General features: G+C 44.0%; 1 protein-coding gene across 1 annotated transcript; it reads right to left on the bottom strand.

The window, feature by feature from the left end:
* Positions 1-14,402: 14,402 nt before the first annotated feature.
* hnmt (histamine N-methyltransferase) lies at positions 14,403-55,185 on the bottom strand. The gene is made up of 7 exons (XM_056289868.1): positions 55,136-55,185; positions 50,614-50,760; positions 43,318-43,370; positions 16,799-16,906; positions 16,516-16,646; positions 16,216-16,309; positions 14,403-15,499 (listed from the first exon to the last, which is right to left on the bottom strand). The coding sequence occupies exons 2-7, from the start codon at positions 50,748-50,750 to the stop codon at positions 15,138-15,140; spliced, it is 885 nt and encodes a 294-aa protein (XP_056145843.1). The 5' UTR covers positions 50,751-50,760; positions 55,136-55,185; the 3' UTR covers positions 14,403-15,137.
* Between the last annotated feature and the right edge of the window lie 16,904 nt (positions 55,186-72,089).

Below are 72,089 nucleotides of genomic sequence, written 5' to 3' on the forward strand. Positions count from 1 at the left end.
CCGGAGCTGTAGATTCTTTCATTTTAGAATCAGTGCTTCCTTTGTCTGTTAAGTCTGATACCAAGGTACGGGGCGTGGGTTTAACCACATTGTCTGTCCCACTTCATCAGATGATGCTCATGTCTGACCTGGTGGAAGTGGTGGCTGGTGTCTGCCCAGCGCTACCAGTTGAGGGGTTTCATCTTATTCTAAGTAATGGTCTGGCTGGGGGATGTGTTTGGACTAACGTGCCGCCACCTCCAGTAGTGACCCCTTCACTGACACTCGTGAGGGAGGGAGATCAAAGTGCACAAAGTTTGCCAGAGGATTTCACAGCCTGCGCTGTGGCGTGCGCTATGAGCCACCCAAACCTGATCCACAGCTTGAGCTAAGTGATTAAAAAGAGGCCCGCACAATGCCATTGTTATCCTTGCCAGATCTGTCTGACTTGACTTTTTCTGTTTCCTTAGAGGACAACAGTAGTGCACAACTGGCAGACCCCACCTCGAAGGGGCTCCTTGACGGTGTCTGTCCTGTGGCTGATGGGTGTCAGGAATGATTTGTGGCAGAAGGGTTAAAGAGAAGGTGTACAAGATGGTTGTGAGACCAGCTTTGTTATATGGTTTATAGACAGTGGCACTGACGAAAAGATAGGAGACAGAGCTGGAGGTGGCAGAGTTGAAGATGCTAAGATTTTCATTGGGAGTGATGAAGAAGGACAGGAATGGTTATATTAGAGGGACAGCTCAGGTCGGACGGTTTGGAGACGAAGCAAGAGAGCCCAGATTGAGATGTCTTGGACATGTGTGGAGGAGAGATGCTGGGTATATTGGGAGAAGGATGCTGAACATGGCGCTGCCAGGGAAGAGGAAAAGAGAAAGGCCAAAGAGGAGGTTTACGGCTATGGTGAGGGAGGACATGCAGGTGGCTGGTGTGACAGAGGAAAATGCAGAGGACAGGAAGAAATGGGAACGGATGATCCGCTGTGGCGACCCATAACGGGAGCAGCCAAAAGTAGTAGTAGAATGGTTTTGATGTGTCCCCCTTTTAGTTGCACTCTGTGGAGCCAGGGGTCTTAACATGGGGGCTTGTCCTTTACATTAATTAACTAGTTGGTAATTATTTTCTTGAATTCGAGCGAGCATATGTTGTAATTTGGTAATTTGTTGGTTAATTTATAGCACTGTTTGGTCACTGTCACCCTCCTGAGTTTGTTTGGACGGAGGGGCTGATGAGTGAATTGGTAGTATTTCTTTGGTTTGGCTGTGTACTCATTTTAGTTAATTAGGCTATTTTTGGGAGACACTGATTTTTGTTAAAATCTGTGGGTCCTGAGTGAGATTATTTGTTTGGGCGCTTTTTGGGTGTGTGTAGTGAGGGGAGCTTGTTGCTGGTGGGTATATTGTGCACTATGCAAATTTGATCAAGGTAGATATACGTGAAATTTAATTACACCTGTGCGTAATTACATTTCGGACCTCTCACCTGGCGTGTGGCCTTTGGGGCACGTCGATATGAATCTATCTATCTAGTAACTGGTAGTGTGGCGTGGATGCGGTTTGTAGCAGTTGGCTCTGGGGTGCTCCATAGCTGCTTGGGGGGTCGCCAGATACTGGTTGCCTTCACGGGGTATGACCTTAGTGTTTAAAGAGCCCAGATCGGAAGCGCCTGAAGACTAGGGGAGAGTTGTATAGCTTCATGGTTAGGCAGTTAGAGGGGGAGTTCTGGAATTTGTTTTGCACACGTTTTCCCCAATTTTGTCTGTCCTTGTGTCAATTTGCATAGTTTTGTCCAGCATTGAAGATATTGATGAGTTCATCCGTATCCCTTGGAGTTGATAGAGCAGTGCATTAATAAGGACTAATTGCTTAAAGTAGCAGATTATTATTCTGTGGATGTTGGTGATAGAAGGCAAAGTAGAGACGCTGTTAGGGCCACAGTGAAGTCCCAGTTGGATTGGAAGGTCTTGTTAAGTAAGGCAGAGAAGAGGCTCCGTCCGCGTCTCCAGCCACCCGTGGGTAGTAGTCTCACATTTGAACAGCAGAAAGAGTTGCTCTTGTTGCAGATAGAGTATGATAGTAAAAACATGAAGCCGAGTTGAAATTGGAGCAAGCAATGTTGTGGCTGCAACACACGAAGCTGGATTTAATTAAACAGGCAGAATGACAGGTGATTCATGTATGAACTTTCATATATCTCCTGGTGATTCTCCAGACCGGTTTGATGCCAGCAATTTGCATCTTGTACCACTGTTCAGTGAACGGGATCCAGACACCTTTTTTCTCTGTTTGAGCACATTGCTGATGCTTGGCAGTGGCCTGATGCGGAGCACACTTTGTTATTGCAGTGCATCATGACTGGTCATGGGGAAAGGGAGATAAGCAGACGCATGGTGAGTTCGCTACGGATCTAGCCAATCATTTTCACCGGTGGTGCGCCGTTTTGGAAGCAGAAAGAGAGAGTCAAGATTGAGATGGTTTGGGACATGTGTGGAGGAGAGATGCTGGGTATATTGGGAGAAGGATGCTGAATATGGAGCTGCCAGGAAAGAGGAAAAGAGGAAGGCCAAAGAGGAAGTTTACAGCTGTGGTGAGGGAGGTCATGCAGGTGGCTGGTGTGACAGAGGAAGATGCAGAGGACAGGAAGAGATGGAAACGGATGATCCGCTGTGGAGACCCCTGTAGCACCCAATAATATAATAATTTCCCGATGATGTAATAATGCCCGATAATGCAATAAAATGTTCACTTAACTTGATCGAAAATGTAATAAAACCCAGTAATGTAATAACTTGACCCATAATGTCATAAAATGTCCTGACTGATATTGTAATAACATTTTTACTGATAATGATATAACTTATTACTTTATTGGGAATTTATTACATTTTCAGGTGGGTCACCCCCCCCCCCCAACTGATAATGTAATATTTTGACAGATAATGTAATAATGTTAAAAACATGCTTTTTTCCCTCAGAAACGTAAAGTGTTCAAGTCTACAAGTTTACTACTGGGTACTTTTTACACCCCTGGTGATTTATTTCCTGTTAGCCTCACTTGCGTTGAGAATGGTACTGTCAAACGTCTGTGAACACACAACCTAATTGTTTTGGCAAGCGCGGGAAAATATTACAACTGCTGAGCGCCTTTCAAGGCAATAGGGCTGATTTAAAAAATAATAATTGTGGAATAGGCTATTGCAATTCGTTCAATTATGCCATCTCCTGGTGCAGAATTGCAATATCCTATACCACTTTTTTTTATATGATATGGTAGAGACAGGAATAGGTTTAATTCTATAAATATGCTATGTTGAGTAAGAAGCCAGACTTAACCGTACTTGTTTATATATATATATATATATATATATATATATATATATATATATATATATATATATATATATATATATATATATATATATATATATATATATATATATATATATATATATATGTTTATTTTGTTACAATAGCCCACAGAACAGAATGTTGAACTCAACATGACATGACAGGGCAAGTCAAGCTAATCAAAACAGCTATTTTGGCTGCAGTAACTTCTTCTCAACTAATCTCCTCAACAACAATCATAAATGTAACCTGTACAGTGTAACATAACTTTAAACAGTCATTTTTATACCTTTAACAGTGAATGACTTTAAACAGTTATTTATACCTTTAACAGTGAATGACTTTTAAGTCATTTTTATACCTTTAACAGAGAATGACATTAAACAGTCATTTAATTTAAACATTGACTCTTTAAAGTCATTCACCTTTAACAGTGAATGACTTTATTTAAACAGTCTTTTGACAGTGAATGACTTTAAACAGTATCCATATTCATCACTCTCGCTTTGTCCCTTCTCTACTTGAGCCTTCCATACCCTATAATAGAATAGAAAACTCACCCATCTGATCTATTGCCAGTATATATCTTTCACTTGATATCTACCAAATTTGAGATTTTTAAGCAGAAGCCACGCTTTCATCCATTCTGAGTGTTTAGAGAAGAACTGTTTCAGTCGAAGTGCCAAGCCGCTATTTCGACCAGATGCTTTGTATAATTTTATCATACTGATGGTAGGTTCATTTTCCTGGTCCAATTTCAGACTGGTAGCCAATGCATCTTGCACAAAGATCCAAGGAAGGAAAGATTTGGATAGATATCTGAAAAGACAAGAAACCCTATTGAGTGTTCCTAACATGCTCATGTCCATCTCAAGGGTGAGCTTGATAATTAGTTCCAGAATTTCCTCTGGTAGGGTGACTGGGGATGCTATGTCAGAATTAGACACATTGACAGGAGATTCAGGGGCACTAACGAAAGGAATGTCAAGAATAGAACCACCATTAACTTCTAATTCCCATACTGGCCTTGGTGCAGTGTGTCTACTTGCTAGGATCCTTTGCAATGCCGTCTCCTGAATACTCTCTATGTAGGAACTGACAGGACCACTAAGGCTGACATAGTGATCCCCATGCCCTTCTGCAATATGGCCAAGAACTAATATGGGTAAGTCCTCACGGTATCCTTCAGTGGATGAAACAATTGAGGTAGTGTCTATGCCAAGAGTTGAAACAATCAGAAACTGAATGTTGAACATTTGAGCAGCTCGATGGAGAGTGATGTGATCTCCAAAGGTCCCAACCTCACCCATATTGCTTATGTAGTCATTCCAATTACCACCATCTACAAAGCAAGATAATGATGTACCATCAACAGCAAAAGGATTTGCAACCAAATCGGATACAATCTCTTCTCTTAGAGTTGCAGGTGACCAAAAGATTCCCAGGTCTGCTAACTGGTCAGCCATAGCTGCAAACTGGCAGTTCCCATCTGGGAGAGGATCAAGCTTCACTGTCATTCCAGAAGAAATGAATGATTGGACATGGCCTGTGTGGGTATTGGCAAAGAGAAAGGTTTTTCTTGTAGGTCTGTTCAACTGATGAAAAGTTTTCCTTCTGCTTTTTTCTTCACCACGTGTGATACTGGTGATGTCAGCCACTGAAAACCATCTCTATTTGGAGCCATTTTGTGTTTGATATTGTACCTAGTACTTGGACAACCTCAAATGTCTTTTGACAATGGCGCCAGGCATAACTGCGTACTTCTTGGTGACACGATGCTTAGTGTCCTTTACCTTTACCAAAATCTCTTCACCGACACGGTATATTGACACTGGTGTGAATCCTGAGGCTTTGAGGATTAGTCTATTCATGCATTTTTCGTTTGCTTGATGTGGTCTTTGCCTAATCATTGATCTTCTCCTGTCAAATGATTTTCGTTGTGTCTTGGCAGGTAAAGTGCTGCTGAAATCACCTGGATGAGTCTCTCTTTTCATCTCTGTAAGATCACAGTCCAGAGGTTGCATGACATTGTTACTCTTTCTGCCATAGTAGACCTCAAAGGGTGAAGCCCAGTGCAGTGTCTTCTTTGGGTCCTCATTCAGTACTTTGGCATAAACTGGCAAATTACTTACCCAGTTTACTCCTTCTCGCTGTAGGTTTAACAAGTCATACAATAACTTTTCACGCAATGATCGATGCATGCGCTCTACTTTTCCTGACTCTGTGGATGATAAGGGGAACTTTGAATGATCTTCACTTTGAGGGACTGCATACGTTCCCTCACAGCACCATGGAACTCTTTACGTTGGTCATGTTGTATTATTTTAGGAGGACCATGTTCACTGTAGATCGAAGACAAGTGTTTGGTTATTTCACTGCTACATTTCCGTTTCAGTGGCTTAAGCCAGATATATCTACTGAAGACATCTTGCACCGTTAAGATATATCTATATGTGGCTTTGCCATACCATACTTTCCATTTATTCATATCCACAAGATCAATCTGGTGTCTGGTCTGTATGCTCTTAGCCCTGATTGGCTTCAGGATGGGCTTGTTCACAAATCTGGTCTACTAAAGCAGCTGATGAATGCGAGACGCACGAAACAGGCCTGTACTGCAATGCATTAAAATCTTTTTTCCTGTATCTGTGTTATATATATATAGTGCATTGCCCGTCCATAACGTGCATCTCCTCATCTCATGCATGAATGTGGCTTGCCCGATCCAGAGGAAGGCATGCATCCCGTGTGGGCATGGTCACACATGCGCGAAACTACAGAGATTCCTGCCTTTATGCGTAGTTAGATGAGGAACAAACAGAACGACAATTGTCATAAGTACTATGTCATTTTGATGCTGAAAGTGTCATAACATATCAGTATGACAGGATATGTCAACTGACCACTATGTCACTTGAAATTAATGAAGTGTTGCTGAAAGTTGTTTTCTTGGATTGTAATTATTTTCATGAGGCACTGTTATGTTGGAAATCCATGGTATAGAGAGTAAAGAGGAAGGTTTAGAGAACAGTTGCCTGGGGTCTCCAGTGCTGCTCAGAAGCTTATTTGACCTGGGATTCTGGATCCTTACATATGGTGGTCTCCCAAGCAGGTAGTCACCCACTCAATAAAACCAGGATGTAGTTGCACGTCTCTGAATTTCTGCCCATGTGCATATGGCTGTATGGTGCTCAAAGTCTGCACTTAAACATAATCATATCAAATCCAATGTATATACCATTCTTAATTTTTTAAAACACAAAATGTAGAACTCTGGACTGAAAATGAACATAGTATTAAATTATTGGTCAAAAGTATTACATTATCAGTTGTGGGGAAAAAATGACCCACCTGATAATGTAATAAATTCCCTATAATGTAATAAAGTATTACATTATCAGTAAAAATGTTATTACAATATCAGTCAGGACATTTTATTACATTATTGGTCAAGTTAATAATAATAAATCAATCTTATATAGCACTTTTCTAGTACTCAAAGTCACTTTACAATAAATGGAGTGAAACAAGATGACAGATGAACATAACACAGACATACAGGGGTGGATGGGAAGGGGGGCTACAAGAGGGAGAAGCGGCAGCCACAGACAATGCCAGCAGTACTCTCCGACATGGACAGATATAAAGGGAAAGAAAAAAACATCATAAATCAAATAAATCACAGATGCAGGTCAAGCACACAGTCCCCAGCCTGCCCCAGACCAGGGGTGTATGAGCGGATGGGGGGGGGGGGCACGAGAAGGCAATGGAGAAAAGGTGTGTCTTGAGACGGGATTGGAAGAGTGGGAGGGATTCTGACTCTCTAATGATTTTGGGGAAGTGAGTTCCAGCGCCTGGGAGCTGCTCTGGAGAAGGCTTGGTCACCAAAGCCGCGGAGGTTGGACCTGGGGGTAGAGGGAAGGGAGGCTGAGGTGGATATGAGGGACTGAGAGGGTTGGTAGGGGGAGAGGAGATCGGAGAGGTAGGGGGAAGCCAGTTTGTGAAGGGCTTCATAAGTAAGAACCAGGAGTTTGTAATTGATCCGGTGGGAGATGGGTAGCTAGTGGAGGTCTTTTAGGACTGGGGTGATGTGGTGCCAGGATTTGGTGAAAGTTAAAAGTCAGGCGGATGCGTTCTGGACCAATTGGAGTCTCTTGATAGAGCTAGCAGTGATGCCATAGAGGAGTGAGTTGCAGTAATCAAGGCGGGAGGAGATGAAGGCATGGATCAGTATCTCAGCAGCAGGGCGTGTGAGAGAGGATCTTATTTTTGCAATGTTGCAAAGGTGGTAGAAGGAGGATTTGACCATTTGGTGGATATGTGGCTCAAGGGACAGGGTGGGATCAAGGATCACACCAAGGTTGCTTGCCTGGGGGGAAGGGGAGACAGTAGTGCCATCGATGGTGAGTGCAAGGTTGTTGATTTGGCTGAGAGTGGACTTGGAGCCAATGAAGAGGAGTTCAGTTTTGTCACTGTTGAGTTTGAGGAGGTTTTGCTGCATCCAGACTTTAACTGCAGACAGACAGGAGTTGATGTGAGAGAGGGGTGGATTGTGAGGGGATTTGGTGCTGAGGTATATATGGGTGTCATCAGCATAACAGTGGAAGTCCAAGTTGAAATGGTGGAGTATCTGACCAAGAGGGAGGATGTAGATGATGAAAAGGAGTGGGCCAAGTACAGAACCTTGGGGAACACCTTGTGTGACTGTGGATGGAACAGAGGAGTGGTTGTGAAGTGAGATGAAGTGTGACCTGTTGGAGAGGTAGGACTGGAGCCAGCTGAGTACGGTGCCTTCAATAGCGACATCTTGCAATCTGGTGAGCAGGATGTTGTGGCTCACAGTATCGAAGGCTGAACTCACGTCGAGGAGGATGAGGATGTTAAGGGCTCCAGTATCAGCAGAGATGAGGAGGTCATTAAGTACTTTAAGGAGTGCAGTTTCAGTGCTGTGGAGTGGGTGAAAACCAGACTGGATGGGTTCGAGTAGGTTGTTGGAGTGTAGGTAGGTTTGGAGTTGAGTGGCGACAATGTGTTCCAGGGTTTTAGAGAGGAAGAGGAGATTGGAAATTGGCTGGTAGCGGTTGAGGCAGGATGGATCAAGACCAGGTTTCTTGAGAATTGGGGTGACAGCTGCAGTTTTGTAGGCAGAGGGGACAATTCCATGGGACAGTGAGGAATTGAAAAGTTTGGTGAGGTAGGGACATAGGGCAGGGAGGCATTTCTTCAGTAGGGGGGTGGGGAGGGGATCAAGGGAGCAGGTTGTGGATTTTGATGAGCTGATGAGTTCAGAGATAGTGATGGGGCAACTGGAACAAACCGGGAGAGGCAGCGATCAGGGGGAGGGGTAAGGAGGTCAAGAGGAATGGGGAGAAGAGGGGCCAGAGTAGGTGCTGCTGAGTCAGGTGCAGGGGACAGCGATTCAGCGATTTTGTCTGCAAAAATTTGGAGAAATTAGTTGCATTGTTCAGCAGTAGAGTTGGAGAGGGCATCGGCACAGGGCTTGAGGAGGTTGTTTACAGTGGCGAAGAGGGTGCGGGGGTTGCGGTTGGAATCATTAATGATGGTGGAAAAATAGGCAGACTTGGCGGCGGTGAGGGCATCTTTGTAGGCAGAGAGGTGGAAGTTGTGGGCTTCTTGATGTACAGTGAGAGATGTTTTCTTGGTGAGTCGTTCCAGTTAGCGGGCAGTCTGTTTCATTGTGCTGAGCTCAGGTGTGAACTAGGTTGCAGAGTTGTTGAAGGAGACTGTTTTTGTTTTGAGAGGGGCCAGTGTGTTGAGGGAGGCAGACAGAGTGGCGTTGAGGTGATTGGTGAGATCATCAGGTAAGGTAGAGGCTGGTTCCAGGGGGAGAGCAGAGGAGAGCAGATCGGAGATTTGGAGGGGGTCAATAGATTTAGTATTGCGGAATGTTATTTCTCTGAGGAGGTGTGGTCGAGGAGTTCGGGATGGAATAGTGAACTGGCTGAGATTATGGTCTGACAGAGGAAATGGGGATGGATGGATGTTGTGTATCGGTAGATTGACAGAGCAGACCAGGTCAAGGATATGGCCTTTGACATGGGTGGGGAAAGTGACGTGCTGGGTGAGGTTGAATTTGTCCAATAGAGTGATGAATTCTGATGCAAACTTACAGGTGGGTAAATCAATGTGGATGTTAAAATCACCAAGCAGTAGTAAGTGTGAGGAGAGAGATGAGGCTATTGTGAGGAGTTCAGAGAGGTCAGACAGGAAAGATGGATTTGGTGTGGGTGGCCGGTAGATGAGAATGACAGCCATTGAGCAGGTTTTAAAAGCGAGAAATTCAAATGATGAGACGGTGGGGAGTGAGAGCTCAGTGGTCCTGAAGTTCTGATTGAATAAGACAGCAAGACCACCACCAAGACGGGGGGGACGGGTCTGCAGATGTAACCAAAACCAGGGGGGGATGCTTCGTTGAGGGAGAAAAAGTCGCCAGGTTGTTGCTAGGTTTCAGTGAGCAGGAGAAAGTCAAATGAATTATCGGTGATTGTTTCATGTAGGATAAGGGCTTTGTTATTTAGTGATCGGGTGTTAAGGAGGGCACGGTTGATGGAATGAGAGGGCAACGTAGCGGGGGCATGCTGGAGAGGTCTGGGGTTGTCCAGGTTAGCAGTGCGGGGGGGGGGATGCAGTGAAGGGGGGCGGTGGGAACATAGGGTTTGGATGTGGGATATCGTATCGGGGTTAGTGGAAGGATGTAGATGACGGGAGTGTCTGGGGCCGCGATGAAGATAACGGCGGTAGCGGAGGATGCCAGCAGACAGAGCGGAGGTGCGTGCAACAGAGGAGAGCCGGTAGTTTTTGTTGAGGGACAGGAGTTCATCAGGAGAGTAGTGTAAGGGAGGACGAGGGAAACTAATCAGGGGAGAAAATAAAAAGGGAAACAGGGCATTCTATGCAGTCGTAATAAGGGGGGTAACGTAAGTAAAAACAGAAGAGGACAGAGTGTTGGTTCCATGAGACGGGTGGACTAATAACGTTGGAAACGCAAGAGGGATAGCGCAGAGCACGGGTGGGACGAGGCTAGCTACTCACGATATGAAGGGGAGCGCCGCCAGGGATGGTGGTGTCCAGATTACGCTAGTCCCAGTTGATGGTGGTCCAAAGAGGGATGCTGTCCACTGCCGAGGGAAAATAAAATAAATAATCCAGCGGGGGTTGGGGGACGGAGCCAGATCCGCAAGCTAGCGTGGAGAGCCAGGAGGTCAGAGCTCACGTAAAGCTAACGTTAGCCGAGTGGTGGTTAGCCAGTGAGCTAGTTAGGCGGCTAGCACGGATGGCCGAAAAAACGGGGAGAGAGGGGAAAGACAAGACGGTGGGAGAAGCGACAACCACACACGACGCCAGCGGTACTCTCGGATGTAAACAACACACATACATACTGTAACGTGCATGGATAAGTAGACACGTTGGTCCTTGACTAACGGGTCGGACCCTTTAGTCGACTGCTTAACGTTGTCGCTTGCGGTGTGGGAGACACGGGTTCGCGTCCCGGCTGTGGCGGTTCCCGGACTGCTCCCCCCGAATTCGCTGCATTGGTGTCAGAAGTGGGATGTTGAGATCCTGAGGTCATCGGAAGCGCGTGCGCCCAGAGGCGTGAGGGAACTGATATGCTGCCGAAGGAGGGGGGTTAGTGTAACGTGCATGGATAAATGGACATGTTGGTCCCTGACTAACGGGTCGGACTCTTTAGTCGACTGGTTAACGTTGTCGCTTGCGGTGTGGGAGACACGGGTTCGCGCCCCACGGCTGTGGCGGTTTCTGGACTGTCCCCCCGAATTCGCCACAATACAAAAGGCGACGAAGACAAAAAAAGAAAACAACAGCCAATACAGACGAGCAGTGGCAAAGAGCGTCTACGATTATTTATTAAATTATTACATTATTGGGTTTTATTACATTTTCGATCAAGTTAAGTGCAAATTTTATTACATTATCAGGAAATTGTTACATTATTGGGTGCTACAGGGACCATGGCCCTGCCTGGAGCTGTGCCCAAAGAGGTAACCCCGAGGGCGGTCTGACAAGACGCGGAAGTGGGGCAGGCTAAGCTAACTGCTAGCCCAGGTAGACTGGCAGTTCCGATAACACCGAGGGCGGTCTGACGGCGGCCTCGCCGAGCTTTGACTGTGTTTTTTAGTGTCGTCGTGTGGAGTGCGGGGAGATGTGTCGAATGTGTGTGGCTGGGAGAGCTGGCGTTGGAGCGGCTGAGGGAGCTTGGTCTGCTGCATCCTGTGGGTGCAAGGACCACAGACCCGACCGGAGCTGCACCCGAAGAGGAAACACCGAGGGCGGTCTGACAGGATGCGGAAGTGGGGCAGGCTAAGCTAACTGCTAGCCAATGCAGACCGGCAGTTCTGACAGTCATCCTGGCTGGCATTCGTTCTCCTGGACATTGATTATTTTTTTTATTTTTTTTTAGTTTGGATATGTGTGTTAGTTTGGATATATGTGTTCTTATAGTTCTTGTAGTTTCTGGATATGTGATTTTGTCTTTGTGTTGCACTGCTGCTGGCTGCGGGGAAAGATGTTTCGTTTCGTTTCATGTGCGCAAGTGCATGACATGGAATGACGGTGTTTCTGATTCTGATATTTCATACTTATTTATATCATTGATGTTTTTCATAATATTATTTTCTCTGCTTTTTGACATGAGGGTTTTCCCACTGGTGGGTAAATCTTTTTGCGATGTGTTGAATTTGTATGCGCATCATCAATAACTGAACTGAATCCAAATGACAGAAGACCACGGATCAAACACTAACCTTCAGTGGCCTCTCTGGATAGGTGCACAGTCTGTTCAAAAGTTACACAAGCATGACTTGGAATGCTAATGTTAGTCATATCATTAACACGGTGCAGTTCAACTTCAAAAAGATTGCTTCAATGTTCGAGTGCTCATCTATATGATCGTCCACACTGACAGCGGTTCAGGCATCAAGATGACTTCACATATCTGCATCTGCGGACTTTCATTCACGTCAGTGCATCGCAGAGTGGACGGTCTTCAATCATTTAACTCCTTAATCCAACATTTCAATATCAGCAGCTAATCAGAATCAGAAACACTTTATTTGTCAGACCGACCTCGGTGTTTCCTCTTCGGGCACAGCTCCGGGCAGGGCCCGTGGTCCCTGGGCCCACAGGACGCAGCAGACCAAGCTCTCCCAGCTGATCCAGTGCCAGCTCTCCCAGCCATCAAACGAAGACAAATTTAGACGCAGACGTGGCCAAAGACACTGCATGGACGATACTGGGTGACAAGGCCGCCGCAAATGTAAATTTGCGCCGCCATCTCCCCACACTGGTACTGGGTGAGGCCGCAGCAAACGTGTATTTGCACCGCCATCTTCCCACTAGTAATATAATCCTGATATGTAAGGAAGGGCATCCGACGTAAAATTTTGCCAAATCATTATGCGGATTGACAAGACCGCCGTCGGTGCTGTGCCCTCACAGGGTACCGATGGAAACTATCAAATCTGCTGTGGCGGCCCCTGGGAAACATGGAACAAGCCGAAAGAAGAAGATGAAGATACTTGTCTCACACTGATAACTCTTGCAATGATTAGCCTACAGTACATAATTGAATTAACAGGATATTTAGTGTTTATTTGTCTACTGTGGGTTGGGAAACAGACAAAAGGTTGCCTGTTTCTCTCCATATTATGGTTTTAATAGACTTTACCACTGGAAACAATTAGGACTAAATTAAGTGACTCTACAACAGACTAAGTCTCTTGAAATACAGGTACCGTTACAGCTGTCAAGTGAAAACCTGACCTTGAGTGTTGAGTATCTGTATTGGCTACTTATATTTTCACTATCACATTCATAATGCGCCATTCATTCATTGTCAGATTTCAAATTCAAATTTCTATTTTGGAGAGCATATTTCTTTAAATTATGAGAGCGAGTCCCTTAAGTTCTCCTGGTTCTACTATGTGGGGGGCCTCTGAACACTAGGATTTATAGCAATCAAGCGCGTGCATACACACACACACACACACACACACACACACACACACACACACACACACACACACACACACACACACACACACACACACACACACACACACACACACACACAGAAAGACCTGTACAGGTATGTGTTTGCAAAAATACACGATGCGATGCATGCACCATAATTCAGGGGCTCTCCAGGTGCCTGGAATCCAGGCCGGATGACTCAAGGTCAAAAACCATCCATCACAAGTCCTGAGAGGGGATGTTTTCCTTGTGCTTAAGCTCGCGTAGGCACATGGAGAGTGTGAAACAGGGGGAAAGATTCTTTTCTCTATGTCCTGATTTAGACAGCCAGTAACATTACAGGCCAGTACTTGCATAGCTTGTCTGGTCATTAATTTAGTTCGTGTTGTAAATCAGAGTAGGTCATCCTCATGACTTGGCACTTCTGAGCATTTTCACTTCAGTGCATCCCTGTATCTAAAAATAATTTAACTCTTTCATTTAAAATCAATCTGCATTACAGAGTAACAAACGGAAAACCAGTGCTCTCAGAGCAGATCCTGTTGCTAATTTCTAAATTAATAGAAATACATAATAATGGCAAGACTAAATGGTCTGCTGGATTAAGTGGAATATTTATTTATTTATTTTGTATTTTAATTGTTGGCAAATTAGAATCCACTACTGAAGCCAACCTGAAGATGGCACCAATACTTCACTTATACAACACGGGGCTACCAGCTCAGCAAAAACCAAGTCCCCATTCACATAACCAGGATGACAACAGGCACTGTAGGTAGTGACATAAAACCTGGGTGCACATGCAGAGCATGCCGGACTCATACTGCTAGTGTTAAGCCAGTGATGACTTGTGCCGTGTCCACCTTCTGGTCAATAACTGACTACACACAAGTGAGCTTTAAATCTCAATAAACAGTGCATTTAACTTTTGTCATCATTTCTATTTACTCAGTTTTGCTGCTTGAATTTCAAGTGTGTTTGGCGACAGACTGCTGCCTGTCAGACTGGTCACAACCCAGAGATTTGGCTCGGAAATATTTACAACAAACATGGGAATGAACAAAGTATTTAGCATTTTTATTGAGTCATTTTTAAGATCAGTATAAAATTGAATGGTTAAATATTGACAAAACATAGACAATATATGTATACAAATGACAAAAACCCACTTGATATTAATGAGTGAAGGTGAGCATGCAGAGCTACTGCAGACCGTGCATTACCTCCTCTCATGCCTCCATTGCTCAGTGCTTTCAAAGAGGACTTTGTTCATATTTGATAACCATGTGCAACATGTCTAATAGAAATTGAAAGATCAGTGCAACCTGTCAAGCTGTCAAAGACTGTTCATATCTATCTTAACAACTTGCTACGATGAAAATACTGTGCAGTCTGCCAATGTTTAGATGAATGGAGTAAGGATTTGCACACTCCTGTCTTAAACCCCATCTGTTTAGAAACAGACCTGAGTTGATTTTAGAATTTCATAAATATTTGAGGTGGTTTATAACCAAATAAACAACAATAATCTTTTTTTTTTATGAGCCCCTGCTGGTCTGCAAAAGACATTAAAATGCCGTTATATAAAATCAAATGAAAATTGAAATCATAAAAAAAAAACAACCAATTTTCTGATTAAAAAAACACTGAAATTTACCTACAGTAATTAACAAACAACCGAAAAGAATATCTCTTCAAAAAATCCTATTAGGAAAATTTAAAAACCCAATTGGTAATCCCAGTTGGTCCATATTAAGTGACCTGTCTCCTAACTCAGATTGTGTTCAACACCTGTGTCTACGGGAGGGCCTCGATGACCAGCGCTTCCAGGTTGTTGTTAAAGATGACTCTTCCCCTGGACTCCGCGCTGCAGTCAGGGTGACGCAGCAGATCCACCACACCTGCTTTCAATTCAGGGGAGGCTGTCCTGCTGAAGTCCATCACCTTGGTTAGGAAGTCCAGCAGCAGCTCTCCCTTCTCGTCTCCCACACTGAAACACTCGGTGATATCCATGTGAGATGGCAGCACGTGGCTCTGGTAACGGACGCCCTCCAAGTCCAGGAACTTTTTGATGTCGCCTGTGGTCACACACTGACTGATCTCTGTGCTGCACAGCTGGGCCCTGAAGGTTTGCCAAAGCTTCCCCCAGCCACTGTCACCTTGATATGGGCAAAATACAAAAATTTAAAAAAATATCAGTGGGCAAAGGTCATCACAGACAAAGACACCTCAGCTGTTACATTTCTGTTGAGCATGGACAATACATTTTCCAATCCTTGACTTATGCAACGGAAAAAAAGTATCCATCCATCCATCCATTATCCAAGCCACTTGTCTGAATTTGGGTTGCAGGATGCTGGAGCCTATCCCAGCAGTCATTGGGCAGTAGGCGGGGAGACACCCTGGATAGGCCACTAGGCCATCACAGGGCTGATACATTCACACCTAGGGACAATTTAGTATGGCCGATTCACCTGACCTACATGCCTTTGGACCATGGGAGGAAAATGGAGCACCCGAAGGAAACCTACACAGACACGGGGAGAACATGCAAACTCCACACAGAGCATGACCCGGGATGACCCCAAAGGTTGGACTACCCCGGGGCTCGAACCCAGGACCTTCTTGTTGGGAGGCGACCGCACAAACCACTGTGCCGTGGAAAAAGTATATAAAAACAAAATGACATATGTTGCCACACAATAAAAGAACATAACTGAGAATACTATTTACTGTTTATTTCCTTTTAAATGCAGATCATGTAAAATTAAGGTGCTCTGAGCAGACCTTCTCTTGGTGGATTCCTAATCCACAAATCACTGTAAATAAACATTTAAAATGTCCTACTTATCAAACATGACATCAGCTCATTTACCAGACACAAGAATGACGAGAAGTTTCCCATTCTTGCTGAGAAGACTCCGGAAAAACCTGATGGTAGCTTCAAGATCCTTGACGTAGTACAGCATCTGTTAATTCAGCAGCAGATAATGAGCATTTAACTGGATTCATGGAGCACCTAATTATAATTCTATGGAAGACAGATGTCCAAATGAGATTAATTGCCATGGAAAACTGCCAAATGAATATGACCTAGATGTTTCACAAATACAGTATCGGAGTGAGAGCCGCATGTGCATAACTATGCTCGAGATAATGTGGTTTTAATGCCAACCTGGACCATGTGAATGAAGTCCGCCTTCTTGGTCATCTTATTCGCTTTCCAGTGCTCCTCAAACTCGGAGGCCGTCATCTCGTTCCAGGAGAATTTGATGTAATCTAAATCTGATTTGTCTGACACTAAATCTATATCAACAGACACACAAAAGGCAGGATATATTATGTCGACAAAACAATATGTTTATATCAGGGTACCTAGAAACAGCCCCTGTGGTTTACCAAGCTGTTGCTCAGTTAAAACACACACCAGATGACTGCGCGCTGACTCGGGGCAGTACCTTTGTAGTTGTGTAGTTGCTGGCTGTTGGGCTCCACCACCTCATTATCCACAGTCAACCCTGGATGCTTCAGACGGAGCTGAGAGAACATCTCTAGGTCGATCTCGCCTGTAGGTAACACCAGAGATGTTCTTTATAAACAACTTGTCCTTGCAAATTAATTGTTGACCTACTTTTGTTTGAGCAAACACACTTCGATTTTTTTTCTTCCAAAAATAACTAGTCTATCTAAAGCCATTTGTAAGCTGAATCAACCCATAAATCGCTCCATTCCTCCCCTGAAATGTCACTGTAAATCCACACAGAAGATGAAAGAAACTGTTGAGCCCCCCAGAAAACTGAAATTATGGACTTAGATTACAGTTACCAAAGAAAAATTCCCCCTTTAGTCAATTCCATACAAAATAAGTGATGGAATATCGACCACTTTTACAATACTATTATTATTATAATCTTTATTATTTTATCGCCGGGCAATGGGTACAGGTAGTTTGAATTTTTCCTTTATTAATACATATAGCTTTACTGTTCCTGTTCACTTGAAGTTTTATATTTCCTTTGCTTTGATGCTGGCTCTAATTTGGACAAAACTGATTTTTTTTATGGAATCCATATGGAATTGTGTCTTACAATTCATACTCTTGTTTCCAAATGCTAATTTTGAGAGTTTTATACAGCTTCTATCACTGCTGTTTTTCTAAAATGTTACTGGGGTTTGTTACACCAGCTATCCTCTCATACTGCTGGGACGTGTTCACGGTCTGCTAACCAGCTATCGTCTCGACCAGCCAGCAATATCATGGTTTGCCATTTCTTTCCCTTGTGCACTTGCACTGGAATGATGGATAACACCTGTTTTTAAATTGTGGTCACGGTTATCTCCATGGATCCCCTTTCAATACAAGGTACACAGCGGAGCGAGACGTCCCATTCTGCAGAAATCAGGAAAGAGCTGAGGACTGTTGCACCATTCCACTGCCAGAAACATGAGGATTTTACTGGACAGCTGGAAGCTCTCTGATGAGAACCGGACTCACTGAGGGAGCAAAGCGGTAATAACAAGTGTGTAATTTCGGTGAAGTTTGAGGTAGCACACAAACTAACAATAATAATAATTGTTATAAAATATAATAATACTTAATAATAATATAATGTATAATATATAATGATATTTAATAGTTATTAATAATAATAACAATAATAATAGCAATTGGCATTGACTTCACAAATAAGTGGATCTGTTGAAATGTCATTTTTTCAGGCACCACATCACTATTTCTTTGCAATTGAAAATCATAAGTAGGTTTCATATTGCCATACTTCAGTACAACTCTGTGTCAGTTTTAAAATGGTCGCCGCCCCGTTTTTTTTCTTTTCAATTTTCCCCCTTTTTCTCCCAAATTTTATCCGGCCAATTACCCCACTCTTCCGAGCCGTACTAGTCGTTGCTCTACACCCTCTGCCGATCCGGGCAGGGCTGCAGACTACTACATGCCTCCTCCGATACATGTGGAGTCGCCATCCGCTTCTTTACACCTGACAGTGAGGAGTTTCACTAGGGGGACGTAGCGCGTGGGCGGATCATGCTATTCCCTCCCCAGTTCCCCCTCCCCCCCGAACAGACTACCCGACCGACCAGAGGAGGCGCTAGTGCAGCGACCGGGACACATACCCACATTCGGCTTCCCATTCATAGACTAGATCAATTGTTTCTGTAGAGACACCCGACCAAGCCGGAGGTAACAAGGGGATTTGAACAGGCGATCCCTGTGTTGGTAGGCAATGGAATAGACCGCCACACCAGCTGGACGCCCCGCCCCCAGCATATTACATGCATTTCACAAAAATACAGGGTAGATAATGGAACTCCAATCTTTTTTTCTATCATGATTAATGATGTATTTGCTGATATAAATTACGACATTGGGAAGTCACTGTTTGCTGATGATGGGGCTTTATGGTAGAGGGGGAAGAATTTAGCACGACTTAGAGGGAAGATTCAAGAAGTGATTTTGGTTGTAGAGAAATGGTCACACTCATGGGGATTATATTTTTTTCTGTAGAAAAGACGAAGGTTGTGGTGTTTAGTAGGAGGAAAATAAGGGAAGCAGGTGTAAAGATGTATGGGGAGCAATAAGAGCAAGTAAAGACTTGTTGGTTTCTGGAGGTTTTATTTGACATTAAGCTGACCTGGAGGCATCATAATAATATATATAAAAATGCAAGATGGTTCTCAATGTAATGAGATGTTTGACAGGGTCAGAATGGGGAGCAAATAGGAGCACTTTGGTGACTGTTATTGTTGGGTTAATAAGATCAGTGCTTGATTATAGAAGTGTAGTGTACAGGTCAGCAGCAAAATCACAATTAAAAAAGCTCGAGGTGATACAAACTCAGGCACTGAGATTATGCTGTGGGGATATTAAGACTTCTCCTAATACAGCCATTCAAGTGGAAATGGGAGAGATGCCATTGACTCTAAGATATAAGCCAATCATGGTGAACTACTGGGAAAATCTACAAGGGTGTAGGGAAAACCATCCTACTGTGAAGGTCCTCAAACCATGTTGGAAAAGTGGGGAGGCAAAGGGAGAATGTTTTGCTTGGGCAGCAAATAAAATGGCTGAAGAAATGGGATTACATGGGAGAAGTTATTGTTCCATAGTGCCATACCCGGTGACTCCGCCATGGTTATTTCCCCCGTGATATTAGATTTTGATATTCAAGGAGAAATGAAGAGAATGAAAGGAAGAGGTAATTGGGCAGAGATAGTGGACAGTAGATTAAACACAATACATAATTCACTCCAATATGGAACTTAAAAAAGGAAACACGGGACTTGCTTTTGTTATCCCAGAGTTAGATATACGTATATATCAAGGAAAGAACACCAGATCACTTAACAGGATATACAACTGAGATATTGGCTATTGCGTTGGCATTACAGTGGGTAGAGCAAAACAAGCTTAAAAAGGTCATAGTGTGTTCAGATTCATTGTCAGCTCTGGTATCATTACAGTCCGTGTCATCTCAGTGCAGGCCAGATATCATTTACAAAATCTACGAGACACTATTCAGACTACATCAAGGATTCCAGCTCATAGGGGTATAGAGGGGAATGACATGGCAGACTCACTGGCTAAACAAGCCCTGAAGCAAAGCAGAGTCATGAAGGTGCCCTTCAGCAAAGCTGAATTTAAAACAATAATAAGGAGCAAAATCATTATGGCTTGGCAAAAGTTATGGGATGATGGAAACAAGGGCCGTCATTTGTATAAAATAAGACCAAAAGTGGGAGGGAGGATATTCTATATAATTCTAGGGGACAAGCAGTCATTTCAAGACTGAGGTTAGGACACACAGGATTAAATGGAACAACGCACCTATTAGGGAAGCATCCATCAGGACTTTGTGAATGTGGATCAGAAGAAACTGTTGAGCATGTTATTTGTCACTGCCAGAAATACTCAACACATAGAGAAAAGCTGAAGAAGGAACTCAAGACGTTTGGGGTGGGAGTATTTATTCTTAAGAATTTATTCAGTATTGAAGGGGAGCGATATAAACCATTGTTTGTATTCTTAAAAGAAATTGGCATAATGGAGATGATCTAGTGCTATACGTATATGTATGTATGTATGTATGTATGTATGTATGTATGTATGTATGTATGTATGTATGTATGTATATATATATATTTATTTATTTATTTTGCCTTTCATCCTTTAGTACTCTGGCCCACACTCCAGCATAGAAGGTGGTGGCAATACACCTTGAAGAAGAAGAAGAAGAAGAAGAAGAAGAAGAAGAAGAAGAAGAAGAAGAAGAAGAAGAAGAAGAAGAAGAAGATTTTTTTTAAATCAAAACTTCAAGTATACAAACACATCAGACAAAGCCAGTATACTCTAAAACAACAGAGTAGGCTAAGAAGAGTACATCAAACATGTCAAAGACAATGCGAACCAAACAAGGAAACAGAAAAGGAAAATTAAAAAGAGATAAAATGAAATAAAATAAAATAAAATAGGACAATACAATATTCCAGGGGTTAAATTACATGAAATTGTTCAAATGCAAAAAAGAATTTTTGGGCATTTCTGTTTTTCATACATTTTAGAGATTTGGACAAGGTTACCAATTCGGTTTTAAAGGCTGCTAAACAGGGATGCGTTTTGCAATATTTACATTTGCGTATGAAATATTTTGTCAAAATAATTACATTATTCAACAAGAATTCTATATTTCTATCTTCCATAAACATTCCAAATTTGACACTTACTAGTAGAAATGGCGGTAAAGCACCAACTCTCAACTTCATCTATACATACAAATTATACCAAAACTTATAAGTAATGTTACAGTGGAAAAATAAATGATCCGTTGTTTCTATGTCTGTCTTGCAGAATTGGCAGAAATTACAGTCTACATTAAATTTTAATCTTATAAATTCACTGGAGGGGTAAATATCATTAATTATCTTGAAGTGAACCTCTTTGGCTTTGGGGGGGGGTAGGGAATGAAATGCATCTTTTTCTAATTTTATGGGCATTCAAATTTGAGTACATGTCTAAAATATAATTCCTTCTTAAAGGGTTAGGATAGCATATCTTCAACAGAGAGTTTCTGATAAAGAGATTATTGCAGGTTCTGTCGACAAATTTAAGTTGTCAATCATTAAGGGGCGAAGTGTGGGGCTGACAGAGGAGTAAATACGACACTGTGAGACCATCACCTTGAGTTGTATAGGGATCGCACCTATTACCATTTCATAGAGCTTTACAGAGGAGGATAACCTATATTTCAAACACAACTCATTATAATTCAATAAATTGCCTCTGTCAATGTAATGTCTGTGTAATGGACCAAATACCCTTCTTCCACCACTCTTCCAAAAACAAAGATTTTCCCTTAAACAGGATACATCTATTATTCCAAATTGGAACTGCATGGGGAGTAAAGTTGTGTTTAAACAACAGTTTCCAATATTGCAAAATTTGTTTATGAAAGGCGGCCAAACGTAACGGTACCTTGGACAGTTCAAAATCACAGTTCAAAAGAAAAGCAATCCCTCCCAACTTGTTAAAGATTGCATAAGGAATGGCATGCCAAAACACAGTCTCATCTATGACAAAGGCTTTCAGCCACTTCAGTTTAATCATACCATTCATAATGTCAAAATCAATGGCATTCAGCCCCGTTTTCATAACTTTTCAAGACGTCACTTTTCCTGATATAATGACAATTGTTTTTCCAAATAAAATTGAAATAAGTTTGATTTATGGATTTAATCATTTTTGATGAAATAGCCAATGAGTAAGCAGGATAAATAAATCTAGAGAGACTGTCCATCTTGGTGAGTAGAATCCTCCCAAACAGAGTAATGTCCCTCTGTAACCAACTGTTTAATATAGCTTTACACTTTGTAATATTATTCTGAACAATCATCTCTTCTCTTGATTCAAGGATTTTACATTAATTCCTAAATATTTAACCTCAGTTTTAACAGGGACACCAAATAAAGAGCTAGAATGATGCCCATGTATCGCCAGAAGTTCACATTTGCTTATATTCAGAGTTAAACCGGAGGCTTTAGTGAAGAGCTCAACTGATTTAAGGGCCAAGGGGATCTGGGGGCATTTTTTAAGAAAAGTTTGGTGTCATCCGCAAGTTGGCTTATCAATAACTTGTTGCCCAAGGCCTCTAGGCCCTCAATGTTATCATTTTTAATTAGAATGGAGAGTAATTCTGCTACAATAATGAATAACAAAGGGGAGCTGCCGCAGCCTTGTCTAATGCCTCTCTTAACACCAAATCTCGGGCAGGTACCACCAGGTAAGGACACGCAACTGTTTATATCCTTGTATAACATGCTTATGACACCAACAAACCTTTCTCCAAAACCAAAATGATGTAGGGATTGTAAGATGAAAGGGTGCTCAACAGAATCAAACGCTTTGTGAAAATCTAGAAACAGTAAGAGTCCATCATCTTCAGCTAAATCACTGTAATCTAGTAGATCCAGACGGATGTTATTGTGAACAGATCTTCCCTTGATAAAACCAGACTGTGTTTCACTAATTATTTGTGTTATACCTTCTTTCAGTCTGGCAGCTAACACTCCTGACAGAATCTTAATAGTCTGTATTTAGCAAAGTGATAGGCCTTAAATGATCAAGAATATTTTTATCGTTCCCCTGTTTAGGGATCAATATTATTACTCCTTGTTTCATAGTTGGGGTCAGTTCCTGTCTTTCTATGCAGTCCTTTATTGCATTTGGTAATAATTCTCTATCTGACCAAAAACATTTGAAAAAAATTGTAGTAAGACCATCAGAGCCAGGAGATTTACCTGTAGCCATTTTTCAGATAACATAATCCAATTCTTCTATAAGAACGTCTGAATCACACGAATCTTTGAAGGGTTGAGCAATATTAGGCAGGTGACCTTTAACCTTGTCAAAAAAACTGCATAGAACCAGAGTCAGAAAACCAAGAGGAATATAGTGACTTCTAGAAATTAAATACCTCATTTGCTATATCCTTTGGCTCAGAGGATTCAGACTCATCAATAATAAGCTTATTAATTGTTTTTTTTATCTGTCTCTTTTTTCAAGTTGAAAGAAGTAAGCCGAATTTCTTTTGCCTTCTTTCATCCACCTGGCCCGAGATCTCACATATGCTCCTTGAGCGTTTTTAATGTAAAGCCCATCTAACCTAGCTGCAATGCAACAAGATTGTCCCTCTGTTTCGTTACTGTTGTTATTGTCCTGATTATTATAAGCGTACATGCAGATGTAATTTAGCAATGTACATTCATACTCTGATTTGTCTGCACAGATTTTTACTAAAGCCGATAGAGTGCTCTCGAATCTTGTATTTCAGAAACTCCCATTTGCTGCAGTTAGAGGAGAGCTGAACATCATATTTCATTTCAGAAATCAGTCTTCTAATATTGGCACACTATTCCTCATATTTCAACAGATCATCATTAAACTTCCAATAGCCTTTGGAGTTTAGAGGCTTCATGACTGGATTCAAAACTCCCGAGATTAAACAATGGCCAGTTAAGGGGGCCTGTGCGATGGAAGAATTAAACGTAGCTCTCATCACTGCCTCTGTACCAAGCCAAAAATCAATTCTCGACTTGCTGCTTGCATCAGGTTGAATCCAAGAGAACTGTTTTACGTTCGGATTTAAATTTCTCCAAATATCAAGCAAATGGTTGTCAATGTTAAATTGTAAAATAGCTGGGTTGTAATGAAAATTCGCATAATTGGATGGCCACCTATCAAGCCACTCATCAGGCGCTAAATTAAAGTCGCCACCTACTAGCACATAGTCAGTAGGGAAGGACGATTCCAATTCAACTATAACCTCTGTGATTTTCGAAAGGAGCTTACCGTTTTCTTTATAATTATTATACCCATATATATTGGCTAAAATAAAAAATAAATGGTCTATATCCACCACTACCGCTAACCAGTGTCCATTAGTATCAGCCATATGTGTGACAACTTTACCTGGAAAAGTATTTGTTGTCAGAGTTGAATTGTTCAGCGATTCTGGCGTGTATACCAAGTGCTAGACCGAAATAACTGTTAACTTTACGGGGGAATAAATACACAGTGGGACGTCAGCTCTGCCCTCTTGCCGCGATCAACGCAGATAGAGGGACTCTATTGACAGATGCACTTTTATATACGCACGACCACGCGTCAATCTCAGCGCATTTCATTGGCTGTTATCATTGTTCGTCACACAGTACCCGTATGTACTCATGAAGTTTGCCTGCGTTAATACAAAAATAAAGATTTACTTCTACAGTTGAGAGCACACATTTAATATATGTTAACCGTATTAAAACAGACTGCCACTCCTCCAGAACGGTTGGAACCATGGCTGAATAACCTAGAGTCACCCCGCTGATTAGACCAGAGTGAATAACCTAGAGTCACCCCGCTGATTAGACCAGAGTGAATAACCTAGAGTCACCCCGCTGATTAGACCAGAGTGAATAACCTAGAGTCACCCCACTGATTAGACCAGAAAGTGGCGTCGGCGACGTAAGAGTGAGTCTCTTGAAGAAAGAAACAGTTAAACATTTGCCCTTTACAGAAAATAAATATGGCTTTTCTTTTAACAATGTCTTTTAAACCCCGGGTATTTAAGGAACAAAAAGAAACATGAGTATTCAGCAATAACATTTAACAACACTACTGAACGAAAGTAGATTTCACAACAGATGGATTGTAGAGTATTGTGTGGAAAAAAAAGCAGAAAGAGCGAATGAAACGCCCAAAACAATTAGTCAGTGACATCTAATGTAATTCTGACTATTTAATAACGTACAATGGGTGTATTTCATACTTCCTCCGTCCTTCCATAAAGGCGAAGGGGCTTCAGGAGTGTCTCCAGATCTCTTTTCTCTCAATGCACATGACGAGCAGAATGACAAAATGGCGACTTGGCCATGATTATCATGAAGTATCCTTCTGACTCTTCTTTAAACTGTGATTCTGCGACCTTTAATGTAGGTAAAGGGGCCTCTGAAGTGTTCAACCTTATTGGTCTGCCTTGCCTTCTCGATCTGGGGCCAGAGAAGTTGTCTCTCCATCAAGTCCTCGCGGGTCAGATCCTCTGCAAAACGCACTCCGGCCTCCTTACACACGGGAGAGTCTTTAGTGCGTTTCCAAATCTCGTCTCTCACATTGTGCATGGCGAACAAAATAATAATTTGGAGATGCCTGCCATCTTCTTTCCTTCCGACACGATGCACCACATCAACTGCAACCTCCAACTTCAAATCCAAGTCAGGAGCAATGCTTTTCAGGAGCTAGATTGTCTCTGCTCTGATGTTTTCCAGCATTTTCTCCTTCCATCCTTTTAATCCTCAGACACCACCTTCGCTTGTATCTGTCTTGCTCCCTCACCTTCATTTTTAACTCAGTATTCTCTTTCCGAAGCTGGTCGATGTCATTTTCCGTCACCTTGATCTTTTTCTTACATTGGGCGAGGCCTTCCGAGCTGACTTGCGGGATCTTTGCCAGGCTCGCTATCATGGTGCTGTTGCGTTTCAGCTGGTCCTTGATCTCCACCAACCGGTCATCCACTCTCGCACCTAAGGATTTTATGGCTTCCAAGGTGGCTTTATTGGAGACCTCACTTCCCTCTTCCTCTGACTTCTTTTTCTTTTCTCCGCATTCTTTTGTCAGAGTATTTGGTGGAGAGTCTTGTGCCCATTCCCTCTTGCTGCTGTTAGCGTTCGGATCTACCTCCACGCAGTAGTCGTGTCCTGTGTTTTCAAGTAGATTGGCGGGAGCTGTAGAACTCGAGGGGCGACCCTCAACAGGTTTCTTTGAATTTGGCATTTTGACAGCTTCAAATCCAGCCGTTTGATGTCGATACAATCGTCTAATTTTATAACGTTGGACTATAAGGAAGCAGAGCTACGCAAAGTTTCACTGCTCAGCCCGCCATCAAGCTCCAGAAGAAGAAGAACAAGAAGGAGGAGGAGGAGGTGGTGTGGCCCCATTCACTTTCCTCTGCACACGCACTTCTGCCAGCTTTTACTCAAGTTTTGTTTTGTCGGAGCTTCCCCTTCCACTTCCACTTTTAATCTCCATGCACATCTGACTGCCTTTTTTAAACTAATGAGATGGGCAGAGCGGGAGTGAAAATAATGAATCTCATCATTAACACCTACAGGGAATAAGGCAGTTGACCATTTCAGCCCTCCTGCCCTCCCCCTGTCATGGATGTGTGAATTTCCCTTGTCTTTGCCAAGTTACATGTATAGCTGAGGAGCCGCTGTCTATGAGTATAACTTTTATTAATAACGTCAATGCTTTTCAGAAACATGCTATTTCTCCTCAAACTGGATGCACACAAACACAGATGGTTTCAGCTTGTTGGCCTCAAATATCATATCAGAACTGGAAGCTTGCAACGTGTGAAGAGCTGCAGATCCAAACCCTGGCAGATCAAACGTGATTCCCACAATCTGCTATTCCACACGGCTTCCTTGTTCAAAGTTCAGGACAAATGGTTCCCCACTTAAAAACGTCTTGCGTATTCCAGTTTAGAACAGCGGCACACTAAATAGGTTTCAAGGTGGAAACTTTTGAGAAGTATAAACACCACGGGACTTCAAGGCACATCATTGGCTTGGACTGCTGCACATTAATATTGGGGGTGAAACCTTAATTAGATTTCGTGCACATATGGGTCAAGGAGTCTAATCCAGGCATCTTAATTATAACTGAGACTTGGCTTACTAAAAAGGTGTCAGACATGCTGATGTAACTCTTGATGGCTACAACCTTACAAGCAGGACAGGAAAGGCAGAGGAGGTAGGACGTTGATTGATGTTCGAAACTGTTTCACTGTAAATGAGTTAGTTTCTTCCTCAGACCTGAATAATTTTGAATATATTGTCCTATAAACCTGCATGGATGGCAACACACAACACTTGGTTGCTATAGGAGCATATATAGATCTCTCTCTCTGCAGGCATAAAGGCGCTTGATGATTTCTATGGTCAAAATATGCACATGCTGGATGGCTTATTATGAGCGACCTGAATACGGATTGGCTAAGTGAGGATTCGAATAAATTAAAGTCATGTTGTATAAAGTTAAATCATTCACAAATTAAAATCAAGCCAACTCATCCTTTTGTGAAAGACCACCAATTAATCTTCACCTGACACAGAAGCCTCATACATATGTGGTACATTTGCACAAGGCATTGGCGATCATTGTCCTATTGCTTGTGTTTGAAATATGGATGCCAAAAAACCATCAAGCATGAGTCATTTGCTAAAAGACCTTTCAAATATTTTGATGAGCAGCCATTTCAACATAATCTATATTACTGTGGTATTAAAAGAGTTTGTTCTTTATGTGACCCAATTCTATTTCGCGTATTTTGCCAAAACGTTCAACAATATTGTGTGTGTGTGTGACAATTTAAAAGTTGGAAGCCAAAGAAAGGTCACATCACTAGTTTATCTTCAGTCGTGCTTAAAGGAGACAAGGGCTGGACTTTAGCCAGATCTTTTACCTCTCCAGACAGCTGAAAATGTTTCAGACAGCTAAGAAACAAGTGTGTACTTTATGGTCAAGCGAGCTAAAGCATAACAATACCTGAAGTCATGTTTAGACTGTCATGGAAGTGATGCAAGACTCTGAGAAATCATCGAATCGCTTCATGAAAACTCCACTTCATTCTTACCCGAGCATTTTATAACTGATAAAGGGCTAATTACAGTCAAATCAGGCGTTGGTAAAGGATTTAATGTTCACTTTATTTTTTTAAGCTGGTGTCTTAAAAACAATCTCGACTGTTACTGGTCTGCCATAACCAGGAATCCGGAACATTTATTTGTCATTTCATTTCATGCACTTGCGTACATGAAGTGAAATGAAATATTGTCCCCCCCCCCCCCCCCCCGGCCCATGGCAGTGCCCACAGCAAAGACTAAAACACATACCCAAACTACAAGAATACATATATACAAACTGCAAAAGCTACGAAACTACAAAAACATATATACAACATATCCAAAAAAAAAAAAAATCACTGTCCAAGAGAACGAGTGCCAGCCAGTATGACTGTCAGAACTGCCGGTCTGCATGGGCTAGCAGTTAGCTTAGCCCGCCCTGCTTCCGCATCCTGTCAGACCGCCCTCAGTGCTTCCTCTTCAGGTTCAGCTCCAGGCAGGGCCGTGGTCCTTGGGCCCACCGGACGCAGCAGACCAGGTTCCACCAACTGATCCAACGCCAGCTCTCCCAGCCAGACACCTCTGACATACCTCCCCGCACTTCAAACGACGACACCAAAAACACAGTCAATGCTAGGCAAGGCCGCCGCCAGACTGCCCTCGGTGTTATCGGAACTGCTGGTCTGCATGAGCTAGCAGTTAGCTTAGCCTACCCCACTTCTGTATCCTGTCAGGTGCCTCCTCTTCGGGCGCAGCTCCGGGCAGGGCTGTGATCCCTCAGCCCACAAGATGCACCAGAACAAGCTCTCCCAGCCATCAAACAAAGATGCAGACGTGGACAAAGACACTGCATAGACGGCACTGGGTGAGGCCTCCGCAAACCTAAGTCCGCACCGTAAGTTAACATACAGGAGTTAAGCCCAAGCAATCGTCGAGCTTCAACCCTCACACATGCCTTCTTTTCTTCCCACTAAGACTGGGCATTATTGACAAAATTACATATCACAATAGCTTTGACTGAATACCTAATGTGAGGTGCTTTCATAACACATTTACACTATAGAAAACTACACTATATAAACTATAGATAAATGATCATTGGTAATGTGGATATGATGACCAAGCAGGTGGAGGCATTCATTGTTCATTTTACTGAGCGAAAGCAGATGACGCTTTAATGTAATGCAGCCTTTAAGACCAGGGGATGACAACATTTAAGTTATATAGGGACTGCTGATGGAGAAGCTAAAAGCAATGCCATACAACTTATCTGAAGTTGTTCAACATGTTTTTGTCTGTCCCTATACAAATAAAACATACGTAATGAATAACTTGACGTTACCATAACCAAAATCCCAGATGATGTCTTGTCTCATATCACCATATCCATATTATATTGAACCATTTCTCAGCTCTACTTCCTACAGAGATTATTGTAACTACCCATCCACTGGAGTCAGTCAGTCATCCCTGGCCCATCTAGTCCACAATGCTGCCATCAGGCTTTCTGACTAGCATCAAAAAAAGAAGCCACATGTCTCTTGTGTTGGTCTCTCCACAGTGGGTCCCAGTTAGTTTTAAAAAATATTTTTTAGCTTATATTGTTTGCGTCAGCGGCTTTGATGGCACAGTGGTTAGCGTGGTCACCTCACAGCAAGAAGGTCCTTGGCTCGAACTCTGGGGTTGTCCAACCTTAGTGGGTCGTCCCAGGTCGTCCTCTGTGTGGAGTTTGCATGTTCTCCCCATGTCTGTGTGGGTTTCCTCCGGGGGCTCCGGTTTCCTCCCACAGTCCAAAGACATGTAGGTCAGGTGAATTGGTCGTACTAAATTGTCCCTAGGTATGAATGTGTGTGTGTGTGTGTGTGTGTGTACTCTGTGATGGCCTGGCGGCCTGTCCAGGGTGTCTCCCCGCCTGCCACCCAATGACTGCTAGAATAGGCTCCAGCATCCCCGTGACCCTGAGAGCAGGATAAGTGGTTCAGATAATGGATGGATGGATGGATGGATTGTTTGCGTCTTTGTGCATGCTCAATAATCCAGGTAAGAAAATCAAAGAAGGTTGAATCAGTTCATCTGGATAAACAGCGTATCCAGATGAACTGATTCAGCCTTCTTTGATTATATTGTTTGCGTGTAAAGCACTGCATGACCTGGCCCCTCCAAACATTTCTGAGTGATTTCAGAAAGTGTGGCAGTCAAAAATCTTGGTGTTACGTTTGATCACAGCCTTTTCTTTGATAAGCATATCAAAGAAATCACCAAGACTTCCTTTTTTCACTTACATAACAGCTAAAATTCAGTCTTTCCTGTCAATGGCTAATGCAGAGACTCTACATGCATTTGTTTCATCCAGACTTGATTACTGTAATGTTTGTTTTCAGGTCTGCCACATGCTAGTGCTAAAAGTCTTCATATGGTTCAGAATGCTGCAGCCAGAATCCTAACTAAAACTAGAAAATTGGACCATATTGCACCAATTCTTGCCTCCCTTCATTGGCTTTCTATCCATGTTAGATCAGACTTCAAGGTGCTTCTGCTGACTTATAAAATCCTAAATGGTCTTGGCCCATCTTACCCGTCTGATCTCCTTAAACCGTACAGTCCACATCGAGCTCTCCGCTCTCAAAACACAGGGCTCCTGTGTGCACCCAAAGTTAAAAAGAAGTCAGCTGGTGGCAGGGCCTTTTCCTATCGGGCCCCGTTCTTGTGGAATAACCTGCCTGCTGCCATCAGACAATCAGAGTCTGTTGAGTCCTTTAAATCCAAACTTAAAACTCATCTTTTTGCCTTAGCCTATATTAGTTGCCTTTAAATTGAGTACTTCACAACCTGTTCGTTCGTTATTTGTCCGTCGCAGCGACGAGGACCATCTAGTCATCCTGTGATGGATGACTTGATGACTTGCGTCATGATTAAGGTGAGGAAGAGTTGCGCAACTTCAACCCCACTCTCTCGTCCGAGACCACCTACTACCTACCAGTGGCAAGACTAAGCGAGACGGCTGGCAGTGGAGACAAATGCAGATTTTTCCTCAGGGTTTCTTCCTGAAGCCTTTCCCGTAGACGAGTATACCCCCAAGGCAGCGGAGGTTTTAAATCAGAGTTTTCCAGATGAACTGCCTCACAAGGCTAACGAGCTTCATCTACCCGGGTTTGAAATCCGAGTTGTCCTTCTTCTAGACTGGCTGCCAACCAAGGCTACACGAGTCCAATCGACCCACCCGGTTATACCGCCGGGAACCCATTCGTCCCCCCCCGAACAGACTTTGTGAAAACAGGAGGTACCTCGAGAAGGTGCTGCTGCGGACACATTTGCGTAGGAGCGGCCATATGCTAAGGTCCTGACGGACTACTGCAGGAAGCGAAAGGCCACCGCACCGCTTCGCATTCCTTTTGGCAAGTAGGACATCTGGCCCAATACTCGCCACCTCCCTGTTTGTGATAATGCACCCATTTCACGCCGCGGCCATCTTGGATTTTTAAAAAACCAAGCGGTGGGAACTTAGCCACGCCCCCTTCTTACTTCATTGAAAACACTGCTGGAAGCAACATGTCGTACTGCTTCGTACCATCCTGCAACTCCTATCAAAGAAGGGAAAGAGATAAATCCTTGACGTTTCACCGCTTCCCCAAACGCCTGCACACCCGTAAGGCATGGGTGGTGAAAATTAAGAGGGATACAGGGCCACATTTTCAGGTAACTACCAATACCTTCAGCTTTACCTAGCTAGCTGGCTGGATAGCTAGCTAGCTAGCTCTCTAGCAACGTTGTTAGCTAGCTTTCTGGTCTAACTACAACCATAACAGTTAACATGTTGCTGACAGTAACGTCAGATATCATTTGTCATTATAGATCACAGACAACACCAGGGTGTGCTCAAAGCACTTCACCGAGGACTGTTTTCGCAAGACGTTTCTTGGGCTGACAAAACTGAAACCCGGAACTCTACCGACCATTTTCCCATGGTCAAATCAACCTACGCCGAGGAGGTAGCTAAGTTTACTAGCAGGCAGACATCACGGTAGGTCATGCAGAGCTATAATAACGTTAGCTGGATGTTGTCATGAAAATGATTTTAGGATGTTGATGAAATGAAACATAATACCTGCCATTAATAGCTTGTATTTTTAGGGTTCCTGTTCGTGGTGGTCAACCTGCTGGGGAGGTGACACCCGAGTTAGCAGATGAGTGAGTAACGTTTACAGTTGTGCACTCATGTTTACAACTAAATTCCACATTAAGATGCCATATGGCTAAATGTTTACTCCTCCTGCTATTATTGCAACAGACATTATGTACATGTAGGCCTACTGTATGCATTGAGCTGCAGAGATTGTATGAACATTTAACGTTACTGTATGCATTGAGCTGCAGAGGTTGCACCATGTACAGCCAGTTAAATAATATTGGGGTGACCAGTTTCACTGTGACTAAAACATTAGAAGTGAGACAGAAGTTTGACGTTGAAAAATGTTTGCTCCCGTTTGTAGTCGCATTGGTGACTTAAAAGCAGAAGAAGATGAAGAGGAACATGAGGGAGATAGGTGAGTTGTTACTGTCAGTACAATACAATTTTTCAAACATGTAGATTACTGCATTGTATAATATGTATATATATATATATATATATATATATATATATATTCACTAATCTTTCAATAGTGGATAGCTCTGTTCTGACACATCATCTTGATAACAGGAAAATGTGTGGCTTTATATTGCTTCCCACCTGTATGACATATCCTCATGTGTCCAGTGAGGTTTGGGCGACTCTACCTGATCATGACTACGACGTGAAGCCCCTTTCTGTGGAAGACCAGCTTGACGCAGTAAAGAAACGCATCGCTTTCCTGGAGGACGAAAATAAAAAGCTGAAAAGTGAGTGTTTTGGTCTAGAACGCTTCCAGTGTGCGCCCAATCTGATCAGGTTTTACACTGGTTTTAAGGATTACCACACCCTCAAAGCACTCTTCCTAGCTTTACAGCCTACTGCAGAGTCCATGGTGCGATGGACTCAAATGCAAAGGAACAGCCATAACCTAGAACACATTTCTGTGTCTGGCTTCCATGCAGAGCATTTATCGCTGATTGATCAGTTTTTCCTGTTCTTGTGCCGTGTGAGGCAGGGCTTTTTTGCTCTGGATTTATCTGTACGATTCAATGTGTCGCCGGCCACAGTCAGCAGGAACTGTACGACGTGGGCCAGCTATTTGCTCTTTATGTTAGGGACCCTCCCAATATGGCCTAGTAGAGCAGCAGTAGACGAGCTAATGCCACCAGTATTCAGGGAATTCTACCCAAACACAAGAGTGATACTAGACTGCACAGAGATCCGCATCGAGACAGCTAGTTCGAAGGTTTTGAACACCATGACATACTCCCATTATAAAAGTAACACTACACTGAAATCCCTAATTGGGATCACTCCCTCAGGGTCAGTTAGCCTGGTAAGTATTCTATACACAGGATGTATTTCTGATAAGGAGATAACTAAGAGGTCAGGTGTTCTGGACCTCTTAGAGTCAGGTGATGAGGTCATGGCCGATAAGGGCTTCCTTATCAAAGACCTGCTCGATGAAATAGATGTAACACTTGTCATCCCTGCATTTTTAGGCCCAAGTGGACAGTTTAGCTGTGATGTGCTCACAGACACACAGAGTATTGCTGGCTTGAGAATACACGTCGAACGGTCAATAAGACGCATAAAGGAGTACCACATTTTTGATGGAGTCATACCCCTTTCACTAAGTGGAACAGTCAACCAACTGTGGACTGTGTGTGCTCTCCTAACAAATTTTCAGGGACCACTGTTTTAAACGTTTGTTAAATTCAGCTGACAAGAAAATAGTGCACACAAACCTTAGATAGATTGAAACATATTTAACTTCATTTCAGTACAGTCCCATTTTTTAGCCCACACCTTGAGATGAGCAATCACTATCTTAGTTTAGTAAACAATTGATGATTTGAGTTGGTAGCGAGTTCCAGTTTATTGCTACAACAGAATGACAGTTGACCGAACATATTTTAGTTTAAAATGAACCGACAGTTTTGTTAAAGTTAAAGGACAAAGAATGAAAATATTGTAGATGGAACAATCTAATGTATAAATATTGAATGTACAGTATAAAATTGAAATGTATCTTATTTTTTATTTTATTGTGATTAAACAGCTTCTTTGAATACAGCCCTGTGTGTGTGTGTCTCTCCTCACTGGCACAGGAGAGGCAGAAAGTACTCGAAAAAGAAAAGATCCAGCTTAGTTTTCATATTGTGGAAAATGACGGTAGGTGCTCGAGGTTGGTAGTCCTAACCATGTTTGCTGCTGGCCCCGGCTGCATTGATTTCCGATTGAGTAAGAAGGGGGCGTGGCTAAGTTCCCACCACTTGGTTTTTTTTAAATCCAAGATGACCGCGGCGTGAAATGGGCGTATGGGCTATACAAATAAAAGTGACTCGACCTGACCGTCTTTTCCCCCATTCCACAGCGATCCATGTGACTCAGATCCTCCAGCAAAACGTTCATGTCTCTTCCACGGTCCCGTTAAAAGCCTAGGGACATTGTGCTTTTGCTGTTTCTGCCTACAGGCTGTGGAACAAACTAATTCTCTGTTAGGTCGATCCCAACCAATGACACTTTTAGGTCCAGCTTAATTTGAATTTCCCGGCATTTCTTTCTACTAAATAGATTACCTCTATTTCCATTCAGAAACCTCAATGACTTTAAATTTGTTCTCAATTCAGATAAAAGGAAATGTCTGATTTTCTTAAGATCTCACATTTAAATTGATTCTAATCTCAATATTGACGCCTCAAACGGCACTCAAAATATGAGGGAAAAAAATCATATAAATACCTTGGGTCTATGGGTTGATGATCATTTTTTTCTTTTCAAAACATATTGTAGCGAATTCGGGGGACAACGTTTAAGCATATCAGCTTCTTCACGCCTCAGGGCGCATACGCTTCCGATGGCCTTACGGTCTCCCTATCCCACTTCTGACACCAATGTAGCGAATCCGGGGGACAACGCAACCACAGGAACTGCCGCGGCCGGGAAGCGAACCCGTGTCGCCCGCACCGCAGGAGACATCGCTAACCGCTAGACTAAAGGGTCAGACCCGTCAGCCAGCGGCCAGCGTGGCTTCTTATCCATGCACGTGTAAACTACTAATAACACACGTTAGCCCCTAGCTAACGGGTCTGACCCTTTAGCCGAGCGGTTAGTGATGTCGCCTTGTGGTGCAGTACACCCCGTATCGAATCCCGCACCGGGCAAGAAAATAACCGGTTACATTGGTGGCAGCGGTGGGATCCGGGAAGTGTGCAGATCCCCAGAAGTCTCTTCGGAGCGCAGAATGACAAAGCGCGAGGGCGCGCTTCCGGGGAGGGTGACGACTGTAAACTACTAATAAGACACGTTAGCCCCTAGCTAACGGGTCTGACCCTTTAATCGAGCGGTTAGTGATGTCGCCTTGTGGCGCAGTACACTCCGTATCGAATCCCGCACCGGGCAAGAAAATAACCGGTTACACTATTTTAAAATGTTTCAAATGTTTTAACATTTTTGTATAGAGGCAAGTAATGTTTCTCATCTGAAAACAGGAAAACCTTAGTGCTGTCAATCATTTTGTCTAAGGCTGTGCGATATGACGATATATATCGCGTGACGAAAACGTCTATCGTTTCATACTAAACTCTATCGTCTGGGCGTCCGGGTGGCGTGACGGCCTATTCCGTTGCCTACCAACACAGAGATCGCCGGCTTGAATCCCCGCGTTACCTCCGGCTTGGTCGGGCGTCCCTACAGACACAATTTGGCCGTGTCTGCGGGTGGGAAGCCGGATGTGGGTAAGAGTGGGGTGACTGGCCAAGTGAGATTGGGGGGAAATCCCAACCCCCCAAAAAGCTCTATCGTTTATTTCGTTGTGTCGCAAATCACACACTTTACGGCGATATTTTCGTCATTAGGACGACCCTTTCCGCTCTTTGCACAGCACGGACACAGGCAGGAAATGTGCATGAAGGCAAGGCGAACAAACATGGAGGACAGTGAACGTAACGCAAAACGGGGTAATTCAGAACAGAAGGACTCCGACCAGCCAGGACAAAACGAGGAGCTTGTACCTAAAAGAGGGGCTACTTCTATCGTATGGACGTGGTTTGGGTATGAAAAGTCTGACACGGACCAGAAAACCATACTTTGCAAAATATGCCACACGCCGGTCCCCACAACAGACCCAAACGCCATTAGCCTCTTTTGCCACCTACGCAAGAATCACGCCAAACAGTACGGAGAGAGTCTACAGATGAGAGCCGCAAAAGCACAGCCGAGTGCTCAAAACAAAACCCAGACACTAATATTGTAGATTTATTCATAGCTATTTATTCATTGACTTTATTCACAACTATTTATTCATTGAATTACAGAAAATGCGCTATTTATCGTGATATGAATGACCTATATCATGATATGAGATTTTGGTTATATCGCACAGCCCTAATTTTGTCTATGCTTGATTATAGCATGCTCCCCTTTCAAATTTCATGGCGGTTAAACTTGGGATATCAGAGTGCTCAGTGTTTTATTTTTAGGAATACCTTTTGCACGCCACTGGGATCTATTGACAAATCCCGCGAAGTACCGGAAGTTAACGAGTCGCCATTACTGCGGTGGCGCTTCCCTACAATACGCGCGCGTTTGAATGCAAGCTGTGCTAAGAAGTGTACAATTTTCTACTTTTATCTTTTTAACATTATTCAACGTTACATTTGACAACGACGTCTAGGAAGCCGGGAAGAAGCTGTGCAGTTCTTGGCTGCTCCAACAGTAGTAGGTAGTATTGTTGAGTTATTGTGGTATTTGTTACTCATCCTCATTATTCTTACCACTCCCAAGATGTGTGGAATACACTTCCTGGATGGTAAACCAATGAAAGAACACCAATACCCAGTGTTGCATATGGGATATTAATATCATGTAAGTTTGATTCCATTTCTCCTGAAGTTACCATAGGTTTTATTAATTGCATCCATGACATTTAAAAATAAGCAAGAAATTCAAATTAAGTCCTGCTGTATCACTGCAGCACTTCCCTCTGTTGGCCATACAGTCACAGTTCACACCTACAAATTTGCCATCCTGTCTTTGCAGAGTTAATTCAACATTATGATGGTTGTTAATGCACTGTGAGTATTGGACAGGTCCTTTTAGAATGATGTGTTCATTATCTGGCAGAGTGTGCAATATTTGGCCAACCCACCCGGAACTCCGATAATTTTGACCCTCTATTAGAGATCTGTAGTTGGCATTTTGTTGCTCATCACAAGCCAGATGATTAATGAAATAATCTTGAATACCTACAAAAAAAACATTCGTATTTTTAAAATGTTTTACTATTATATAACTGGTCTGGGATTAAATGCAACCCTTGAATGTTTACTAGCTATCTAGTACAGTCACGTTAGCATATTAGCTAGCTACACAAACGTTAGTTATTTCATCACTTGAAATGTGGCGGATGGTTAAATTGTAATTTTTTTTCTCTTTATCTGGCTATTGACATAACCGATGTCTAACTAATATGTACAATTTGAACAACGTTAAGATCGCCATCCATAAGGTACCTTCATCAGTAACTGGGGGACACTCTCTAACGTTGTCAATCCAACTACTCATGCTGCTGTCGCTGCTGTCACTTAGCAGGCAGCAGCAAACACTGCTACTTGCCACCGCAATGGTGGTGTCGCTAGATGGCGGAACACACAAATTGGTCGGCGGATTAGTCAATACCAAAAGGTTGGGTAGTCAGAAGGAACACAAAGTGAAATACATTGCATCATTTTTAGATATATCAAACACTGCTGATTGGACTAACTTTTTTTATCCCACATCCTTGTTGACGTCTAAGTCCATAACTAGGACACAGGGTTGGCTGACTAAAGAGATTCAGTATTTCTAAACTGAGCAGAATGGGCTTGTTTATGTGCTCCTTTGGAACAACACTGAAAACAAACTGCAACTAGAGGATCTGGTCCCCCTTGGAAAGTCCAAGAGCTTAATATAGGACATATTTCCACATCGATGCAATTGGTTTTATTGGATGCAACTGTTTTAATGATTTTTTTTCATAATTTCATTTTCTATCCTTTGTAATACTATTACAATTTTCTGTGTGCTACATTTGGGGCACCTTTGTAAATGTGAGCTCTCTCAATTCCCGTTAATGTACTTAATTTATGAATGAATGAATGAAGTTAAAAAGTGATCCAATAGCATGTGCTCTCCAGTAACAGAAGAAAAGGAAATGTGGTCAAAGACCATCATGTCGGCTTAGTCGGCAGATCTACTGAAAATCTCAGATAATCTTAATTAACGCCCTATGCAAGAATGTGTAGTTCTAATAGATTTAGACTCAATTAGACATCACATAACAAACAATTATGACACTGACATTCACTCAAAATAATTTTAGAGGATTGGTTTAACATTTTCAAAAGGGCACCAACACAGAAAAGATTAGATTAGATTCGATTGTTTTATTAGCCACACGACCAAGGCCGGTGGAATTTGTTTTTGGTACACATTAAACTCTGCAGCACAAATAAATAAAAAATGTTGCGTTACACTTAGAGTGCAATAAAACAACGAAACACAGACAACACAGTCACTGGGGGTAAATATTAACTTGGCAGCTGGAAAGTTGCACACAAACCTTTGATAATGATTGGAAGCATTTACCAGGTCAAAGGTTTTAATGCGGGACTCTATCACGTCCATAAAAACACCCGGTGTCTCAAGTAAGTCAAACGGGAATGATAGTTCCAGGGACGGCTGGTTTAAATGGGCTATCAGGGCTAAGCCCATCTTTTATAGATGAGAAAATTATTGTTAAAAGACCTTAGAACAGATTAGTTTAAATTTTGGTAGAACATAAGAGCAGCAGCAACAGCACTAAATAGTCACAATAAAAACACTAAATACATCTAAATGGGCTAATTTCTTACAGCCCAAACACAACTGCATCAGCTTCCATTCATCTTCGTGTTACGTTGGTGACAGGTGTCTCGGAACGACCCCTCGATTTTCTGATCATTTGGGCTAAATTCAATCAGTCCAAAGGCCACTGAATTTTGACCAATGACTATGGAATGCTATTTTTGTCAATATTAGATAGATAGATAGATAAATAAATAAGAGATATGAAATAAATCCTGAAATAAATTAATGAGGTAATAAATGTAGAAGTAAATACATAAATAAATATGATCATAACTATATAAGTGAATAAATACATTTTTATTAAAAAAGACACTTTTTATTTATTTCATGGGACTCTGATTTTGTAATTCCACATTTATTTCCGGCGACGTTTATTTCCTAATGCCATTTATTTATTTTGATTTATTTCTCGTTTTATTTATTTATTTCTCTTTTTATTTCCATATATTATATTCAAATGAGGGGGCGTGGTTATCTTACAGCGGTGGTGCCCAACCCTGCTCCTGAAGAGCTACCCTCCTAACGGTTTTCACGCCAACCCTGATTTAACACATCTGATTCAATTAATGAAGGCCTTGGCCAGTAGCTAATTCGTAGAATCAGTTGTGTTAAAATAGGGTTGGAGTGAAAAACGGCAGGATGGTAGCTCTCCAGAAGCAGATTCAGACCAAAGCAACACCACCAGAACCAGCATTGAATCACTCACTGGATGCGAATAACACCCGAGGACGGCAGTAATGTAACGTCCATACACATATTGTTTGTCTCTTCTATAATGACCACTCTTTTTGCTGTGCTTACCAGTGGCGGCTGGTGCAACAATTTTTCTTTGTTGGGGGGGGCTCAATTTACCTTGGCGTAGCACACCTGGCAGTTGGTTTAATGTCCACACAGTCAAGAGTTATTAAGAAGGGCAATGTAGCCTACAGTACACATACGATCTGCTCAGACCCTAGAGACTTTTAAATCTTTGTTAAAGGCCTACCTCTTCTCGCTGGCATTCAATTCAAGTTGAGCTCGACACTGTGGGAGTGCAGGAATGAGGAGACGGAGAGATCGAGTCGAGTCAATTCCGTTTACTCGCCACACAAAACGACACCGACACAGCACAATCTCTCGCGGCAACCAGCTAACCGCTAGGCTGCTGCAAACATGGCTCCACCCCGGAAACTCCTAGCAGTGCCTACGTCAGCACTCTGAACGTCCGCCTTAAAGGAGCAGCAGCCCCTGGTGAATCTACCCTCAATTGTGTATCGCCGCAACACCATGATTTTTTGTGCAAATATACTTTTACGCTTACGTTTTATTGTTTAGATTTTATATTCTTTATTATTTTATGTCTTCTTTACATATATTTTTATATTCATATGTGTTACTTATTTTATATTGAATCTTAAGCTTGTGCAGCACTTTCGTTCAAATGTGCTATATAAATAAACTTGACTTGACTATAGATTTTATCAGGGTTCGCAGACGGTGGCTGATTGACAGTCGAGACAGGCGTCGTGGTGGGTGTGGACATGATTGACAGCCACGAGAATTGTCCAATCACATTAGATCAAAAAACATTAAAACAATACCAATTCGCTGCCAATAAAAGTGGGAGTGTCTGGGGCGCACAGGACTGCGCCCCATGGAAAATCTGAAGAAACCAATCAGACAGCAGCCTCAGGTCACCTGCTCGCCAAACGTTTGAGGGCTTACATAAGGTATGGTTTGGCCGGCGCCCCTCACCCAGGAAGTATATGTATTCAGACGGAAATCAACCAAATACCATTTGGAACCAATATTTAATGGCTGCTGACAGGCGCTCACAGACTGAAAAACAATTTTATTTCATATGTATTGGCATTATACAACTGAATTACATTTAACATATTTAAGTAGATTTTCATCTCTTGATATTTGAAGGGGGCGGCGCCCTGTACTGGCCAGCCGTCACTGGTGCTTACCAAATTGTTTTATTCGGGACATGTTTGACACAATGCGTTGCAAAACAGTTGTGATAAAGAAAAAAAGACAGTTGCAGTATTTATTGGCAGTCGTTTCAGTTGGGACACGTTTTGTTGTGCATCCTTAGGTGAGCCCTTTTCTGACATTGTAGGCTGCATGATTCTGCATTCTGTTCTATCATGTAGTATATCATTCCATCATTCTTGCATATGTTGTTCTTGTTAAAAATAGCATGTGCTAATGTGTATCGAGAAAAATAGTCAATTGGCGTGTGTGTGTATGTGTGTGCGCGTGCGCATGCGTACACGATGTATGAGTTTTTTGGCATCAGGCCATTCTTATACTTCTCTATAGTGTTGTTGTAGAACACTTGCTCTAACTTGGTATCTCAGATGTTATGTTGCTGTTGCTGCAGTGTGAACTATACTATATTTGTTAGCCCACTTACCCAATATCACCACCAGCCATAACTGGATAAGTCCCTTTTAAAGGGAAAATTCACAGATCATCAACCTTATCTCCGTCTATCTGCATCAGGGATAACGCATGAAGAACACCTGCAGCTGCAGCAGTGAAACAGAGGTTGTTTTTTTTTTCTTCTCCAGCCTCCAAGCGGCATATCACAATGTCATTTGGTGGCCAGAAGAACTACTTACAACCTAGGAGGGTTTCTAGTACTCTAACCTACTTTAAATACATTCTCATTCTCTCAGCTAAGCTACGTTTCCGGTGGTGTAAATGACATCCCAAAACACTAGCGCAGAGGATTTTTTTCCCCCTTCCCAATTGTACCCAGCCGATTACCCCACTCTTCCGAGCCGTCCCGGTCACTGCTCCACCCCCTCTGTCAATCCAAGGAGGTCTGCAGACTAACACATGCCTCCGATACATGTGGAGTCGCCAGCCGCTTCTTTTCTCCTGACAGTGAGGAGTTTCGCTAGGGGGACATAGCACATGGGAGGATCACGCTATTTCCCCCAGTCCCCCCCGCCCCAAACAGGCACCCCAACCGACCAAAGGAGGCGCTAGTGCAGCAACCAGGACATATACCCACTCCTGGCTTCCTACCCACAGACACGGCCAGTTGTGTCTGTATGGACACCCACTCAAGCCAGAGGTAACATGGGGATGCGAGCCTGGTGCTGGTAGGCAATGGAATAGACCACTATGCCAGTGTTTCCCAACCCAGTCCTCAAGGAACCCCTATCCTGCAGATTTTCTTTGCAACCCTGAATAGGTACCTGTTTGTAGTTACTCAACCAATCAGCAATGAATTATGTCAGATGTTGCACAGCTTGCTTAATTAAGTGCTGTGAGATGATTGGTTGAGTAAGTACAAGCAGGGCTACCTTACAATGTTACAATGAAAATCTGCAGGATAGGGGTTCCTTGAGGACTGGGTTGGGAAACGCTGCACTATGCTACCCAGACGCTGTGTTAGCACAGAGGATTTTATGGACAATGATACAGAAGCTTAAAAGCAATGCATTCTGGTATGTGTAGACCTTGTGAGGAAGACTGAGCAATAGCGCCGATTTCTCCCTCAATGTAGTACACAGTGAAGACTTTATTGCTTCACTCGACTACATTACTCATTAGTACTGAATGCTCATACACAAAACCATCTATTATCCAAGCCGATTATTCCAATTTGGGTCGCAGGATGCTGGAGCCTATCCCAGCAGTCATTGGGCAGAAGGCGGGGAAACATCCTGGACAGGCCAATAGTCCATCACAGGGCCGACACATTCACACCTAGGGATAATTTAGTATGGCTGATTCACCTGACCTACATGTCTTTGGACTGTGGGAGGAAACTGGAGCACCCAGAGAAAACCCATGCAGACACGGGGAGAACTTGCAAACTCCACACCGAAGATGACCCCCCCCCCAAGGTTGGACAACCCCAGGGTTTGAGCCAAGGACCTTCTTGCTGTGAGGTGAATGCGCTAACCACTGCACCACCATGCCGCCCCTAAAGGGCCCGAGCCGGATTTGAACCCAGGTCACTGCGGTAAGGACTCAGCCTTTTGTGGTACATGCTCTACCAGGTGAGGCAACGGGGCGCCGGTATTGATCCAAACAGCAAAATTTCCATGAAGCACAAAACGTAAGATGAGGAAAAGTCTCTGTTCTTCCCCACCAGTAAATGAAGTTTGTCTAGTTTGTTGCACAGTGATCGCAGAGAGAAATATCCCCGGTCAGTGCACCATTACATAAAACCATTGGTGAGATTTCCATGAAAACAGACTGCAACAGGAACGTTCTGCTTCTTTTCACATCACACACAATATGTGCATATATGCTAATGTGGTGGTTTAAGTGTCTAATGTATGTACTTACCAGCACCACTTCCAACTCCAATGATATTTACATGTGTCTTTCCATCGCCGATGCTAGGGTAGAACAGCACACTGTGAGCAGACCATTATGACAGAGGACTACAGAAACAGAATATGTGCAAGCTTTATGGGCTTTATCTTGGACAAATCTCTTGTTTGTGCTATGTTTTGTTGTTTTTCTTTTTCATAATCACTATGTATGTGTTGAACAGTGATTTTAATGTAGGAAAAGAGGTGGCAAGCCAATATCAGAGGGAAGGTGAAAATGTGTGAATTACTGTGCTAAATGGTATAATTTACATGGATATTCCAAAGAAATGGAAGAATATATTCACCTGTGCAAACCCACAACTTTTCATTGACTGCATTGCAGCACACACACACACACACACACACACACACACACACACACACACACACATATATATATATATATATATATATATATATATATATATATATACACTACCGTTCAAAAGTTTGGGATCACCCAAACAATTTTGTGTTTTCCATGAAAAGTCACACTTATTCACCACCATATGTTGTGAAATGAATAGAAAATAGAGTCAAGACATTGACAAGGTTAGAAATAATGATTTGTATTTGAAATAAGATTTTTTTTACATCAAACTTTGCTTTCGTCAAAGAATCCTCCATTTGCAGCAATTACAGCATTGCAGACCTTTGGCATTCTAGCTGTTAATTGGTTGAGGTAATCTGGAGAAATTGCACCCCACGCTTCCAGAAGCAGCTCCCACAAGTTGGATTGGTTGGATGGGCACTTCTTTGAGCAGATTGAGTTTCTGGAGCATCACATTTGTGGGGTCAATTAAACGCTCAAAATGGCCAGAAAAAGAGAACTTTCATCTGAAACTCGACAGTCTATTCTTGTTTTTAGAAATGAAGGCTATTCCATGCGAGAAATTGCTAAGAAATTGAAGATTTCCTACACCGGTGTGTACTACTCCCTTCAGAGGACAGCACAAACAGGCTCTAACCAGAGTAGAAAAAGAAGTGGGAGGCCGCGTTGCCCATCTTAGCAAGAAGATAAGTACATTAGAGTCTCTAGTTTGAGAAACAGACGCCTCACAGGTCCCCAACTGGCATCTTCATTAAATAGTACCTGTTAGAGCCTGTTTGTGCTGTCCTCTGAAGGGAGTAGTACACACCGGTGTAGGAAATCTTCAATTTCTTAGCAATTTCTCGCATGGAATAGCCTTCATTTCTAAGAACAAGAATAGACTGTCGAGTTTCAGATGAAAGTTCTCTTTTTCTGGCCATTTTGAGCGTTTAATTGACCCCACAAATGTGATGCTCCAGAAACTCAATCTGCTCAAAGAAGTGCCCATCCAACCAATCCAACTTGTGGGAACTGCTTCTGGAAGCGTGGGGTGCAATTTCTCCAGATTACCTCAACAAATTAACAGCTAGAATGCCAAAGGTCTGCAATGCTGTAATTGCTGCAAATGGAGGATTCTTTGACGAAAGCAAAGTTTGATGTAAAAAAAATCTTATTTCAAATACAAATCATTATTTCTAACCTTGTCAATGTCTTGACTCTATTTTCTATTCATTTCACAACATATGGTGGTGAATAAGTGTGACTTTTCATGGAAAACACAAAATTGTTTGGGTGATCCCAAACTTTTGAACGGTAGTGTATATACTATATATTTGATAGATGTAGGGAAAAAACTAATTCATAGCAGTATAAGCCTGTTTCGTGCGTGACGCTATATAATATCATATATAATAGAATATATATATATATATACATCCACACATACACACTACAGAATATAATATATAATCTATTATATATACAGTGCATCCGGAAAGTATTCACACCCCTTCACGTTCCCCACATTTTGTTATGTTACAGCCTTATTCCAAAATGGATTAAATTCCTTTTTTTTCTCATCAATCTACACACAATACCCCATAATGACAAAGTGAAAAAGGTTTTGTAGAAATTTTTGCAAATTTATTAGAAATAAAAAACTGGGGGTCCGCGGTGGCGTAGCGGTCTAAGCATCGGCTTGGTGTCGATGCAGTTGCCCACTGGGGACTGGGGTTCCCGCCCCGGTCTCGTCAGATCCGACTATGGCCGGACTCGATGAAGCAGCAATCATTGGCAACGTTGTCTTCGGGAGGGGGGCGGAGTCGGCTTGTGTTCGTCATGTGAATGCGTCTCTGTGTGTGTCGGAAAAACAGTGGTTCGGCTTGGATTCGCCTTGTCACGAAAGTGGGGAGGCGCTTTCCTTCGAGACTGCCGGCCGGAGAGATGCAGTTTGCGAACGCATGCAATACGAGGGTGGGTGTTTGAATTAAAATAGGGATCAATTGGCCACTAAATTGGGAGAAAAAAGGGAAAAATCAGAAACAAATTTAAAAAAAAATAAAATAAAATAAAAAACTGAAATATTGCATGTACATAAGTATTTACACCCTTTGCTATGACACTCAAAATTGAGCTCAGGTTCATCCTGTTTCCACTGATCATCCTTGAGATGTTTCAACATCTTGCTTGGAGTCCACCCGTAGTAAATTCAACTGATTGGATATGATTTGGAAAGGCACACACCTGTCTATAAGGTTCCACTGTTGACAATGCATGTCAGAGCAGAAACCAAGCCATGAAGTCAAAGGAATTGTCTGTGGACCTCCAAGATAGGATTGTATCGAGGCACAGATCTGGGGAAGGATACAAAAAAATTTCTACAGCTTTGAAGGTCCTGAAGAGCACAGTGGTCTCCATCATTTGTAAATGGAAGAAGTTTGGATCCACCAGGACTCTTCCTAGAGCTGGCTGCCCAGCCAAACTGAGCAATTGGGGGGGAGAAGGGCCTTGGTCAGGGAGGTGACCAAGAACCCGATGGTCACTCTGACAGAGCTCCAGCATTCCTCTTTGGAGATGGGAGAACCTTCCAGAAGGACAACCATCTCTGCAGCACTCCACCAATCAGGCCTTTATGGTAGAGTGGCCAGACGGAAGCCTCTGCTCAGTAAAAGGCACATGACAGCCCGCTTGGAGTTTGCCAGAAAGCACCTAAAGGACTCTCAGACCATGAGAAACAAGATTCTCTGGTCTGATGAAACCAAGATTGAACTCTTTGGCCTGAATGCTAAACGTCACGTCTGGAGGAAACCAGGCACCTCTCATCACCTTGCTAATACCATCCCTACAGTGAAGCATGGTGGTGGCAGCATCATGCTGTGGGGATGTTTTTCAGCGGCAGGAAATGGGAGACTAGTCGGGATCAAGGTAAAGATGAATGGAGCAAAGTACAGAGAGATCCTTGATGAAAACCTGCTCCAGAGCACTCAGGACCTCAGACTGGGGCAAAGGTTTACCTTTCAACACGACAACGACCTTAAGCACACAGCCAAGACAACGAAGGAGTGGCTTTGGGACAGGTCTGTGAATGTCCTTGAGTGGCCCAGCCAGAGCCCAGACTTGAACCCCATTGAACATCTCTGGAAAGACCTGAAAATAGCTGTGCAGCAACGCTCCCCATCTAACCTTACAGAGCTCGAGAGGATCTGCAGAGAAGAATGGGAGAAATACCCCAAATATAGGTGTGCCAAGCTTGTAGCTTCATACCCAAGAGGACTTGAGGCTGTAATCGCTGCCAAGGGTGCCTCAACCAAGTACTGAGTAAAGGGTGTGAATACTTATGTACATGCAATATTTCAGTTTTTTATTTTTAATAAATTTGCAAAAATTTCTACAAAACCTTTTTCGCTTTGTCATTATGGGGTATTGTATGTAGATTGATGAGAAAAAAAAGGAATTTAATCAATTTTGGAATAAGGCTGTAACATAACAAAATGTGGGGAAAGTGAAGGGTGTGTGAATATTTTCCGGATGCACTGTATATATACACTACCGTTCAAAAGTTTGGGATCACCCAAACAATTTTGTGTTTTCCATGAAAAGTCACACTTATTCACCACCATATGTTGTGAAATGAATAGAAAATAGAGTCAAGACATTGACAAGGTTAGAAATAATGATTTGTATTTGAAATAAGATTTTTTTTACATCAAACTTTGCTTTCGTCAAAGAATCCTCCATTTGCAGCAATTACAGCATTGCAGACCTTTGGCATTCTAGCTGTTAATTTGTTGAGGTAATCTGGAGAAATTGCACCCCACGCTTCCAGAAGCAGCTCCCACAAGTTGGATTGGTTGGATGGGCACTTCTTTGAGCAGATTGAGTTTCTGGAGCATCACATTTGTGGGGTCAATTAAATGCTCAAAATGGCCAGAAAAAGAGAACTTTCATCTGAAACTCGACAGTCTATTCTTGTTCTTAGAAATGAAGGCTATTCCATGCGAGAAATTGCTAAGAAATTGAAGATTTCCTACACCGGTGTGTACTACTCCCTTCAGAGGACAGCACAAACAGGCTCTAACAGGTACTATTTAATGAAGATGCCAGTTGGGGACCTGTGAGGCGTCTGTTTCTCAAACTAGAGACTCTAATGTACTTATCTTCTTGCTCAGTTGTGCAACGCGGCCTCCCACTTCTTTTTCTACTCTGGTTAGAGCCTGTTTGTGCTGTCCTCTGAAGGGAGTAGTACACACCGGTGTAGGAAATCTTCAATTTCTTAGCAATTTCTCGCATGGAATAGCCTTCATTTCTAAAAACAAGAATAGACTGTCGAGTTTCAGATGAAAGTTCTCTTTTTCTGGCCATTTTGAGCGTTTAATTGACCCCACAAATGTGATGCTCCAGAAACTCAATCTGCTCAAAGAAGTGCCCATCCAACCAATCCAATTTGTGGGAGCTGCTTCTGGAAGCGTGGGGTGCAATTTCTCCAGATTACCTCAACAGATTAACAGCTAGAATGCCAAAGGTCTGCAATGCTGTAATTGCTGCAAATGGAGGATTCTTTGACGAAAGCAAAGTTTGATGTAAAAAAAATCTTATTTCAAATACAAATCATTTCTAACCTTGTCAATGTCTTGACTCTATTTTCTATTCATTTCACAACATATGGTGGTGAATAAGTGTGACTTTTCATGGAAAACACAAAATTGTTTGGGTGATCCCAAACTTTTGAACGGTAGTGTATATATATAAAATCTTTGTCCTGGGTACTATTAAAAGTATTGTATTTTTGCATCAGACATATTTCATAGTTGTCTTGATGTTTGTAATGCGCTTTAGGTGAAACTGAAAAAAGTTCAAAGGTTCTTGTAAACAACTAAATTCTACTTTATTTTTCCACTCTGTATGGCATTTGTACCTATAAATCTGTGTATTATATTGATTTACTAAACCATCAAAATTTTGTTTAAAACATTAAATAAAAAAGGAAATCCGTAATGGGTTCATACAGCAGATGGGACCTGTCAATTCATTTTACAGTGACTTGCAAAAGTATTCATCCTCCTTGACAGTCAGCACTAATTTCTGAATTATAAACGATACTCACATCTGTTCCTGAACAATATTATTTTTGTGAACCCATAACCCGTAACAGCATGTTCCCAAAGCCAAAATACATTATGTTTCACTGACTTTTTGTAAATAAGTAAAAACTAAAATATAGTGCTTGCGTAAGTATTCAAACCCACATATCAATACTTTGTAGGGTACCTTATTGCTGCAATAACAGCCATGATTCTCTTGGGGCAAGTATGTACAAGCTTTGTACATTCTTCTGGAGTAACTTTTGCACATTCTTCTTGGCAGAATTTGTACAGGTCTTGCAGGTTGGCGGGATGACATCTCTGGACCCTGATTTTCAGTCTGTGCCACAGATTTTCAATGGGGTTGAGGTCCGGACTTTTACTTGGCCACTCCAAAACGTTCCCCTTTTTGTTGCTGAGCCATGCCATTCTTGCTTTAGCCTTGTGCGTAGGATCATTTTCCTGCTGGAAGGTGAACCTTCTCCCAAGCTTTAGTTTTATAGCAGACTGCAACAGGCTTTCTTCCAATATTTCCTTGTACTTAGATTCAGGGAAATATTGAAAGAAAACCATCGATTCGTCCCTCAATTTGAACAAGCCTCCCAGTGCCTGCAGATGAAAAGCAACCCCATAGCATTATGCTGCCACCGCCATGCTTCGCTGTAGGGAGGGTGTTTTTTAGGGCATGAGCAGTGTTAGGTTTGTGCCACACATAACGCTTTGAGTTTTGGTCAAAATGTTCAAATTTTGTCTCATCTCACTGCAAAATCTTTACTGGGTCTCTCTCATGCTTGGTAGCATACTCCAAGCATCCTTTTATATGCACAGTTTTGAGCAACAGCTTCTTTCTTGCCACCCTCCCATACAGGCCAGATTTATGGAGAGCCTGTGATATGGTTGACTCATGCACATTTACTCCAGCTTCAGCCACTGACCTCTGGAGCTCCTTCAAAGTGATTGCAGGATCATTTGTGGCTTTCCTCACCAGCCCATGTCTTGCTCAGACGCTTCACTATGAGGGACGGCCTGTCCTACAAAGCATCTGGTGTGATACAGCTTCCACTTCCTGACAATGGATCCAGCTGTGTTCCATGGGACATCCAAACACTTGGATATTGTTTTGTGTCCCTTTCCCGCCTTCTGCATTTTAATCACTTTGTCTCTTACTTCAGTATTATGCTCCTTTGTCTTAATTTCTGATGGCGTTCAGGCCCGGCTAATGAACTTTACAGAGTGCTTTTTATACCCATAAACGAGACCGTTACTGTATTATCTTACAGGCGCACACTAATTATGTCCAATTGTGTTTACCTGAGTTACTAAATTGTCCCTAGGTGTGTGCGTGTGTGTGTGTGCTCACGTGTGTGTGTGTGTGCGTGTGCATGTGTGCGTGCGTGTGTGAGTCGGCCCTGGGATGGCCTGGTGGCCTGTCCAGGGTGTCTCCACGCCTGCCGCCCAATGACTGTTGGGATAGGCTCCAGTATCCCCGTGACCCTGAGTAGGATAAGTGGTTTGGATAATGGATGGATGGATGTATAAACTTGGAGCTTTCAGAGCACAAGGGGTTGAATACTTTCGCAAACACTATGTTTTAGTTTTTAACTTATTTACAAAAAGTCAGTGAAACACAAAATTATTTTGGCTTTGGGAACATGTTGTTAGAGCTTATGGGTTCACAAAAATAACACTGTTCAGGAACAGATGTGCGAGTATCTTTTTATAATCCAGAAATTAGTGATGACTGCCAAGGGTGTTGAATACTTATGCAAGGCACTGTATAAGCAAACACTGTAAACATTACAATCAAAACTATTCGAATGCATTTTGTTCATCTGACACTAATGCTACAGGGTCATTTTAACCATGGACTGGTTACCTGGCCAGTGTATTGGGTAGAATGGTATGGATGAAGGCCTGCATGCACTGATGCTCTGAGGAGCGCTCCAAGAACAGCTGGAAGGACTTCAGATAGCGGCTATCATCTTCAACCAGACTCCTTAACGGAGATGCCATGGCAGATGTTCTTTAAAAAAAATATAAATCAAACAGCAGGAAAGGAATTAGACACACCTCTATGGCAAGTCGTTTTGGATGTTAATCTCTTATTTTTAATACCAAAAATTCAATAGTCACAAGTTGATGATATCAGAAATGTAATTGCAACTAGTTATGTTTCAGTTTTAAAATGCCAATGCTTTAATAACAAAAGTTCTATTTTTAACAAGTTCAATGCCATTTGTTGACATAATTGTCGATATCAGTTATTCATGTGCTCATTGCTGATTACAGGTAATCCAATTGATGATATGAGAATTCAAGTTCAACTTTACTGTCATGTGCATTAGAATACAAGGACATTCTTGTGCTCGCTCTGCTTTAACACAAGCATACACGCCACCCCACCCCACCCCCCAAAAAGAGGGGAAGAAGAAAGCCATTTTATTTGGTCATTGTATTCTTAGAATGAATTGGTCTTCTGCATGTAACCCATCCTATTGTATAGGAGCAGTGGGCAGCTGCAGCGCCCGGGGACCAGTTCTTCTTTCCATTGCCTTGCTCAGGGGCACAGACAGGAGCATTAACCCTAACATGCATGTCTTTTGATGTTGGGGGAAACCCACGCAGACACGGGGAGAACATGCAAACTCCACACAGAAAGGACCCCCACAAGGTTGGACTCGAACCTAGGACCTTCTTGCTGTGAGGCGACAGCGCTAACCACTACGCCACCGTGCCGCCCAATATAGAAAAGTACACGATAATGCAACAATGTAAGGTGCACATGGGCACGTCAGCTGTTCAGCCACCTGACTGCCTGTGGAAATAAACTGTTACTGAGGCGGGAGGTGTGCCGGGTGGCTGGTGTCCTTGATGATTTGGGCTTTCCCTTTGCAGCAAGTGGCGTAAATATTATGAAGTTGGGTGTTACGGCCACGGGTGTGTCCGTGTCCGTATAGTTGTTTTGTTCCCTTCTGTATTCAACCCTCACTCTCACTCTACATTCAGGTAGCCGCCAGGGGCTCCTCATCACCTAATCAACCAGTCAACAAATCAACCAATTTCATTAGCTGTGCAGTATACCATTTAACCCCCCACATGTCTTCAGTTCCCTGGCCAGCTAGTTGGTTTGTATGTGATTTTAGTTAGTGTTGTGTAGCTACTTTGTGTTGATGTCTTTGTCTCTGTAGCTGCTGTGTGTTTGTAATGTCTGGCCCGTTTTTGGTTAAGTTTTGTTTTGTTTCAATCTTGAGTATTTTCAGTTCTGTTTAGCCTTTAGTTTGTTTAGTTCTTTTGGGCAAGGGAATCAAGGTAAGATGCCCATGGGCATACACCCCATCACGTAGCTGACCTCCTGTTAGACACTCTAGGTTAGGAGCGGTTGCCACCCTCTGTCTTTAGGCTTGGTGCTTTTGAGCACTGTCAAGAGGGGAGGGGGGGGGCTTTTGTTAGCAGTTTGTTTTGGCAACCGTTCGGTTCCCTCGTCCTGTCAGGGTGTTAATAAATATTTATATTTTATTATATTTATACATTTGTCTCACTGTGTTGCACCCTCACCTCATTGTTACCCAGTGCACTAATTGTTGCACCCTCAGTCAGTCTGCAGTCCTGAGCTGGCAAGTTTCCAAACCACACTGTGATACCGCCTGTCAAGACACTCTCCATGGTACTGCGATAAAAGTTCACAAGAGTTTTGGTACTCCTACCAAAACTCTTGAGACGTCTCAGAAAATAGTCTCTGCTGTGCCTTTTTCAAGATGCAACTGGCGTTGAAAGACCATGCGAGGGTGTCTGTGATGTATACACCAAGAAATCTAAAACTGTTCACAATTTCAACAGATGAACCGTTGATGGAAATAGGAATGTGATTTCCTCTGATCTTTCTAAATTCAACAATGGTTTCTTTTGTCTTGCATTTAGAGAGAGGTTGCTATCATGGCACCATGTGGTTAAATCTTCCACTTTCTTCCTCATTGGCTCTCTCATCACTGTCACTTATTAGTCCAATCACTGTGGTGTCATCTGCAAATTTAATGATGCTGTTGCCATATTTGGCAACACCGTCATGTGTCAACAGACTGTACAATAGGGGACTGAGACAGCAGCCCTGCGGTGGATGAGTATGTTTTACCTATTCTCACAGTCTGGGGCCTGCCTGTCAGGAAATCAAATAGCCAATTAGAGAGATTTGCCCAGACCAAGACCTCTGAGTTTCAACACCAGTTTGGGTGGTACAATTGTATTAAAAGCAGAGCTGTAATTAATAAACAACAGTCTGACATATGTGTTTTTCTTAAGGTGTACTAAAACAGTATGCAGAGCATGTGAGAGACAAACAAAGCGAGAGGCTCGTATTGAGTCACCATAGTACGGCGCCATCTTTGAAATTCATATCTTGATTTCAGAAATTTAATTTTAACCAGTGAACATTTTAACATTTCCCAATTTTGTTCATGAAACGCACTTTCGACTTTTACTTTGACCTCTTGTGACTGCTCTCTGCTGAGCACGCATACTAGTCAGACCGCCGGCTCGCTCAGAGCGGTCCTGATTAGTTGATTTTGCTCAGAGCTGTTCTGATTGGTTGGTTTATTATGTCCCCATCTAGGGGACATTTTAACGTGAAACTACCGAAACATTGATCAAAGACACTCAAATTTCTTTCACACGTCTCTTGTCACAAACACTTCCGACTGTCAAAAGACCAAAACCGAAATCCTGTGTGTACGGACGTTATTTTACATTAAGCGTTTTCCTCTCCATTCACCCCCATTATAAGCAAAACTCTTAACGTGGCTTAATGTCCCAAAGATCACCAAATCAAATCGGAGCGATATTAGCAGTAGTGCACAGTTAAGTCTGTACAACACTAAAAAACAACTTATTTTCACCAAATACTGATGGACACATCTCTTGTTACGAGCTCTCTCCCATCTTGAAAAACAAAATCTAATCTAAGTGCATAAAATGTCCTATATCTTCTGAATAATAACTGTAAAATATTTGATTATTAATATTTCTACACGTTAGTGTCTATGACAAGAGATTGTCATAAATTAATACTTAGCTGCAGAGTTTAACGTGTACCGAAAACAAATTTCACCGGCCTTGGCCGTGTGGCCAATAAAACAATGTATCTGTCTAAGATGTGTGAGAGGGATTTGGTAATTACAGGTCAATGTTTAGGTTCATTATGCCACGTTAAGCTTTTTCCTTATAATGGGCGCCAGTGGGTCTTTCGGTCGTGATGTCACAATGCCTCTGATCCTTGGAAGATGGCGCCCGGCGTCGCGTTGCCCTTGGAAACGGCTCAAATCCGAAAGACCGACGGAGAAGAAAACGCATAACGTAAAATAACGTTCATAATTGGTGTAAACTACTAATAAGACACGTTAGCCCCCAGTTAACGGGTCTGACCCTTTAGCCGAGCGGTTAGTGATGTCGCCTTGTGGCGCAGTACACCCCGTATCGAATCCCGCACCCGGCAAGAAAATTACCGGCTACATTGAGATTTCGGTTTTGATTTTTTTTTGTGGCATGTTAAATATGTTTATAACAGATGCGTGAGAGAAATCTGATCGACGTTTTGGTGCCAAGTTAGGCTTTTTTTTCATGTCCCGATTTTTATTTATTTATTATCGTTTGCTGACAGCATGGGATGACAATTCACAGAAAGTAGAGCCATGCAGCAGCTTTAAGTAGTTAAAATACCAGCTGTTGATATTCAAAAATGATATATTTCATCTCAACATTTGGAATGTAGGCTAATTCATCATCTCAAAAATGAAAAAAAAATAGCTACTATACTGTAAATTCTAACAAGTTGCGTCCTGATTACCTTGGGGGAAAGTATTGTCAAGTTATGTGAAACGATTTCACACCTTGACACAAGTAAGTTCATTTACTTACTTTCCCCAGTGTACTCGGTTTCCTACACTTTTTAAGTAAACTTGTTAAAATGTACAGTGTACCAGCAAAAACCGACAGGCCTATAAATAACAACCGGTGGAAACGAACGTGTGATATCAAAATGAGATTAAAAGCCAAAATATGGCTTTCCACATCAAGTCCTCCGCTGACCGGGGTGTTGATTTGTTTGTTTTGAGATGACGTGTTGCTCCAGGAGGTTTCTCGGCGTGGAAGCGAAACAGAGGACACCCGGGGGGGGGGGGGGGTGCCTCTTCGTTTCAAGGCAAGCCGTGTCCGTGTGTATGTCGGTACAGTCAGACAGAGACGGAGGAATGCCCGGTGGTCGCATTCACCCCCCGTTTTAAACAGAAGCGTGTCGCTTTACCGGCAGCGGGAAGCGGGAAACCAAGTCAGTCCCCAGGGCGCTACGACTGCGTTAAGTATGTACAGAACGGCTCTGGGCGAAGTCAAACGCCGACATTTTCACTTACATGTCGTCCGAATGGAGAAGCTAGGCGTCGGTCCGCCGGCGTGTTGGGACCGAGAGTGAAGTGACGTTTCCAACCGAGCGAGCCACTCCCACCGCCGCTGCCCGTCTCCTCTCGGCCTAAATGAGGCGGTTGAGGAAATATTTGGACAGTGACCCCGGTCGGTGCACTCTGGATTTATCTGCTCTCACAGAAGTTGGGCGGTTCAGTGTAATTTGAGGGCATCGATAAGTTCACCATGGAGCGGGAATGTTTGTATTATTTGAAGGGTAGAGAATGGATGGCGTTGCCATGTCCACGAGCTGTGTTGACAGCTGTCTGATTCCATTTCGCCACACTTCTCTGTTCTCTGAAGAATGGAAAAAAAAATTTAAAAGTAAAAAAAATGGGACGCTCTTTCGTGACGTCATGAGCGAACTGTCTCAACGTAGCGGACAGCATGAGAAGCGAAACTGAAAACGCTTGGCATTATGACGTCACCGAGCTGCACGTCATTAGTGACCTTCCCACGTGTTGGCGCTGTTGACGTTCTCTTTTTTTTTAACATTACAGTTCGTCGCCGGCAGGTGGCATCTATCATAACTCACCGACGCGACTTTGTACTCGAGAACGGATCGGAGGTGTATACCCCTAATACTAGAAAATATGTGATAACCTTGCAGCAGTGGTAGCTTTATGTGCGTTATCGTGCATTTTATAAAATCTCCATAGACAAAAAAAAACGCATGGGCATGGAATTATATTTTAGCCAATTCTGAGCTCATTCTTTCAGTCAGTATCAAATGTTACACATCATATGATTCAGGGGAACCTCGCCCTTGTTTCTGGTGTAATGTACAGTTACCATCATGCATTACCTGTGTGTGAGCATACCATATTTGGCATTAAAATGAAAACGGCCAGTGAAAAAAACTTGTATTTTGTTGAGTAACTCCATAGTCAACCATTGAAATTGTTTTTGTTTTTTTTCCCCAATGTGAAAAGTTGCCCTTAGGTGTCTTGTAACTCCATGTGAAGTTTGGTGCAAATACACCTTTTCCTCAGTGAGTTACAGCCATTCATTTGAAGAATATCCTAGGCGTTTTCTATTTAGTCAATGTAAAATCGCGTTTTTTGCCATCCGGTCCTTGTATAACCAAAGTGAGAGCTGTGTTTGCATTCTCAGCACAAAGTCAAACACATTTTCGGTGGGTGTCGGACTCCACCAAGGTTGTCCCTTAATTGTCTCCGATTCTGTTTGTGATATTCATGGACAGGATCTCAAGGCACAGCCAAGGTGAGGAGTGTGTCCGTTTTGGGAACCTCAGAATTGCATCTCTGCTTTTCGCAGATGATGTGGTTTGTTGGCTTCATCAGAACGCGACCTCCAGCGCGCACTTGGGCGGTTTGCAGCAGAGTGTGAAATGGCTGGGATGAAAGTCAGCACCTCCAAGTCTGAGGCCATGGTTCTCTACCGGAATATGGTGGATTGCTCCCTCTGGGTTGGGGATGAGTTATTGCCTCAAGTGAAGGAGTTCAAGTATCTCGGGGTCTTGTTCACGAGTGAGGGTAGGGTGGAACGGAAGATTGACAGGCGGATTGGTGCAGCATCAGCAGTAATACGGACGTTGTACCGGGCCATTGTGGTGATGAGGGAGCTACGCCGGAAGGCAAAGCTCTCAATTTACCAGTCAGTCTTTGTTCCAACCCTCACCTATGGTCATGAGCTTTGGGTACTGACCGAAAGGGTGAGATCGCGGCTGAAATGAGTTTCGTCTGTAGGGTGTCTGGGCTCAGCTTCAGAGATAGGGTGAGGAGCTCGGACATCCGGAGGGAGCTCGGAGTAGAGCCACTGCTCCTTCGCATCAAAAGGAGCCAGTTGAGGTGGTTCGGGCATCTGATTAGGATGCCTCCTGGGCGCCTTCCTTTGGAGGTTTACCAGGCACGACCAACTGGAAGGAGACCCCGGGGTAGACCCAGAACTCGCTGGAGGGACTACATGTCTAATCTGGCCTGGGAACGCCTTGGGATCCCCCAGGAGGAGCTGGAGGGCATTGCTGGGGAGAGGGACATCTGGAGTTCCCTTCTTAGCCTTTCAAAAGATGATGACCACCATACTGGCAGACCTACCCGGAGTACAAGTTTATCTTGATGATGTGATATGCTATAGTGCCGCCCAGAAGGATCACGAAGCCAATCTACAGAGGGTGTTGCATGCCTTGAATGAGGCGGGACTTACTCTGAACATGCATAAGTGTAAGTTTAACCAGACCTCTCTGCATTTCCTAGGCCACACCATATCCAAACATAGACTTGGCACATGAGGGGCACCAGGGAATAGTGCGTACTAAGCAGAGACTGCGTGAACTATATTGGTGGCCACAAATGGATAAAAGTGTACAGTCTAGAATAGCTTCATATGTATCATGCCGGTGCAATGACAAGAGAGTAAAGACTGCATCTGCACCCCTTACTCCTGCGGAATTGTCAGATGTGCCATGGGAAAAGGTGGCTATTGACATAACAGGTCGCTTTGAGCATGCTACATGGGACTGTCGTTATGCCATCACTCTCACAGACTATTACAGTAAGTGGCCAGAAGTAGCATTTACACCTGCAGTCACGACTGGTGATAATTTGGTTTTTAGCTTCTGTGTTCAGCCGTGAAGGCAACCCTGTCTATCTAGTCTTTGACAATGGATATCAGTTTACCTCCCATGCATTCACAAACTCTCTCAAGGAGAGGGAGAAAAAACACATACACTCCATTGTCTACTATCCGAGAGCAAACGGAGCCATTGAAAGACTCAACAGACTGCAGAAAGAATGCACAGACCATGGCGAGTTCTTACAGATTCATCGTGCTACACCACATGCTACCACAGGGACCACTGCATTTGAGTTACTGATGAATAGAAAGATGCACACAAAATTGAACATCCTTCCTGTCTCACACAAAACTACACCACACAAGCAAGTTAAAGAGACTGTTAGACACAAGCAACAAAGAAGTAAGGCATACACAGAAGGAGAGCAGCAAAAGTACCCACCTTCAAAGTCAACGATGCTGTATGGGTCCGGAGACCTGATCATGTTTACAAGGGATCGTCCAGATACACACATCCCATGACAGTCATCAAGAAAGTTGGGCTGAGTATGTACCTCCTCAGCAATTGTCAGAAGTGGAATGCATCAAAGCTGGTATGCTTTCTGTCACTCCCTCCAGGAATTAGACCAGACCATGAGTTCTCTGCCACAGATGGATTTATTTGTCTACACCGCTTTTCGTCCTTAAATCCACCGTCAAACTTTAAACATACAAAATGCACAGAACAAAGACACATTACTATCACATAGTACAAGCTGTAAAACATAAATATAAATATGCACAATCTACTACTTTCGGCTGCTCCCGTTAGGGGTCGCCACAGCGGATCATCCGTTTCCATTTCTTCCTGTCTTCTGCGTCTTTCTCTGTCACACTAGCCACCTGCATGTCTTCCCTCACCACATCCATAAACCTCCTCTTTGGCCTTCCTCTTCTCCTCTTCCCTGGCAGCTCCATATTCAGCATCCTTCTCCCAATATACTCAGCATCTCTCCTCCACACATGTCCAAGCCATCTCAATCTTGCCTCTCTTGCTTTGTCTCCAAACCGTCCAACCTGAGCGGTCCCTCTAATATACTCGTTCCTAATCCTGTCCTTCTTCGTTACTCCCAGTGAAAATCTTAGCATCTTCAACTCTGCCACCTCCAACTCCTCCTCCTGTCTTTTCGTCAGTGCCACTGTCTCCAAACCATATAACATAGCTGGTCTCACAACCATCTTGTAAACTTTCCCTTTAACTCTTGCTGATACCCTTCTGTCGCAAATCACTCCTGACACACTCCTCCACCCACTCCAACCTGCCTGCACTCTCTTTTTCACCTCTCTACTGCACTCCCCGTTACTTTGGACAGTTGACCCCAAGTATTTAAACTCAAATGCCTTTGTCACCTCCACTCCTTGCATCCTGACCATTCCACTGTCCTCTCTCTCATTCACGCATAAGTATTCCGTCTTGCTCCTACTGACTTTCATTCCTCTTCTCTCCAGTGCATACCTCCACCTCTCCAGGCTCTCCTCAACCTGCACCCTGCTCTCGCTACAGATCACAATGTCATCCGCGAACTTCATCGTCCATGGAGACTCCTGCCTGATCTTGTCCGTCAACCTGTCCATCACCATTGCAAACAAGAAAGGGCTCAGAGCCGATCCTTGATGTAATCCCACCTCCACCTTGAACCCATCTGTCATTCCAACCGCACACCTCACCACTGTCACACTGCCCTCATACGTATCCTGCACCACTCCTACATACTTCTCTGCAACTCCTGACTCCCTCATACAATACCACACCTCCTCTCTCGGCACTCTGTCATAAGCTTTCTCTAAATCTACAAAGACACAATGCAACTCTTTCTGGCCTTCTCTATACTTCTCAATCAACATTCTCAAAGCAAACATCGCATCTGTGGTGCTCTTTCGTGGCATGAAACCATACTGCTGCTCGCTGATCGTCACCTCTCCTCTTAACCTAGCTTCTATTACTCTTTCCCAAATCTTCATGCTGTGGCTGATCAACTTTATACCTCTGTAGTTGTTACAGTTCTGCACATCGCCCTTGTTCTTGAAAATCGGTACCAGTATGCTTCTTCTCCACTCCTCAGGCATCCTCTCACTTTCCAGGATTGTGTTAAACAATCTAGTTAAAAACTCCACTGCCATCTCTCCTAAACATCTCCATGCCTCCACAGGTATGTCATCAGGACCAACTGCCTTTCCATTCTTCATCCTCTTCATAGCTGCCCTCACTTCCTCCTTGCTAATCCGCTGAACTTCCTGATTCACTATCCCTACATCATCCAACCTTCTCTCTCTCTCATTTTCTTCATTCATCAGCCCCTCAAAGTACTCCTTCCACCTTCTTAGCACACTCTCCTCGCTTGTCAGCACATTTCCATCTCTATCCTTGATCGCCCTAACTTGCTGCACATCCTTTGCAAGTCCTTTTCTCCTTCCTTAGTGTCTAATCTGTCATACAACTCACCATACGCCTTTTCCTTTGCCTTTGCCACCTCTCTCTTTGCTTTACGCTGCATCTCCTTGTACTCCTGTCTACTTTCTTCATCTCTCTTACTATCCCACTTCTTCTTTGCCAACCTTTTCCTCTGTATAATTTGCTGTACTTCCTCATTCCACCACCAAGTCTCCTTGTCTTCCTTCCTCTGTCCTGATGACACACCAAGTACCTTCCTAGCTGTCTCCCTCACTATTTCTGCAGTGGTTGTCCAGCCATCTGGAAACTCTTCACTACCACCCAGTGCCCGTCTTAACTCCTCCCTGAACTCCACACAACAGTCTTCCTTCTTCAACTTCCACCATTTGATCTTCGGCTGTGTCTTCACTCGCTTCCTCTTCTTGGTCTCCAAAGTCATCCTACAGACCACAATGACGAACAAAAATACAAATAAACATACCTCGCTGGCTGCACCAACCTCGAGGGAATGAGTCCACTTAAGTATAAATAGATAAAATCTTCGAAGAAATTAACTCTGAAATAAAAACTCCCGACTTCAAATGGCTTACAAAGCCTCTTACATCTGTCGACTTCTTAGAGGAGCACTGTGCCACATGGAAAACATCACGTGCAACAACAAAATATGTCCCCTGTGCAAAACCAACTGCACACCCAGTTCTCGTGCAGCTCCAATACAAACAAAATAAAAATTCACGAAAATAAATCATATAAATAATGTGAGAAAACAAAATATATCAAATACTGACATAAATAATATTTATGGCAGTTAAACTCCCACCAAATCACGGTTATGGTGATTTCACTTCACAATTTCACCTTCACATTGTGGGAGTGCAGGAATGAGGAGAAGGAGAGATCGAGGTGGAATCAATTCCGTTTACTCGCCACACAAAACAACACCGATACAGCACAATCTCTCGTGGCAACCTGCTAACCGCTAAGCTGCTGCAAACAAGGCTCCACCCCGGGAACCCTAAGCCGTGCCTACGTCAGCACTCCGAATGTCTGCCTTAAAGGAGCAGCAGCCCCTGGTCAATCTACCCTCATTTGTGTATCACCACACAGGCCCTCCCAGAATTCACCATCACGAAAAAATGGCTCTCGGGGGGTGGACCAGGCAGCCAAAACCGCTGCGCTGAATGGGTATGGGGGCGGGGACAGGGGCAGGGGCAGAGCCGGAATCCTGGCAGGGGCCGAGGCTGGACCAGGGGCCTGAGAAGGGGGGCGTCCACGCCGTGAAGGCAGGGACAGTTCGACCGGCCCACCCAGGTCCAAATGGGCAAGCTTGAGACGGTCCACCGAGACCCGCTCCGGCTTGCCCCCCCATATCCACCACAAAGTTATTAGGCCCCGCTTCCAGGACGTGGAAGGGCCCGTCGTAGGGGGGCTGCAGGGGGGTATGGTGGCTGTCGTGGCGGATGAAGACATACCTGGCCGACAGCAGATCCTTGGGGACGTAGGACTGAGGGAGGCAGTGGTGAGATGTAGGGATTGGAGCGAAAGCGTTGGCGCTGTCCCGGGCCACAGCCCGATGAGAAGCTGCAGACCAGGGGGCCACAGCGTCCGGGAGAAACTCACCCGGGACACGCAGCAGCTGGCCATAAACCAGCTCGGCAGACGAGGACTGGAGGTCTTCCTTGGGGGCAGAGCGAAGGCCGAGCATGACTCACGGGAGGCGATCGACCCAGTTGCTGTCCATGAGGCTGGCACGAAGAGCGGCTTTCATAGACTGATGAAACCGCTCACAAAGTCCGTTGCCCTGTGGGTTGTACGCTGTGGTGCAGTGGAGCTTCATCCCCAGCCCCTCTGCGACTGCAGTCCAGAGCTCCGACATGAACTGCGGACCCCTGTCAGAGGTGAGGTCAGCCAGCGTGCCAAAACAGGCCACCCAGGACCCGATGAACGCCCAGGCCACCTCAGTAGACGTGGTCGATGACAGGAGAACAGCTTCCGGCCACCTGTTGGTCCTGTCCACCACGGTGAGAAGATGAGTGGACCCATGGGAGGGGGGCAGGGGGCTCACCAGGCCCATATTCACATGGTCAAAATGCCTCTTGGGCACCAGGAATGGCGCCAAGGGGGCTTTGGTATGACGGTGTACTTTGGAATGCTGGCAAGCCACGCAGGAGTCAGCCCAGGCCTTGACGTCCTTCCTGAGGCCGGGCCAGACGAACTTGGCCCCCACCAGCTTAGTGGACGCCTTCTAACCCGGGTGGGAAAGGCCATGGATAACGTCAAAAACACGGTACTGCCAGCTGGTGGGCATCATGGGGTTGGGCTGGCCCGTGGAAACATCGCAGAGGAGCGTGGCGTTGGCGCTGTCAAACACCACATCCTCCAACCGCAGCCCCGTAGCGGCCGTCCGATAGGACTGGATGTCCGCATCAGCGGCTTGGTCTGCAACCATGGCAGCGTAATCGAGTCCCAACTGAACGGACCCTGCCACTGCCCGGAAGAGGCAGTCGGCGACCAAGTTGTCCTTGCCAGCCACGTGCCGGATGTTCGTGGTAAACTCCGAGATGGCAGAGAGCTGACGCTGTTGGTGCCCAGACCACGGCTCGGAGGTCTTGGCCATGGCAAAAGTCAGCGGGTTGTGGTCGATGAAGACAGTGAAACGGCGGCCTTCCAACAGAAACCTGAAGTGTCGGGAGGCGAGGAAGAGACCCAGGAGCTCCTGGTCGAAGGTGCTGTACTTCCGCTCATTGTCCTTAAGCTGTTTGCTAAAGAAGGCAAGGGGCTGCTAGGCGCCACCCACCCACTGCTCGCACACCGCCCCGACCGCATAGTCAGAGGCGTCAGTCGTGAGGGCAATCGGGGCAGTGGGGGATGGGTGCGCCAGCAAAGCGGCATTGGCCAGCACAGCCTTGGCATCATCGAAAGCTTCGTCCATCCCCGGGGACCAGTCTACCTCGCCCTTGGCTTCCTTGCCCCGCAGGGCCTCGTACAAGGGCTGCACGCGGTGAGCTGCGTGGGGAATAAACCTATTATAAAAGTTCACCATGCCCAAGAACTCCTGCAGGGACTTCACAGTGCGGGGGCATGGAAAACTGGCAACAGCTTCCACTCTGGCAGGAAGCGGAACGGCTCCTTGTGGGGGAGATGCGGTGGCCGAGGAAGTCGATGGATGACAGGCCAAACTGGCACTTGGCTGGGTTGACTATGAGTCCATGTGCACTTAGCCGCTCGAACAACTGCTGGAGCTGCGTCAGGTGCTCCTCCGCGGATGCGCTGGCCACAAGAATGTCATCCAAGTAAACAAACAAGAACGGCATATCCCTTAGCACAGAGTCCATCAGCCACTGGAACGTCTGCACTGCCCCCTAGAGACCAAAGGGCATCCGCAGGAACTCGAAGAGTCCAAATGGCCTGATGACCGCGGTCTTGGGCATGTCCAGAGGGTGGACCGGTACCTGGTGGTAGCCCCGCACCAAATCTACTTTGGAAAAGATGGTGGCCCCTGCCAGGTGGGCGGAGAAGTCCTGTATGTGTGGGACAGGGTACCGGTCAGGGGTTGTGGCATTGTTCAGGCGACGAAAATCGCCGCAGGGGCGCCAACCGCCGTCAGCCTTCGAAACCATGTGCAGGGTGGAGGCCCACGGGCTGTCCGAGTGGCGCACAATGCCGAGGCATTCAATGGTGGCAAACTCCTCACTGGCAATCGCGAGCTTGGCAGAATCGAGGCGCCGAGCACGTGCGCAGACCGGGGGGCCGTCAGTAGCAATATGGTGCTCCACGCTGTGCTTGGCCACCACTGACGAGAACGTAGGTGTGGTGAGGTCAGGGAACTCTGCGAGCAGTCGTTGATACGTGTCTCCGGCGGCAAGCATGTTTGACAGGCCGAGCGTCCCTGCACCTCCCAGTGTGCACAGGTATGTAGCAAAAGAGACAGCATCGATCAAGCGACAGTTTGTAACATCCACCAGCAGCCTGAAGGCGCACAGGAAGTCCGCGCCCAGGAGGGGAACCGACACCGCGGCCATAACGAAGTCCCAGCCGAAACGCCGCCCACCGAAACACACCTCCACATACCTGGTGCCGTAGGTACGCATGGGCGTGCCGTTCACGGCATCCATGCAGGAGCCTTGACCGCTGGCCATGGTGCCCGTGGCCGATGCAGGCAGGATTCTACGCTGAGCGCCCGAATCGACCAGCAGCCGTTGGCCAGATAAGGCGTCCTTGATAAATAACAGCCTGCTGTTCTCGCTGGTGCTCATAGCTGCTATTGAGCGCCGGCCCTGGTGTTTCCCTGGACGCGGAAGGTGCATAGCGGGTGACACTGTTTGGCACTGGCACCAAATCTGTTGTGGTAATAACACAACCCGCTGTCACGCTGGTGGCGGGCAGCCACCGCAGCGGCGGGGGCGAGGTCTGGGTGGGGAGCATGGCATGAACGAACTGCTGCCGGTTGGCGAGGAAAATCCTGTCCGCTTCCACACCCAGAGCGCGGTAGTCTTTGGTGGAGGAGATGGGGGAGCTGGCTAACACTGTGCGCGCAGGCGCTGGGAGCTGCCGCAGAAAAATATGGGTGAAAATGAAGGAGGGGTCCGCCGAGCCCAAAACGGCCAACATCTTCTCTAGCAGCTCAGAAGGTTTGCTATCGCCGAGTCTGTTGAGTGACAACAGGCGATCCGCCTTCTCCATCTCCGACAGCTCGAAGAGCAGTAAAAGGAATGCCTTGAGTGCGCCGTATTTTCCCACAGCCGGGGGGGCTTCCAGTAGCCCCATAGCTCAGGCCGTCGCTTGGGCATCCAACGCCGCCACAACATGGAAATACCTCGTAACGTCCCGCGTAATTCCTCCCAGCTCGAACTGGGCTTCAATGTGCTGAAACCATGGCCGGGGACTGTGCTGCCAAAACTCGGGCAACTTCACCGTCGCTGCTGAGATGCTAGCGCTAACATGAGCCATACCGTTAGCATCACTCGGAGCCGGGGCTGTGTCATCATCGCTTTGGGTCGACATGTTTGTTGTCAACGTGCGAGGTCACCAATGTGGGAGCGCAGGAATGAGGAGACGGAGAGATCGAGTCAAGTCAATTCCGTTTACTCGCCACACAAAACAACACCGATACAGCACAATCTCTCATGGCAACCTGCTAATCGCTAGGCTGCTGCCAACATGGCTCACCCCGGAAACCCTAAGCAGTGCCTACGTCAGCACTCCGAATGTCCGCCTTAAAGGAGCAGCAGCCCCTGGTGAATCTACCCTCATTTGTGTATCACCACAACATCACACTTTCAGGTCACAAAGTTCAGTTTCACACAATGAACTCAATATCTATGAAAAGAACAACCATGACACTTATTCTGCTTCAAGAAGTACACCAGTCTTTTGTACAGGTCTATCACGATAGACTGGCTTAGTGATGCGTTTTCCCTTGTTGTCTAAGGTCGAGTCACTCATTAATTGTTTCACCTTTCTGACTCTTCCATCAGTGCTGGGATAGACCTCTGTTATTCTTGCCAATCTCCATTGATTCGGTGGAGAACGGTCCTCACAGAGGATGACGATGTTGTTAACTTTTGTATTTCTATCCTTTCACCATATTTGTCTTTGCTGAGGATTAAGGAGGTATTCCTTCTTCCACCTGGCTCAGAATTCATTTGCCAAGAACTGCACCTGACGCCATCTTTTGCATAGATATAGATCCTGACCTTCGGTGGCTAGATGTTTAAGTCCAAAATTGGCACAGCCAGGTGAGGAGGCTGCCCCAAACAGATGGACTTTCATCCGAAAAATTGATGGCGGAGACACTAGATCACCTTTCTCCCACTATAAGAACCTTAGGTAATCTTGGTCTTCAGGTCTTACGTGGAACTGATGAAACATTCGTTCCACGTCGCACATAACAGCAACTGGGCCCTTGCGAAATCTACAAAGAACTCCCACCAAGGTGTTTGTGAGCTCTGGCCCAGTGAGAAGGTGGTCATTTAATGATGTGTCTTGGAACCTTGGTGAACAATTGAAGACAACACGTATCTTCCCAGGCTTTTGTGGGTGTTATACCCCATGATGGGGAATGTACCAGACTGGTTGATTGTTAAATTCCTCATCTGGGACCTTCTCTGCATCGCCACGGGCGATAATATCTTCCATGAAGTTCACATAGTCTGAATAGTATTTCTGGTCTCTCTTGAATTTGCGTTCCAAGCCCTTTCGACGCTGAATAGCGCATGACTTATTATTGGGTAGATTTGGTCTGTCTTGTTTGAAAGGTAAGGGCATTTCATAATGACCATCTTCTTTGTGTTTAATCCCATCTATCAGCTTGGTCAAGAAGTGGAGATCTTCCTGAGAGATAGTCGTCTCTTCTCCAACTCTTTCACTGAAATCGGATTCCAGCAGCTTGATTATCTCATCTGGAGAGAACATTTCTTTGATCCGAGTCTTGCAGACGTAGTGAACTTCGCCTTTGAGCTTGACTGGTGGTTTGGTTCCAGGTGTGACTTGCCTTACAATGATGCGATGGCTTACTCCAATTGCATCAGCTTCATGTTCACATGGGTCACCATAACTCACTATGCTCCAACAAAATCGGTTTTCTGGGCAAAGGGTTGTGTTTCCCCCCCATACACAACCTCTCGAGGCATTAGAGCTTGTGGGCAATTATACCCAATCAGCAGACCAATCTCACATTCCATTTGCGGAGCAATGTGTTCTGCTAGATGCTCCAAATGAGGCCATGCCTTGGCGGTCTCTGGAGTTGGGATGTGTGTCCGATTAGCAGGGATGTATTCAGGAGTGTAAACTGTCGGCACTGTGATCTTCTTAGAGGAGAATAGCCCTCTTATTTGTAGGCCTTTGAGTCTTTTGCAGGGTACAATCGTCCCTTTTGATGACATTGTTGACAGTTTCAGCTTCACTTCTGTGTTTGAGTCTAAAACATCTGCCACTTCCTCAAGAATGAATGAGGAGTCGCTTTGTGAATCTAGTAGAGCGTAGACAAGTACTTCCTTGCTTGAATCACTCTGAGTTGACACATAGACAGGTATTATTGTCGAAGTCTGGGTACTATTGCCGTCTTGTACAACTCTGTTGGATGTGGTTGCCTTGGTGACATCCTGTTGTAGTGTTGACTTTGGCTTTCTTTCCTTACTGTTACTTATTTCCTTAGATTGTTCTCTCTTTGGTTCTTGTTCTGATTTTGAGCAATTTTCATGTAGGCATGTGGGGTGACGCTTTGAGCAGGTGTCCCAGACCATCCGGGTACCACAGCTCTTGGAATGATGGCCAGGACTCAAACAGCCGAAACACAGTTTCTCACTCTGAATAAACTTGACTCGGTCAGCAACTGGCTTTTCAACGATTTTGCGACACTTGTGCAAGGGGTGTCCAATCTTCTTACAAAACGCACATATGACTATGTTCCTTTCACTGGTGTTGGTCGTGAAGATCTTGGCACCTACAGTTTGTTTCTTGGAGATGACTACATTTTGACTCTTAACCTTGGCTTTGTCAGGTTCACCTTGCCATAGTGCATGGTAGGACGTTATAGGATTACACACAATACTAGCTTCCATTGTTAGGAATGTCACAAAATAGCTGAAGTTTGGGAACCTCCGGTATTCCAGTTGGTATAGCGTGGCCTTTCGGTTCCATCTGGTACTCAACCAGTCAGGTAGTTTGGCAGTCCGTTTCTAAAGCTCAATGCCATCATTGAGAACATTTATACTGTCTTTGTGAGCCATGGCAGATTCACAACTGCATAGAAAATCCACAAACTTTCTTAGATCAGCACTCTCCCTTGAGCCTATTTTTGGCCAGGCATGTGATTTGTCTCTGAAGGCTTTGGCAATCACAAAAGGCTCACCATATCGTTCATTTAGCAGATCTCATGCTGCATAATATGAATCTTCTGAATCATTCAGAAAATGACCTTCTACGGCCTCTTTAGCTGCTCCTCCAACATATTTCTGAAGGAAGAAGATTTTCTCTGTCGTTGGAATATTTTTCCTCTCAATTAGTGTCTGAAAGGATGACTTCCAGTGATTAAACTTGAGTGGATCCACACAAAAGATTGTAGGCTCTGGTATGGGTAGTCTGTTTCCTGATATAGCCTCAGCCAAAACCTTCACAAGCTCTCCTGTCTCATCCTGAAGCACATTTCTTGGAGCCACATTTTTTGGCGGTTGTGTGTGCTGATACACAGGGTTCACCTGATTACCTGCTTGTGCAATCGTAGGAAGTTCAGAGTTCTGTGGTTTAAGTTCTTGGTCTGGGTAGAACTCATTTTCATCATAGACTTGAAGCCTTGCTCTGGCTGCGTTCAGCTTTTTCATCTCCTCCAATCGCTCAAGCTCTCTTTTCAAATCTTCCACAGACCTTTGTCTTTCAGCATTCTCTTCTTGCTGTTTCTTTAAGAGAGCAGCCTCTTGTCTCTCCTTTTCTATCCTACGTCCAGTCTCTTCCTTTTCTGCTTGAAGACGACGAGTTAATGCAGTTGCTTCTTGTTCTGCAACTATCTGCTTATTTTCAGCTTCAAGTCTTTGCAGTTTATCTTGTTGGCTCACTTGCTCAGCCATAATCTGCAATACAGTTTTTGTAGCTGCATACTCGGCAGCAGCCTCTTGTCTTTTGACTGACGATGTATTAGAGCGAATGGAATTATCCCTAGAATAATTGGAGGCTGGAGGTGAAACACTAGAAGTTGAAGATGCGAACACAGAGCTGGAATCAGGCCAAATCAGCTCTTCCTTTGTTCCTTGAATTTGAGACTGAGCATTTTTTACAACAATGCAGGTGATTGATGTACACTTGTCCAGCTTGCGGCGCATGTCATGAGCTGGGCTATCAATTCTTCGGTAATCATCATAAACACTATTTAGTTCAGAAAATTCCTTTTGAATAGTGTTGTGTTCTTGTAGGATGTTATTCGGATCCTGTTTTATCACAGATTTCTTAGCCACCTTAATTAAAGCTTTCCAGCGTTCATAAATGCTGTCAAAGCCCTTGTGTTTTTCTTTTTGCAATTCCCTTCCCTTTTCTGTTAATGTGCGGGCTCTTTCACTTCTACAAGGCTCTTTGAACTGTACTGCTTGTTGTACAATGTTAGACTCGTCTGTCTGCTCTGGCTCTGCAGCTTGTTCTGTGGCAGCTGCTCTACATTGAGTCCTCTCACTTGTTTGTGACATTTCAAATTATTTGTAGTCAATTAACTTGTCTTGCATAAGCAGTGTAGTTAACAAAACATTTTCACAAAATACTCAAGTGAATCGGCTACACTAAATTAGGTCACTTTTCCAAATACCCTTATAGGAAGGTAAATTATAAAGGCTTGAAATTATTACAATCACTTACAGCTGACGAAGGTCCTTCTGACAACACTTAAATTAACTTCATAGAAAAATATAAAAACGTCTACAAACATTCCTTCAAAACATCAGCTTACTTAAATGTACACATTTTCCCACGTAAATAAATAACCTTTTTCCTTTTCTTCTTTCAGTTAAATGATGAATGATCAACAGAACAAGTACCAATAAATCAATTACATCAATGCCCCTTCAAATCTTATGAAACACTGATATTGTTATTCGGCTTCACACAGTCTCTTGTAGTTTTTCCAATCCTTGTGTCACCATTCAGACATAAACTTCAATGTCTGAGTCTTGGACGTTTTCATGAAAAAACTGATAAACTTGCATGTCCTTAACGCTTAACAGTGCCTTATCTGTATTCCCGTCTTGACGAGCTGTTGGACACAAGCAGGTCGGGGAACGTTCAAGCAGGTCCGAGTTTGACTGGCACTCCCTCCAGGAATTAGACCAGACCATGAGTTCTCTGCCACAGATGGATTTATTTGTCACACCGCTTTTGGTCCTTAAATCCACCGTCAAACTCGCTGGCTGCACCAACCTCGAGGGAACGAGTCCACTTAGGTTTTCCACATGGCACACATCACGTGCAACAACAAAATATGTCCCCTGTGCAACACAAACTGCACATCCAGTTCTCGTGCAGCTCCAATACAAACAAAATCAAAATTCATGAAAATAAATCATATAAATAATGTGAGAAAACAAATATATCAAATACTGACATAAATAATATGTATGGCAGTTAAACTGATTCTCTTTCAACCTTCAAATCCCATCTCAAAATGTACCTTTTCAAACTGGCATATTCAGTCTGATCCACACTTCGTTGAGTTTTGTGCTGATGATAATTTTATACTTATCTGTTTTATTAACTTTTTATTGTCTACCCTGCTTTGTTTTGATTTTACGCTGTCTGATACAGCGCTACTTGTTTTTTTTTGTGTGTTTTTTTTAAACTGTGTTCTGTAAGGTGTCCTTGAGTGCTCTAATAGGCGCCCAAAAATAAAATGTATTATTATTATTCTCGGACAGGCTTTTCAGACAAAGTGAAACAGAATTCATAGCGTCTGTTCTGTCCTCGCTAAGCACTGTCCCCATGAACGTGTACTCAGCTATACACTCTCCTAATCAAGCTCCAAGGAATGGACAGATGTGCTGAATTTGGCAGTTTAATCAGGATAAGTGTGAAACTGTGGACAAAGAATTTAGATATACACATGAAAATCTTACGCTACTGTACTAAACAAGAAAGAACCAATAATGATGAATACGTGTTACTTTTATACCAATAAAAATGCAACTTACTGATGATGACCTGTATAAGCTATGAAAGGGGATTGCGTTGTATTGCATTAATAGCATTACACGATTATTATTATTAGTATTATACTGTAGCGAATTCGGGGGGCAACCGCAGGAACTGCCGCAGCCGGGACGCGAACCCGTACCTCCCGCACCGCGGGAGACACGACACATCGGCCGTTGGCTAACGGGTCGGACCCTTTAGTCGAGCGGTTAGCGATGTCTCCCGTGGTGCTGGAGGTACGGGTTCGCGTCCCGGCTGCGGCAGCCCCTGTGGTTGCCCCCCGAATTCGCTACAATACTACTCATGTGTGTGCCGTTGGCTACTACTGCTGCTACTTTGCCGCCAACATGACGTTTAAACACAGACAACAACCATTCAAAGTAGGCTGAAAGGACCCTTAACCGACTGACCAATAGAACTGCTTCGTAACAACTCCGACTTCCGGGGTATACGGCTCGTCTAGGTTGTACAGATCGTCTACCTACAGTATCCAGCATGCGGCCGTCTCTGGCACGATCTCGAGAGGAAGTGCAGCACTTCCTTTTTCCGGGGTTAATAAAAGGCACCACTCAGAACCACCACCAGGGGGTGGCAAATACAATTAAAAAAATGTGGTTCCATCACAGCGTACATTGCTTCCAGAATGTGACATATTTCCAGGTAAAACAGGAAGTTAGGGCGGGACTCTAAACAGATGAAATTTAGAAAGGAATGTGATTTGATCCATCAGGATTTGATCAAATCGTGCAATAGTAGGTGTGGCTTAACAAACGTGGAGAATTACAGTGACACGAACTGGATGCTAATGTTGTCATCATTATTGCTTCCAGAAACTCCGTTGCCAATGCTGGAACAACCTTGCTATACTCGCAAGCGGAAGGCTCTGGAGATCCAGCAGTTTGCTGTCTGTGGGGATACCAGCAGTTTCTTCGATGCCACAAGAGTGGTATATGGCCCCAGCCACCGTTGCTTAGCCCCCCTTCACTCCAAAGATGGGCTAATGCTGGTGAAAGATAACAAGTCAATGACCAACAGATGGAAAGAGCATTATGAGGAGCTACTGAACAGGGACACAACTCCTGAGATGGAGGCCCTTGACCAACTCCCTCAACAACCCATCAACGAGAATATGGGAGCACCACCCAGTCGGAACGAGATGCAGGATGCCATAAGGAAGAACAACAGGGCCGCTGGACCTGACTGCATCCCAGCAGAAATCCTGAAGGATGGTGGGCCAGTTCGCCTTAGTCATATCCACACCCTGCTCCTCAAAA

This window comes from Lampris incognitus, chromosome 11 (genome assembly GCF_029633865.1).
Source record: "Lampris incognitus isolate fLamInc1 chromosome 11, fLamInc1.hap2, whole genome shotgun sequence".
NCBI lineage: Eukaryota > Metazoa > Chordata > Actinopteri > Lampriformes > Lampridae > Lampris > Lampris incognitus.

Excerpts from the sequence above, each read along its gene's own strand:
- hnmt (XM_056289868.1), bottom strand. The coding sequence starts at position 50,750 with ATGGCATCTCCGTTAAGGAGTCTGGTTGAAGATGATAGCCGCTATCTG. Across the intron at positions 16,647-16,798 it reads GCAACTACACAACTACAAAG|ATTTAGTGTCAGACAAATCA; the intron begins GTACTGCCCCGA and ends CTGTTGATATAG. Across the intron at positions 16,310-16,515 it reads ACTTCATTCACATGGTCCAG|ATGCTGTACTACGTCAAGGA; the intron begins GTTGGCATTAAA and ends CTGAATTAACAG.